Consider the following 71,542-nt stretch of genomic DNA (forward strand, 5'->3'; position numbering starts at 1 on the left):
TCTAGGGAATGCCCCCTCCCTTCCTTCAAAAAGTGTGCACTATATGCTGGGCACAGTGGAGGTATGAAGGGGAGTCTGTAACAGGTGCTGCTGATAGCTCCTGTTTACGAAGTGCTTTCTATGTGCCAGGCGTCATGCTGAGCATGTGACACAAACGGTCTTGTTTAATGTGAGATGGGCGCTATCAATCCCATTTTATAAATGAGGAAGATGAGGCTTAGAGGGGTTAAGTGACATTTTTAAGGTCACACAGCTACTAGTTAGGTTAGGAGCCTAGCACGCTGTCCCCAGAACCCACATTCTACCACATTACACTGCCTTCTGCCCACAGTAACAAAGTACCGGGAAGGTTGTGTGGGGTGGGGGCCGCCTCAGGAGCAGGGAATGAAGAGCTGCCCTTCTACCAGGCCAGAGACCAAAGCTGGCTTGGCTCTACTTTGGGGCCTTGGATCTCATAGGTCAGTGGTTTATGACCAAAGGTAATCTGGCTCCCTCCCCCGACCCCCTCACAAGAAGGCCTCTGGCAATGTCTGGAGGCATGTTTTTCTATTGTCACAACTGGGCAGGGGGAGGATGCTCTAGTGGATAGAGACAAGGGATACTACAAACTTCCTACAATGCACAGGGCAGCTCCCACAACAAAGAATTATGCAGCCCAGGATGTCAAGAGTCCTGAGGTTGAGAAACCCTGCACTGAGGGTCACTGAGGCAGACGAGTGACTGGGAAGAGCACTGGTCAAGGCGAACAAGGTCTGGACTCCGTCTTGGATGCTGACTCTCCTCCTCTCTGGGCCTCAGGGTCCCAACTGTAGCGGTAAGTATCCCCGAGGCACGGCAAACGTGGACAGCTGGGGTGGGGCAGGCCTGGGGGTGGGGGGCACGTCCTGCTGCAAGAGGCTAGCTAATCCTAGGCTGTGACTTTACACTGAGGACTCGGTGAGGGGGAACTTCTTCCCTCCTGGGAAGGTCAGCTTCCTTTCTTCAAAGTCTTCTCCCTTTGAACTCTGGATCATGGGGAGAGCCTGGAATCCCTGGCTTTCTGGGGCCCATCATACCTGGGGGAGAAGTCACACCCTAAGCCCCGTGCTGGAACCAGGAGCAGCTGGGTCTCTCCTGGTCCTGAGGTGGGAGCCTGGCTCACCTGGGGGTGAGGTGCTGGGCTGCTAAGGCTCATGCCCAGAACTTTCTTTAGCAGGAGGATCCTGGGCAGATCGTGACTCAGCTGCCGTCTCTGGTCCCCCAGGGAGATGTGGGGAGCTGTTCCCGAGAGGAATGGGCTGGGGGTTTCCAGACTCTTCTTGCCCATGAAGTGACCTAGAAAGGAGGTGCCAAGGCACAAGGAAGGTGGGGAGAGAGGATCCCATCTCAGTGGGAAAGTTCCCCATCTCTCCCAACTTTCAGTTCTCATGGCAGGAGGATCCACGGGCAACCTTCCTCCTCCCTCTCCTCCTCCTCCTCACCAAGGAGCCACAAACACCCCGGGTTGGTAGCAAAGCCCACCTCCGCTTTTCCTGAACAGGAGAGAATGGCACAGCTGGAAGGAGGGAAACTCTGCCAGCTGTGCTGCCTGCTTTCCAGGGGCCGGGCGAGGACAAGGAGGAAAGCGGAGAAGGAAGAAGTGTCTGCCAGGTGCAGGGGCAGAGAAGACACACCAGAGGACAGAAGAGGATTCAGTAGACTCTTGCCTAAGGCCAGGGGCACCGGCTGGCAGGCAGATCTAGGATCCAGCCCCAGTTCTGCTTTAACTGGCTGAGCGATCTCAGCCAAGTCACTGAACTGTCTGGGTCTCAAGTTTTCCATCTATTAAATTAGACGGGTTCCAGGGTCCTCATCCGCGCAGACACCAGAGTCCGTGGCTGAGGAACGGCCTGAGAAGGGAAATGGGATCAGAGCACGGAAAAGGGCGCTTGCGCGGGTCCCGAAGACTTACCGGTGGCCCAGAGGTTGCCCCGCGGGTGCACTCGGATCTTGCTGGCCCTGCTGCGGGGCTCCGGAGAATCCCAGCTGAGCGGCGCGGCGCCCGCAGCGAGCAGAGCGAAGAGCAGGAGGCCGCCTAGCAGCCGAGCGCCCCCCGCCCGCAGGGTCATGGCTGAGCCCTCGCCGAGCCTCCGCCCCGGCGCGCTTCGCAGCCGCTACGGCCGGGGCGCCAGCCTTCCCACCTTTTAAACCCGCGCTCCTGGGGGGGGGCGGAGCCTGCTCCGAGGAACCCGCCCCTGGCGCGCTCGCGGCCGCCCCGCCCCCGCAAGATGCGAGGCGCCGCGCCCGTCGCTTGGGCCACCGCCTGGGTACCGCGTCTGCAGGGCGGGCGCCCAAGCCCACTATCTTCAGGCAGAGGACCCCCCCACTACGGGGAGGGGGGGCGGGGCGAAGCCCGTTCCCCTGGCCGCCCCCTCGCGGCTCCCACTGGTTTTCGGGCCACGAGTGGTTACTTCTTGGGAGTCTCTCATTTATAAGGGTAGAAGTGGGGGCGAGGACACTGGCGCTGCGGTGCCCAGCAAAGTCCCGGGCACCAGGCGAGCCATAAAATGCCTGCCAGCCCTTCCCTCTTCGGGAATACGACCCGTGTTCACCCTACTCTCGGCCCTCTCACCGCCAGCTCACCAGAGGTGATGTCGAAACCACTGCAGGTGCTGGGGTGGGCAATGCAGAGCAAGGGATGGGGGGATAGCGAACACCCCTCACCCCAGGAACGGACGCTCTACTTGGGGGGTGACCAGCCTTCACTTCGGCCGAAAGCGGATCTCTGGGTCAGGGAAGTAGAAAGAGCACCAGACCAAGAGTTCAGATACAAAACCGTGTGACCTCGTTGAAGCTCACTTTCTTCGGCTGTAAAACAGTAATAACCACGCTGCCCCGTTTTTAATAATTTTACATTTCTTAGCACAGTCACGTTGTGGCAGGAAGCAGCAGTCCTGCAGACGGCCCTCTCACAGCCAGCACTCTCCTCCTCCCAAGTCCACACCTGTTTTGGAAAGAACTTTTGGGTCAGTGGCATCACTTAATGAGTAAGACACTGTGCTCCAGAATAATACTTTTATTTGTGCTTAAAGGTTCACTAAACACCAATGTTCGGGAGCATGAAGGTAGGCACAGTAGGGAGACAGAGGGTAATTCCCAGCTGCCAAGGGAGTTTACCGTTTCATTGGAGAAACAGAGCACCAAAGGAGCGAATGCAGACCAACCCGGGGTTCTGGGCTCTTCCCTGAAACACTGCACAGTGTGGCTGTGACAGAACCTACGCCCCAGTGTGGCTCAGTAATGCTGCTTCGTATTATTATAATCTCACATGTATCCAGCGCAGCACGGGCTGCTAACTCTATGGATCACCATCCTAAACAGGGAAGTGTATATGAGAGGCTGGTTGTCATGCTGAATTCCCAGGAGCATGACATACAGGACAGGAACACTCCATTTCTGGCCCTGGCTTTTCCCCCCAGTCTCCTTGCTTCTCACCCCCCACCCTGGCATTTACACCTCTCTGCATTCTTGTCACTGTTTAGCTGCGGTGTACAGATATAGCTCTTATCACCTTCCCATCACAATTCCCCCTGTGACCCCCTCCCTCTCCTCTGGCCCACGGATGTAGAAATTAGTGGGAACACACACGAGGAACCTTATTTGGAACCTTATTTGGTAGGTTTATCTCTCATTTTATAACTGGAAACAGGCTCAGAGGTTGAGTCACTCGCCCAGACGTCACACCAGAATCAGACTTCGGGTCTGCCTGGATCACTCTGTCAGGCCCCCAAAGTCATGCGGGGCAGATGCTATTTCCCTAAACCACACCCACTCCCATTTTGCCATCAAAGTGTAACCATCTCAAAGCTGGTTTAGATTTCTCAGGGGAGAAAGGGAGCAGGCACTGAATTTAGAGTTCGCCCTCGCTTCTAAAGGTGACCCTGGGACCGTGGGTTCTGCTCTGACAGGTTCGTTTACACTCCAGACAAGCCTCCTCTGTCACAGCATGGGTCCACAGCTACAAGACTGTCCCCAGGTGCCCCCAGGGGGATCATTTTATCTGTCAGGCTAGCACAGCAAGCACGGGGGCCTGAGAACCCTGCAGAAAGAAGCAGGGTAGCAGCCCCACCGCCAGCCATAAAACACTGTCCCAGGCATGAGCAGCACTAGGCAAGCAGAGAGGGTGGCTTGCCCAAGACCACAATTCCAAGCTCGATGCCCCAGTGAGTGTGCTAGGCTCTGAGTTTAGAACAAGGACCTCAAGTGCCCGCTGCCTGTTCCCCGAGTCTCCTGTGACGGCAAGGGAAGTCTAAGGGCTGCCATCCCACTGGGAAGACGGACAGTGAATCATCTGGAGGCTCGTGGAGAAGCTCTTCAGTGCTCACACTTGGCCCTTCCCAGGTTTCTACAACATTCAAGGATATCCGAAGGCGCAGAGAAGATTCATAGGACAATCCAAAAGATGATTAAGGGGTGAACGATACACGGCAAATCCTGTTATAACCAATGCCAACAAAACATTTAAACTGCACCATGGTTTTTAATCAAAGATGGCTTTGAATAAAGGACACATGTATTACTCTTTGCTATATTTTCATTAAATTAGGATCAATTACAAGTTACATCTTTTCACAACTGCATCTTTTCTGTTGTTGTTTTCCAAAAGTACTTACACGCACGTTCCTTTGATCACCAACACTATTTTGACGTAGTAAAGACTGGTATGACGCCCATTTTACAGATGGGTTAATGCAAGGACAAAGCGAGTTAGTCACACAGAAACTAATAAACAAATGGAGAAAACCAGAGTGGACTTCACACACGTGAAACTTGCAGAGGACAACGGAGGAAGGGAAAAGCAGAAACTTAGACACACACGAGTCTGGTGAAAAGGAAGGACAGTAAACCCAGAGCTGCTCAGAAAAGGACGCTGTAGGAGCACTGGTGGCAAACTCTTGAGCACAAATCTGTGCCCGTGTGGGCCGGGAGGCTGAAGAGAAGCACACTGAGCTATATCTCAGGTCCTGCTCAGGAAAGCAGTGTATCATCAGGAAAACAGCAGGATCCTTAAGAGAGGAGAGGAGACTCAGGGATGCAGGATGCAATTTCTCAGCCAGAGGGAGCACATAAAGATTAGCTAGACAATCAGAACACTAACCATTAGTAAGGAAATACTGCAGAAACCGAAACTGCCAAAACACAAAGCGGTTTTTAAAGGCAATATTCAGAAAAAGAGAGAATACCTCCATCTGACAAAGTGAGGGCAATCCCAACGGTGGCTAAGGGGGCAAAGCAGCTGCTGCTCAGGGACGTCCCGAAAACCCGAGAGAGGGGGCGGCCCCAGGCCCAGCACTCATGTTACCTGGCTGGAACCACCGTGTACTTCAGGGGACATTTCAGTAACTGAAATAAATACCCCTTGAGGTCCAGAGCACCTCACTATTTCTAACCGATTCGCTCATCTGAGCAAGCCCACGGGACAGCCTAGAGCCTCTGAAGAATTCCCAAGAGCCCTGTGGGCGTGGGATCTATCCCAAATGAAAGGGTCTCATCAGAAGGACAGGGTGATGACCCCTAACAGCGTGACATGAAAACAGCAGCAGGCAGGTCTCTGAACTTCTGGTTTCTCTTATGTAAAATGCAAGTTTATTCTGAAGACTGAATGAGAGAAAATAAAAATCTGTCACAGATTCAAAACCACTTAGCAGAGCATACGGCAGAGTCTAAGTACCCTGTCCTATTAGCTGGGTCCTGGGAAAAGCAGAGCCTGCCTCACAACTGAAGCCCATTACAGGGGAGGGAGGGGTCCCCGGGTAGCCTCTAAAAGTGTGCGGACACCACAGTCAGCAAAACGCCCGTTACACTGCAAGCTGTCTGGTAGACTAAAAAGGCCAGCATATTGACCTCAGCTTCTGGCCCATTCCAAGAGACAAGCTCTAGAGCGATTTCTCTTTTTTCGCTTAAATAAGTTGTCAGGCTGACCACTTTGATCAAGTCTCATGCCGGGGATCTAGTTGCCCGCCTGACACAGATCCAGAGTACAAACTCTCTTAACTAGACTCCTTGATTTAAAGCTGGACTCCAGCTTATCAATCTAAATCAACTGGCCAATTAAAGGAAAGGGAAACGACTCTTAACCAAGAGTAGGTACCGTTCCAGAAACTCCTAAGATTTGTAGAATAGGGATTTATAGTTTAAAAATCATATTCTCTCCCTCCACATATGATATGTATACATATTCAATATAATGTAACAGCATATGAGAAGGAAGTCAGTCTTGTTTTTACAACAAAAACGAGAAAAAGCAAGAGAAAAGATTCTTTGCTGGAGAGGATGGAGGTTGCATATAACAGACCTGAGGCGGAGTTGGCCAGAATGAAGAAGAGGGAAGAGATTTTATGTTTCTTAAAAGAGGCCATGAGCTTTAAAAGGTTAAGGGACACCGTTCTACAGCCGGTGTTGCCGGAAGGAGTTGCGAACCAAGTCTACGGCTCTCCTCCGGCCGACGGCGGAATGTCTGACGTGTCTTGTGAGCACTAACCCACCTCCCATTTCATCCTTTCCTCTCCCACACTTGGTCCCACCCTGGACTCTTCAGTTATGTTATATCTAATCCCATGGTAGGTACCACACGTATCTTGATAAGCTGTTCCAAGCCCTTCCCGGAACAAATCCTTCTGGAACAATTTATTGATCGATCAATAAATCTAAAACGTGCAAAGCACTGTGACAGGGAGGAGAGGGTACACAAGGATGAGCCAGAGGCTGGCCTTGTCTCCACGCCCCTCAGGAACCCGTCGGGATGTGGGACACACACATGACCCACCACTCGGAGCGCGCTGTCTAGGAGGACGTGGACAACGGGGAGGGGCGGGCTGGGAAAACAAGAAACAAAGAAAAGGAAAAAAGAGGGCTCAAACCAAGTCCTGACGGCACCGAGCAAGAGGCACTAGCGGAGAATGAAACACACTCCTCCCCTGAGCTCCCTCCGCGTCTGTGACCCCACTTACGGGCGCCCTGTGGGAAAAGTGTTCACATGTGGCTCCGGTTAAGGCACGGAGTTCCTAGCAGTTCCCTGCCTTACTCAACTTTGTACCCCCAGGGGCAGGACCAGATCTGGCACAGACTAGATGCTCAGTAAGTGTCTGCCGAGTGCAAGAGCTGTTAGCAGGTGGAGAAGTGAGCCAGGTGCTCCAGGCGGAGCGACCAGCATAAGCAAAGGCTAGATGTCTATCCACTGAGACCAACGTCAAGGGTAGAAGAGCTGAGAAAAAATCCTATATGACACTCGGAAGGCAATGTCTTCACTATTAAAAAAAATTTTTTTTAGTGTTTATTTGAGAGAGAGAGACAGAGAGACAGAGTGAGACAGAGTGCCAGAGGGGAGGGACAGAGAGAGAGGGAGACACAGAATCCAAAGCAGGGAGACACAGAATCCGAAGAAGGCTGTTAGCACAGAGCCGGATGCGGGGCTCGAACCCACGAACTGTGAGATCGTGACCTGAGCCGAAGACGGACGCCTAACCGACCGAGCCATCCAGGCACCCCCTTCACTATTTTTTTTTTTTAATAATTCCTGCATATTCTAGTCTTTAATGAACATTTCTTAGTTACAGAGAATTCCTTCTATGCCCAGACTCAACACTTGTGTGTTAAGGCTCATATTTGTTGTTTATTTCTAAAAGTCTATCTGATATTACTTATAGTTCTAGTAAGGGAGAATGCTAACAAAGATCTACTTTGCCAGAAGATAGTCTGAATAGGCCATCCTGACAGACAGGAGCATCTTGAGGAAGGTGGACAATCCATTTAACTGGCTAGAATCAGCTGGATCATTCCAGAAGCTCAACAGCGATAAATGTCATAAGAAGGGTGCCCTCAGATGCTGAGATAGCCCTACACATTGTCCTTAGAGGTTGTATGGACTTGGTAACACACGAGAGCAAATGACCAAAATATGCACTTAAAGGTCACAGAGCCCTTATTCTCAGCCTAGGCTCTCTGAGAAGCCTTGGACTCCTTAAGAAAGGTGACAAACACCAATGCTTCTCCCACCGAGAAAGAAAATGCAGGAAGAGTCCAAGGACGAACACAAAAGGGAAGAAAACAGGATTAACATAAAAAATTCTAGAAAGAGAACATGTTGTTTAAATGGAACCACGGGGAGAGAAAGTTTTCAGATTCAAATCTGGCAAGAACAAGATAATGTACTTACTAAATAACAGGAAAGTGCAAATCACTTTAATGATTCATATGCTCTGCCCCAGAATAACAGCTCAACAATAATGCTGCCCTAAGTTACCGCCTCTGGCTCCAATGCATGGTTACGCTGAACATTTAGAACAAGCTACTAGATGTTACTGGGACAGCACAGTACAGCGTCTATAAAACAGTGCCCCTGTATTAGAGGAGCCTGAAATGTGATGGGGGAACTTGCAGCCATGTCCACAAACTTACACATCATTTATGGTCCAAAAAGAGACACTTTTTAAACAGGGCACTAAAATTAATTAACAAGTGGAAATGATCTTGAACAGGCACAGACTGGCATGTGGCAGGGAAACTGAGACATACAGTCACCAAGCAAAGGGAACCACTGACTGTGTTTCTGGATTCAGGTGATGGCATTGAGAAGTGGAATGACAGGGGTAAACGTAGGGCTTGTAAGTGACTAATAAATATGGTGGGAAAATGAAAAATCTATGTGACCACTCCTGCGAAGAAAAGGTGAAATCTGGAGGGGGAATTTGCAGGAATGGCTATGAGCTTAAGTTTAAAGAGGGGACAATCAAGTGGAAGCATCCAGAGGGAACAAAGAGACATGGGCCAGAAGTGAGGACAGGTATTTGAGAATAACTTGTAGAGAATTCCTCGCTGGGCTGGTGACAGTTGGGTGAGTCACAGCCGAGAGGCAACCCCAAGATCAAATTCTCACTTGAAGTTTTATTGATCTTGATGGCTCTTGGATCCCCAACACTCACAACGGGCAAGCCCTCCGAACTGCCCGCTAGCCTAGCCAAATCTCAAAGAGCTTACAATTCCATAAAACACCAAAATGAACATCTCTGGTGTGTCAGCCATTCTTGAAGAGCTTTTAGAACACATTATGCTGACTAATAATACAATTGCCCAGCTTTAAGTCAGTCTTAGGTGTTAGCACTAAACTAGACAATATACAAACGGATAACATAAAACCTCTCTCCCAGAATAATCTTTATTTTTGGCTGGTAGAGTAATTCAAATATTCCTGAATGATTTGATTGCTTCTCAGACAAATTCAGCTGTTGCCTCCAACAAGAGCATCTAGCACAGGAGCAAAAACAAAACTGGGTGTGAAAATATGCAAATGAGGGAAATATTACTGTCTTAACTGCGTAAGCGTGTACGGAGAAGATATCTGGACAGCTGAGGATACAAGTACGAGGATGCTTACACTCTGGCAGGCTAGGATCACAAGGCACCCCAGGGGCAGCGAAGCACACTGCTTCTCCAGGGTAGTCCCTCAGAGGACGCTACAGAAACAGAGCCTGGGCAATCAGGCCAAGCAGTTAACCCCCGTCCTCTGCGGGTGATCAGGAGGGAAGAAATGGAGTGAATGGCAATTTTCTACCATTCTGCACACAGGAGACTGCTGCCACGTTCTCGTGGCGCAGGAGAAAACCTAAGTACAATATAAGCCTCACGGGCAGATTCAAAGAAGCACTTGTTAGCAGGGATTTGCCAAGTTTCATACTCGGCTGAGATCATTAAGAGCCCACATCCAAAGTCTGAAGGCTAAAGCCTAGTTAATGGACTTAGGATGGCACTACTCCCTATACGGGAGAGCTTCAGAAGATTAACTGTTCTTATTTTTAAACTGTCTCTGTTTTTTAATGATAATTCCATCAGCATTAAAGTGTGGACTGATTCCTACTTCAGCTGAGCAAATAATGGAACCTGCTCATTTAGCCCCACACAGAAAATTTGCTTACTTTCAGGTTTCACATTAATACAAGGAGAGAACAAAAAGAATCAAGAGTACTTTGTACTTAAAAACACACTGGCTTACCCTACGCTACCATTTCCCAAACTGCCTCCCTATTAGAAGAAGAAAAACACAACCGGGCCTGGCATTCACCGCTTTAAAACCCTGCCTTCCTGAAGTCTGCATCAGAGAAGAGCGAAGCCAGGCACTTAAGAGAACAGGTTCAGGCAAAGTAGTTTTTAAAAAGCAAGGAGCATGCCTGGCCTCCAGCACCTTCCTCTGGCTTCCTCCAGATGCCGAAACACACTGCCACCGTGTAGAAAGGGCTGAGAGTCTCAAGTGAAGAAAAGGGCAGGAGCCTTTACAGCACAGTGAGGGTTTTCTGAACCTTCCAGCAACACAAACCGCGCCTCTACCCATCTGGGTCACACCCCAGTGAAGAATCAATTTCATGGCTAAGAGATTTCCTACGAATGTCAACGGGCATTGCTGCTCCACAAAAACAAAAACAAAACACACGCACAAACAAGAAACAGTTGTTGGTATCAGGACAACCTTCTTAGCTGAAGGACTGTTCACATCAAAGTCTGTATCTCCCCAAGGGTGCTAAGAACCGGCAGAGGAAGGCAAAGCTCTCCCGACAAACACAAGTCAGGGATAAGGGGTTCGATATGCAAAGTCTTTTATTTAAAATTTGAAAAGTTAAGACTTACGACCACCTCAGTCTACGCCATTCCCACCTCATAGGGAGGAATGACGGGTTCAGACTCGTGCAGAGCTGCATGAATTTACAGAACTCTGTAGGCACTTTAGAAGTGAAGCTTGGCTTCAAAATACAAACACTGGGGGCTTTGGCTCAACCTTTTAATATAAAAAATTCACTGATGTACAAAAATGTGAAAGTGTGACAATGACAACATATGAAATCCTGTGATTGAGAGTCCCCTCGAGAGCGCGCCATGGTGCCCGTGCACCCGCCCACACATACCCTGGCGTGGAAACAGAAGCTAATGCAAACCATTGCTACCAAGAAGCGCCGACATGAGCATTCTCCACTCCACCAATCACAGATCAGTATCTACTCTGAACATTCAGTAACGAAAAGTACGGCATCTTCCGGGAACAGCAAGGCAGACTTCTTACTCACGATGGACCAGCACAAATAAACCCAGCAAAAAGAGTACCGCATACTGGAAAATAAACACAGAACATCACAAGTCAGGGAAGCTTTTAAAAGTTTAGAGGTCCTCGGAGTTCATGAATAAGCGGGTCTTTGTGGCCATGATAAATTACTAAATGATCCAACTAGCTGGTAATCCATTTAACAGTTTTCCAAAATTAAGCAAAAGATCATATATATATATATATATATATATATATACATACACATGACAGAGACAGAGAAAATCTCAAGTAGGCTCTATGCTCAGCACAGAGCCCAACGCGGGGCTCGATCCCACTACTCTGGGATCATGAGCTGAGCCGAAATCAGGAGTCAGACGCTCAACCAACTGAGCCACCCAGGAGCCCCAAAAAATCCCATTTTTAATGAAACAAACAGTGTAGGCTCTTACCTTAAATTTAGGGTAGTCATTCATGAGGATCGTCACAATCCCAATATAAGGAACAAATCTAAACAAACAAACAAAAAACTGATCATCACAGAACTCCCCAAGCAGCCATTCTCATTAACCAAATATTCTCAATTATCTTCCATAGAAAACTAATTTTTCAGTTCACAAAGTCCATTCGCACAGACTGTCCTAGAAGATCCTTTCAACAACTCATGTGACAGGGAAGTTAGGAATATCACCATTTTATAGATGAGGAAACAGATGCTCGTGCCTGAGGTCCATGGCTTCTGTGGCCAAGAACCAGAACCAGATCTAAGGTCTCAGGCCTCTACATGGTGGCTCTCAGGCCACATGCGGACTCAGTGCTAGGGGCTGGGTTTGTGGTCATAACCTTCAGGGAGTGGTCAATATCTCTGGGGAGACAAGGCAAACACAGCCAGATTGTTATAAGGTACTTCATATTAAATGTCCAAAAAGAGAGCGAAAGAGCTCCATTACAGTACTGAAGATTTCAGCACCCTCTCACTTGTTCACCACCTGTACTCTGGCTCTCTTAATCCTGAACCTTTTTCCAGAACAGTTCAAATCACCATATGCAGCAGACCAGTCTCACCAACCATCTTCCTTCACATGTCTGCAGAAGCGGACTTTGAGGACCACAAACTTTCCCTGAAACCCCTTCCTCCGTGGTTTCTCTAACACACCACAAATCTATTTCTCTACCTACCTCTTGGCTGCTATCCCTTTGGTGTTTTTTCACTAGTCTTTCTTTCCCCTCGCCCCTAAAGTTTATCCCCTGAAAACTAGGTAAAACCACTGTTAAATAACTTCATAGACCTGATATATTTCCTTTGAAGTCTTTACCACAATATTTTTAAAGTTTATTTATTTATTTGGGGGGCGGGCAGAGTGAGAGAGAATCTCAAGCAGGCTCTGCACTGTCAGCGCTGAGCCCAACATGGGGCTCGAACCCATGAACCACGTGATTGTGATCTGAGCTGACATCAAGAGTCGAACGCTTAACAGACTGAGCCCCCCAGTTTTTTTTTATTATGAAACTAGCTGCACAACTAGCTGTGTAGCGTCTGTCTCTCCTACGAGACTCTAAGCTCTGTAAGCGCAAAAACGATGCCAGTCTTGTTCCCCAGTGTATCCTCAAGGCCAAACGTAACACCTTGCACCGGTCGTAGGCATCTAGCAAATAACTGCCTGACTGAATGTTTGCATGTCCAGGCCTCTTTTTTCCCCTTTCCCTTGGAGACCTCATTTGCTCCAGGACTCCACTTCTCCCCTCGATGCAAAATACTCAACTTCCTAAGAATTCAGGGGGGAAAGAAAAGGTCAGCAGGGGCCGTCAACGTGGAAGGAGATGGCACTTAGCAAATGAACAACTTTCTTCTTTCTCCTCCTGTTTTACCGCCTCCACTTTTACTCCAGGGTGGGCTCCATGATACTGACCCAGAGCCTGTCCTAGAGAAGGGAGGCTGGACTGAGGTGGAGACTGAACTTTGCGTACTTTAAAACAGCCCAGATGCTTCTACTATTCAGGGCTGTGCCCCACGCCAAAGGTGCACAATGGGCAACGACCTCTGACATCACCCCTCCCTATCGAAGCCTTAAGGCAAGCTTGAAAAGCAGAAGTTTTGTCTTTGGTGCACTTCACTTCCTTTGAAGAACTCCTCTTACTTCCTGTCTCCGGTCCTCACCCCGTCCTGGCAGCATTACCAGACCCATCCCTCTCTCTCCCCATTCCCAAACTCTCACTCCATAAGTTGGTGTTTCCTAAAACCTAGGCCTCCTTTGTCAGAATCACGTGGATAGCCTGTTAAAACGTGGCGGATCTTCCCCAGATTTGTGGAGTCAGAGCATCTATGGAGGGTGGGGCCCAGATAGTGCTTCTGCACTCTCGGGTAGCAGAGACTCAGTTCTAGCTAGTGAGGTGCCTGGACCTGGCATGTGGAGGCAAATAATACCCCTCCTAGGGCCCAGGCTTTAGTTTCAACCCCTGGGACCTCTAAGAGCTGAACATTCACAGTCCCTCCAGGGTGGCAGAGCTAAGTTCCAGGAGGGTAGATTCAGGTTTTCTATAGTTTTAATACGTATTTTTTCTTTTTAATGTTTTAACTGTTATTATTTTGTCTCATTTATAGCATCTTCATAGAAGCAATAGCTTTCTGTGGGGTGAATCATCTAATTTAAGAATGTGAAGACAGGGGTGCCTAGTGGCTCAGTCGGTTAAGCATCTGACTTGGTTTCAGCTCAGGCCACGATCTCATGTTTTCCTGAGCTTGGGCCCCATGTTGGGCTCTATGCTGGCAGCACGAAACCTGGTTGGGATTCTCGCTCTCCCTCTCTCTCTGCCCCTCCTCCACGCACACTGTCTCTGTATCTCTCAGAATAAATAAATAAGCTTACAAAAAAAAAGGATGTAAAGACAGATGTCTCACAGTCAAATGCAGACTAAATGCGATAAAAGCACCTGTGATTTCCACTAAACCAGGGCCAGGCTGCTTATGCTGGTCTGATGATTAATCCGCAGCCATTCTCACAGACAAGACTTTTGCTGTTCCCTCCACGCATTATCCATGCTCCAAGAGCCTTCGGCTCCCGGTGATCATACAGCCTGTTTATGGGTTACCCGTGGAAGTGTCTTGCCCCCCTAAGGCTGGTTTTTTCCTTGCCCCGACACAAGTGAAACGGCAGCAACTTGGACTTTAGGAGCAATGGAAGCAAATAATATGTCAGGCAGCCCGAAGTCAAACAAGAGATTTAATTCTCTGTCTCACTGGTTCCCTCCACGGACAGAGGCACCAAAGGTGCAAATCAAGTGCACAAGGCTACCATTATCGGTCGTCTTAAATTCACATCAGGCGCACGTTTCCCTACTCTGCTCGGAGAAACTCTGCCAAAGCGGAGTTGATAATAAGCAGAAGAAGGTTTAAAAGAAGTGAGACAAGTGCCACCCAGAAAGCCACCTCCAAGAGGTGCCGGTGCCAGGTTAACAACCAGGAGGCAGGGGACGGATAACACATGCCCCCCCTGGGGTTCTTGGGAGCAGAGGTGCTGGGGAGGGACGGACCGGCTGCTCACACTCGGGAGAAAATGATTTTGTCAGCTGTCAAAAGGGAGGCCTCTATCTGGGAGCTGACTTTAAAAGGGTCATTGTCTCTACCCCAGAATGACGTTTCGAGTTAAGGAAAAAGTACACTTGAAAAGCCTCGTCCTTAAAACTGACTTTACTGAACAGAGCGCTAAATCACTCTGCTCCTTTCTGTGTATGTCTCTCTTCATTGTCACTACATCCCACTGCTCAGCTTCTGCCTGTCTTTCGTCTTTCTCTACTCTTATGGCTAAGGTCCTCTTGTGTTTTTCAACATCCTGAATTTAGACAGAAATCACTCCTACTAGACACTTGGTTGGTTCAGTATTAGTTTCACTTTCTACGGGTTGTCTTTATTACATGTTATAACATGAATAAGGCTTGAAAACATTCTGCTAGGTGAAAGAAGCCAGACATAAACGAAGACCACATATTGTAAGATTCGGTTTATATAAAACATTCAGAACAGGCGATGCATTGAGACACAAAGTAGATTAGCGGTTGCCAGGGGCTGCGGGGAAAGGGGACAGGGGACTGGCTGCCGAGGAGTATGGAGTTTTCTTTTGGGAGTGTGGCCGTGCTCTGAGATTAGACAGTGGTGACGGCCGTGTAACTTTGTGGATATAATAAAACCCACTGAACTGCGTACTTCTACGGGGTGAACTTTATTTTCTAATATATGTGAATTCTATCTCAATAAAAGTATTTTACCTTTTTATTTAGGGCCTTAGGCCTCAGCGTACAAATTTTTAGTGGACAACTATTTGAAAAAAATTTTTTTTTTTTTTTTTTTTTTTTTTATTGCACAAAGACATTTGTACCAGTCACTGACTGACCTGAAAAAAAGTTATCCTCAAGGTTTGGGTACAGTCTGACTTTGAATGATCAGTTTAGTGTTTTATAAACAAATTTCCACAAAAGGTGGTGCTCTGCCCACTGTGTCAAGGTAAGTGTCAGTATAATCAACGCCAAGTAAATCTGTACAGCTAAGGGTCTGTGCGCCTGCTGTCTCCCAGATGTTTATACTTGATGGAAAGTTATTTAGTTCAGAAATTGCCAGGCTATTCCTTTTCTTAATTAAAAGCTACAAAAAGGTCTGTATTTTCAATGTTGGGATTTTATTTTATTTTTTTAAAGATTGTATTTTTGGGGGGGTGCCTGGGTGGCTCAGTCAGTTGAGCGTCTGGCTCTGGATTTCAGTGTCACGAGTTCAAGCCTTGTGTTGGGCTCATGCTGAGCACAGAGCCTACTTAAAAAATAAATAAGTAAAATTAAAAAAAGATTTTACTTTTTAAGTAATCTCTTTAATCTCTTTTAAGTAATCTCTGAGCTAGCCAGGTGCCCCTCAATGTTGGGATTTTAGAAATAACACTGTATATAGATAAAGATTTTTAAAAAATTCTTCAGAAAGACATACTTTAAGCATGTTTAGGGGTACCTGATTGGTTCAGTCGGTGAAGCAGGCGATTCTTGATCTCAGAGTTGTGAGTTCAAGCCCTATGTTGGTGTAGAGATTAATTCAAGCATTTTTTAAAATGTTTATTTTTTGAGAGAGAGACAGAGAGAGAGAGAGAGAGAGAGAGAGAGAGAGGGAGGGGCAGAGAAAGAGAGAGGGAGACACAGAATCCGAAGCGGGCTCCAGGCTCCGAGCCGTCAGCACAGAGCCCGACGCGGGGCTCGAACCCACGAACCGTGAGATCGTGACCTGAGCCGAAGTCAGCCGCTTCACCGACGGAGCCACCCAGGCGCCCCGGGTGTAGAGATTACTTAAAAGTAAATAAAATCTTTTCTAAAAAAAGGCATACTTAGCTCCAACATAGGAAAAGGAGTTCCCTCGAACTGGAGGCACGCACACAAACAGCTTTACGAGAGACAAAACACACCAGTGCTTGTGCTGCTCCAATCTCTCTGGCCCCAAACCGACGCCTCTCATGCTACAGCTGAGGCGGCTCTCTCACGCTGCACTCTCTGTGGGAAGGGAACTCCTCAGTGTGGTGGCTGATCTCCAGCGGAATCACTGTGAACCCAGTGTCTACATAAGGAGGGCACGTTCTGACAGGGGTCAGAGCCCCACGGGGCATCTAAATAGTGAGAACCGGCAGCTATCCACTTCAGAAGCATTACGCCCGGACTTTTGGTGGGATGGTCCAGAGGGTGGGTTCCAGAGTCGGCCAGACGCCTCCCATCGTCAGCGTGGCCTTGGATAAGCAGCCTAACTTGTCTGTGTTTCCTCATCTGTAGAATGGAAATATTAGGGTTGTTCTGAGGTTAAAATGAGGTAATACTTGTAAAGATTTTAGAATGAGTCTCTGGCACACAGTAAGCCCTGGTAAATGTGAGTTCTCGTTAATACTATTAATAACATGAGGGTAGTAACAATTCCGTATGTCCTCACATCAACAACTTACAATTCCTGTCCTCCACTGATCTGTTCTCCTGATAAAATCTGAAATAAACAGGCTTCATATAACTTTTTAATTTCAGTTGACCTCAATGGTTTTAAGACTGGAAATAAAACAGCACGAAATAAACATGACAAAATTAATCTAGATGGATACTTTAAGTTGCTGACTTAAGAAACTACTCAAGAAATACGTTTCATGAAGCAGGATGAACACTGCTCTGGACCCCCAGAGACTAGACAGTGTAGACATCAGAGTACATGGAAGCTGTCCAGTAATGTTTCTTGAACAAATTAAATAAAAGATGAATTTTTAAAACTGTCACCCCAATCATCATCTCATCACTAATATTCTTTCACTGGACCCCATTTCCTCCCCTCTGGAGCAACGTACCTCAAGTTTTAGATGTATTCTAAGAATACGCTTTCAAAGGACACAGGGTGATTTGGTAGAACCAGCATCAAAACATTACACTCAATTGTGTGCGATCAGACGACTGGAAAGAGGGCCGCGTCTCATGTGACACGGATATCTCAATAAACGCTTTCCTCTGTACTCACCCCCTTGCTCTCCCCACGACATCCTTCTTCTCCAGCCAGTGTTGTCCTTGTTTATAGAGGCCTCGGTCATCAACCGCATTATTATCTCCTTTGGTCAAAAACTTGATATGTCCATTTTGCCTTAAAAGAGTACGGGAGACCCAAATTATCAAATACCTTCATGCCATTTGCAAGCACCAAATCTGCTTTTGTTAACTAAAACTCCAATGGAGCTGTGGTATTTGACCATCATGCCTAATATCAAAATAATCACCCATGTAGCTAAAAGGATGTTCACAACTGTGTTTATGAGAGGGAAAAACTGGAAACAGGCTAAAGTCTAACATTCAGGAGTTGAAATAAGCAAGCATTGAGAACGACGTTATAGAAGGACGGTTAATGACACTGGAAGATCATACAAATTTTATTACATGAAGAAAAGATTACATAATAGCATCGACAGTATAGTCTCATAAAAATATTAAAATAAACACAAGCCACCAATTTTCTGTAAACACAAAGAGCAAAGGAACACATTAAACTACCTCACGGGACATAATCGGCAGTAACCAGTAGGGGAAACTACAGAATAACCGACTTTCTTCAACAAGCTGTGAGGGACAAAGGAAGCAGGAGAAAGAATTTACAGGTTAAATGTAAGAGACTATCAAGCCATATCGTATAAGCCAACTGCAACCAAGGACCTTATTTGAATCAAAAAGTCAAACAAACTGCTAAAAAAAAAAAAAGTTATGACACAATTGGGAATCTGAACAAAGACTGGACACATAATGATGCAAACATACAGTTGTTCCTTCTTGGGGTATAACCATGCTGACTGTAGTTACGTTTTTAAAAGCTCATTGCTTATGCTTTATAGACACTTGCTAAAATATGTACATATGACACGACATGACATTAGGATCTGATTTAAGTCACACAGGCAGGACACAGGAAGAGGTAGTGTAGGTGGGGCCGAACTGACCACAGATTAGTAATTACTGGGACTGGCTGACAGGTACATGGGAGTTCATTATACAGTGTTGTATACTTCGGTGCACATTAGACAGTCTCCATAATTAATTAATTAATTTTAATTTTAGTTTTAAAGTAGGCTCCACACTCAACGTGGGGCTTGGATTCACGACCCTTGGATTCACTGACTGAGCCAGCCAGGCGCCCCAGAAATGCTCCACATTTAAAAAATAAAATGAAAGAAAAAAAAAAAAAACGATATAAAAGAGATCTGAAGTGATATACCCAAGGTAAAAGCAGTGGCCATCTATGGCTTTCTTTAGCTTACCTTTTTCTTTTATTTCTTTCTCCAACAAACATACATTGCTTTTACATGTCAGGGTTTATAGGAAAAGCATTTTACTTGATCAGGGAATTATTAGTTTAATTCTGCTAAAGAACAGAAGGTTGCCAATAATTTTAAAATTTAATTGAAAGCGAAGTACATTTCACAGTTTGATAAAGACTATCTTAAAATTAATTCAAGTGAGTTTGGGTTAACCACTGTATTAGAAAGAAGAAAATTAGCCTCAGCCTCCTATTGACTGATAGCCACTTAGATGCTAAGCCAAAAACTAGCTTACTAGACACTAAATGTGCAGATGAAACTAAATTGGAAGGTGCTACAAAACACCAAAACTAGTTAAGTGCAAACAGACATGCTAAAAATGAGATTCTGGTTAGAAAAAATGCAAATATATACAGAGAAAAAAAATAATGTGTAGCTGACAAGTCGGTGAGCGAAAGAATGTCTGAAACAGTCTGGAGAGTGAAAGAAGGCAGGTGCCGAGAGGGGCCGTCACAAGAGTCAAAGTCGGGAGCGCACAAAGGAAGAGTCCACTCAACCACGAAAACAGCAGCAAGCCCACAGAGGCAGAGGAGTAAAGTCAAGTTCGAGGAAAGGAGAACGGCGGAACGGGAAAGCTCCCCAGGAAAGGAAAGGGATGCTACAGCAGATCCGGGCTCTTCTGAAAGACCCAACTTACCAACAAAACACACAAACAGACCCGAGCTCCCGGGTCCAAGGTGTCGTCCGCAGGGACTGCTGGAGGGGTCCTGAAAAGCAGGGATCCCCTTCGACCTGATGGGAGTGGTGGCGGCCGGCTCCTGACCCACTGGCCGTCAAGACTCACTCCAGCACCTCACGGCTCACGGGCCCAAACACTGACCAGAGACACAGTCGCGTAGGCTTGTCCCTCACTAGCACAGGGACCGAATAGTTAGCATGCTGTCTCTCCGAGGAGCTCGGTGTGTGTGCGGCTGAATTCAACCAGCATAATACCGTGATGCTGGGGCGGGGGACTGAATCACTTTCTAGATAAGAAAAAGACCCCAGAAGCCAAAGGGGTGCAAAACAATCTCTCTGCACAGAAAAAGCAAAGCCCGTCGTCCCAACAGCAAAAATTTCTCCTTCCGAACACCTGACCACACGGTATTCAACATCATCAAATTATACCTTCTGTAATAGGCTGCACTCGCTAAATGCGCATGAGAGTACGCTAAGAAATAAGACAGGGTGGGAATTTATATGTGAGAAAAACATAAGCATTCAGAGTGACTAACAGGCTAACATGAGGAACTGTTCAAGAGAATTAAATCGACTGATGATAATTAAAAGCAATGTCACCTCTTTACATGGAAACACAACCATCATTACGAGCTAGCTCTTTTGTGACTCATTTAACCTGGAAGAAAATGGGAAACAAGAGAAGAGTAGGGGGAGAGAGGAGTAGTCAAAGAAGAGCTGTGGCACCGTTTGCCTCAGCAAGCGTATCTCCTAGCTCTCGTGCAGGAGTGAGGCGTGAGAACTCCCCTCGTTTTACTTAATTAAAACACAGTAATCACAGTCAACGCGGGAGGTGGCGGAGTCTTTAAAGACCACCACTGACCACCTTTTCGCAATACACTATTTTCCAAACGACCTTCTATTATAAATACTGGAAGTTTCTTAACGTTTTTTACAAGAGCTTCTGCCTGAGCTCAGCGGTGCACTGGATTATGTGTGCTTTCCCACTGCCCGGTCAGACAGCTCAGCGCACGCGGTTAGTGTCATCCCAAGAACAGGAAGGGCTAGGGAATGACTACGCAGGGTACAAAGAACAGATTCAAATTCATGGACCCAATACCAACATATTAAGCGGTACTTGGCCAGCTGGTCTTTTAGTTTAGGGATTCTTTGCATACGGGGTAACACCAGTATATTCCACCATATGTTCATGAAATCATCACGTTACAAAAGATAGTAGAGTAGATCCCAGTGCTGTACGGGGGAGAAAATGTGTGTTTATAACACAAAGAGAAGATGACTCCAAATTTAACATTTTCTCCGGGTGCTAGGGTTACAGGTGATTTTGTTTGCTGTCTTTCCTAAATGTATACAGGATTGTGTGTATACATGTAATAAGAGTGTTCACAAGACGGAGAGTCAATATATGAAAAAAAAGAGCTTTATATGATATTTACAAATTTACAAAGGCACAGCACACAAGGAGCAGGTGGAGAAGGAGGAATGAGATAAAAGAAAGAGGTCGGCTGAACAATTCCCACCTCTATCGTTCTCAAAGCTCAGGATTTTATTTCTTTTTTTTTTTTTTACGTTTTTATTTATTTTTGAGACAGAGAGAGACAGGGCATGAATGGGGAGGGGCAGAGAGAGAGGGAGACACAGAATCGGAAGCAGGCTCCAGGCTCTGAGCCGTCAGCCCAGAGCCCGACGCGGGGCTCGAACTCACGGACTGCGAGATCGTGACCTGAGCTGAAGTCGGACGCTTAACCGACTGAACCACACCCAGGCGCCCCAGGATTTTATTTCTTAAAATAATGTTGGGATGAAAGAAATGAGTAACAGTACAAAAATCAGGCTGAAAAGGTTCAGGGCACATTTACCACAAACAATCCATTCTGGTTGTCATTTGGTCCCACATTTAATAACAGTATTAACGCTATTAAATCAAATGATTATCAGGGTGCCCAGGTGGCTCAATCGGCTGAGCATCCAACTTTGGCTCAGGTCATGATCTGCCAGTTCGGGAGTTTGAGCCCCACGTTGGGCTCTGTGCCATCAGCTCAGAGCCTACAGCCTGCCTTGGATTCTGTGTCTCCCTCTCTCTCTCTGCCCCTCTGTCACTCCTGCTCTGTCTCTCTCTCAAAAAAAAAAAAAAAAAAATTTTAAGAAAAAAATTTATATGATTATCACAATCAGTATTTTAGTCTCCCCAAAAGAAAAAAGGAAATTGGAAGCTTCAGAATATTAGCTGGATCTGTTATCTAAACAGGACTTCAACTTGGAGGCATCTCCAGAATCCAAAATGAATCACCAACCTTAAAATATTCAGCATTCTGTTAAAATTATTTTTAAATTTTAAGGACTGTAATTGATGTAATATCTGTCAATGAACCTGTCCTAAAACAAGATGAACTGTTTAAAATAAAACACTCAATCAATTTTGAGGGACTGCATATGAAAATGGACAACTTTTGCTCTACCCAAAGCAGGGCCTGAGTTTAATTTGATTTTCTCTGCTAAGTTCAGTTGGTTCTGCTTTGCTTACAAAAGGCAAAGCTAAGAACAAACGCTGCAAATTAACTCTGAGACTCTGGAAAACACTACCTGTACGGAATAAACCTTCATAATTCCACACTAAAGTTATTTTTTTAATTTTTAAAATTTATTTTGAGAGAGAGAAAACGCAAGAGGGGGAGGAGTAGAGAGAGAGAGAGACAGAATCCCAAGCAGGTTCTGCACTATCAGCGTGAACCTGACACGGGCTTGAACCCATGAGCAGTGAGATCACGACCTGAGCCGAAGTCGGACGCTTAAGTGACTGAGCCACCCAGGTGCCCCCAAACTAAATTTCTAAAAAAATTCAGTCATTCCTTTCTAGTCAATAGCAGAATGCTGTTTTAAAATTATAATCTTTCAAAATATAGACTGAAGTTTGAAAAAAAAGAGCAGTCAGATCTTCATTTCATCAGTGAAGAAGGAATTCTCTTAAACTAGAATGTTTAGGGGATTGTCGAAAAGCAACAGTTGACAGGTCCTTCTTTAAGGGGAGAAAAAAATTATCCTAGAGGGTGGGGTAAGAATAACATAATATTTATTTAGGGCTCCCCCTCATTCCCAAGAGCCTAAATCACCTGCTCACCGTTCTACTTGTCCTCTGTCCTCCAGGACACCTACTTTTTCCTTCATTTTTTTCTTTCCTTCCCTCCTGAATGATTCCTAAGCTAGAAGTACCATAGATTTAGAAGGGAGGGGGTGAGGAATACAGAGCTGGACAGGGAAGCACAGGCTCAGAACTCACAGATCTTGTAATTCATCTTCCAAAACCTCTTAATATTACAGATAAAGAAGCCCACCAAGAGAGGTAAAGTTTTTTGCTCATTGTTATGCCCCACCTCTACCTCCAGGTGATTCTAAAGGTTTTACATACGTCCTTTCTAATTCTAAATCTTTAAAAAAATTTTTTTAAAAATTTAATGTTTGTTTATTTTTGAGAGAGAGAGAGAGAGAGAGAGAGACAGAGTGAGGGTGGGGGAGGGTCAGACAGAGAGGAAGACACAAAATCTGAAGCGGGCTCCAGGCTCGGAGCTGTCAGCACAGATGCGGGGCTTGAACTCACGAACTGTGAGATCATGACCTGAGCTCAAGTCAATGCTTAACCGAATGAGCCACCCAGGTGCCCCCCGCCCCGCCCCATTCTAATTCTGAAATGCAAGAAGGGTCTATGTTTAAAAGAGTAATTATATTTCAGAAAGTTTCTTTGGAATTTGAAAAAGTTGATAAATTTATTCTTGTTTGACATATCTATTAGATTGCCTTAAAGATTTTTTTTCAAAAGATTAAGGAGGGCTACTTCATCAATTACATTAGAAAATTCTATTTTGGGGGGGGTGCCTGGGTGGCTCAGTGGGTTAAGCATCCGACTTTGGCTCAGGTCATGATCTCGCGGTTTGTGAGTCCAAGTCCCGCGTCGGGCTCTGTGTTGACAGCTGAGTCTGGAGCCTGCTTCGGATTCTGTGTCGTCCTCTCTCTCTGCTCCTCCTGTGCTTGCGTGCTCTCTCTCTCTCGAAAATAAACATTAAAAAAAAAAAAAAGAAAATTCTATTTGGGACCATCTGTTATGTCATGTGCTCTGGGGGATGATATACAGGGCTATGGATCTGATTGTGAAGTAAAAGGCAACCAAGAAAAACTTCCAGAAAAAACTTCAGAGAGATAAATGAATTAATAAATAACTACTTAGTTTTCTAAATGTCTACCAAACCTTCAGGTGTTCATAAAAGTGGACTGGAAGAAGTACCTAGGTGCTCCCCACACTTCTTAATCTTCAGGCCATCAAAATTAAATACTCAAAACACTAAAACATGAAAACATTTTAAAACAGAGAGAATATAGTTTGCACATACTTTTCATGAATCTTCAAGACTCGATGAACTATAGGAATCTCTCTTCCTTCTATCCTAAAAACAACAATTTCTCCCACTCGGATGGGATCTTCAACTCGGTTTGTTAAAAAGAGAAGATCTCCTCTATGAAATGCAGGTTCCATGCTGCCACTATGAGGGAAAGAAGTTAGTAAAAAGAAAATGTGAGATTAAAATTACTTTCAAAATTAGATACTCAACAAAACAATCAAAAGTACCACCCTTGGAATATACTCGATACCTTAACAAATATATCAACATCAATGTATACTCTCAAAATATGGTTTCCACGGACTAATGAGTTATACAAAGCTTTCTTTAGTTTTCAGCCTTTACTAACTAGATCCATTTCAAGCATTGCTATTCAAAGGAGCTTAAATCTTGAAAAGGGCAATGTTACTAATTCCTTAACCTTTTAAAATTTCAAGTGACAAATGGAATATAAAAGAATGAACTTTATAAACACTGCCCTTATTCCCACCTCATCTGAAAACGCTAAACATTATTCAAAATATATTCAAATGAGAACTGGGTCATCTTCTGCCATTTATAAAGATATAGACCAAGATGACCTTACGGTTTCGACCCATTTAGAAGGAAAAACACCCCATCAAGTCAAAGAACAGTCAGCTACAAAGATAATGCTTCTGTTTTCCACTTACTTATTTTAAAAAGAGACACAAGAAAGAAAACCAAGAACAAGAGCAGGGATTTTTGTCTAAGAATTTCAGAAACGAGTAAAGGATTCAATGCCATGGTGATTAGTGAAGACAAACTTCTAGAGTGTCTTCTCACCTCTCCTCTGGTCCACCCTGTACCAAGTTCTTCAAAGGTCCTATGATATTTGTACTAATTAATGAACCTTTTCTTGCTATGAAGAAATAGCCCATCAGTATTATTTTCTGAAACTCGAACTCCAGTGCCCCATAACAATAGATTTAGTAAGAGAAAAATAGATAAGGATTAAAATCTAATATAAGAATAATGACAAAGTCCAAACATGTCTTTATGGAGATTCTGGGACCTCATAAGAGAATATAGCAGTGGTTCCCAAACTTTGCTGCATATTAGAATCACCTGGGGAACTTTTAAAAAAATTCCACATGCTAGGTCATATCTCTGGCCAATATAAAGCAGAATCCTTGGGAATGGGAGGCAGGCAGCAGTATTCTGTAAAGACCCCAGGTGATTCCAACGTATAGTAAAATCTGGGAACCGCTACGTACATGGATTTTCCAGGACATGTTTATTCTCAACACTTTTGTTAAGGTTCCTCAGGGGACAATGAGTGTTCCCTTTTTCAGATGTTCAGGCAGAAGACAGGACAGGTGTTTGGTGAAAACGTTAGAGAAAGTATTCTAGACATGTAGTTTTCAAGGTTTTACTGATTGCTTTTTAAAATCAGTGACATCCTTTGTTCAAATAAAACCTTGCTTGAAAATTATATAAATAAAACAGAATAAAGCTGAGTTGCTATGGTTTAATAGTTCATTTTTATTGAGCATTTACTGTATACAAAGTGCTATTCTGTTTCTTTTAAATAATCTTCAGAACAACTCTATGATGTAGATATTATTTTTTATTAATTTTTTTAACACATTTTTTTTTGAGAGAGAGAGAGAGAGAGAATGAGTGGGGGAGGGGCAAAGAGAGAGGGAGACACAGAATCTGAAGCAGGCTCCAGGCTCTGAGCTGTCAGCACAGAGCCCAATGTGGTCTTGAACCCACGAACTGTGAGATCACGACCTGAGCCAAAGCTGGATGCTCAACCGATGGAGCCACCCAGGCGCCCCTGATTTAGATATTATTATTACCCCAACTTTATAGATAAGGAGATTGAGGCTAAGAAAGGTACAAAGTTATCAACCAAAAAAATTATACAGAGGAGATCTGAACAGGGAGTCCAACCGAATCTACTCTCACTGTGCTAAACTGCCTCTGAACCACTCTAGAATTTTAGGGAGTATTATAATCATACTGCATTTAAGAAACGTCACTTCTGGGGCACCTGGGTGGCTCAGTCGGTTAAGCATCTGACTTCAGCTCAGGTCATGATCTCACAGTTCGTGAGTTCGAGCCCCGCGTCGGGCTCTGTGCTGACAGCTCGGCGCCTGGAGCCTGCTTCACATTCTGTGTCTCCCTCTCTCTCTGCCCCTTCCCTGCTCATGCTCTGTCTCTCTCTGTCTCAAAAATAAATAAACATTAAAAAAGAAAAAGAAACATCACTTCAGAAGCTACAGAGTAAAGGATATTTAAATATTAATTTTTTAATGTTTATTTTTGAGAGAGAGACAAAGAGAATGTGAGTGGGGGAGGGTTAGAGAAAGGGAGACACAGAATCGGAAGCAGGCTGCAGGCTCTGAGCTGTCAGCACAGAGCCTGATGCAGGGCTTGAACCCACGAATGGTGAGATCATAACCTGAGCCGAAGTCGGACGCCTAACCAACTGAGAGATCCAGGCGCCCCAGGACATTCAAATATTTACTGAAATAATGAGTAAACTAGAAGAGACCAGAAGGTAGACTGGGAGACCAGTTGTCCAAACTATTACTTGGCAACCATTAAAAGTGTTATTAAAAATATGGACACGGGAGAATCACAAGGGGACAAATAAAGAAAAGGATGCACATACAGAATTACTTCAATTATGTAGGAAGTAATATACATGAAAAAAGAGACTAAAATGGTAATATTCATTATATCCCAAACTACGGGTGACTTCACTTCATCTAGATTCTTTGTGTTTTCAATGTTTCATACAATGAAAATATATTAACTTTCTCTGATTATAAAAGCATATTTTTAAAGGTCACTACAACAGCCCAGGCAGGAAATGCTGAGGGCCTGAAATAGAACAACAGCAGGGGAGACAATTAAAAGAGAGAGGGAAAACAACAAATTTGATGGCCAATCGGATATGACAGAAAGGGGTGAGCAAGGATGACTCCGGGGTTTTCAACAATGGCAATGGAGCAGATGGCAGTGACGGTCACAGAAACAGGGGGAAGAAGAACAGGTGGGTGGGAAAGGAGATGAATTTTACTTTTATTACGTGGAGTTTCAAGTGCCCGGTCAACATTCAGATGGAGATGTCCAGGGTAGGGTGAAAACAAGAGTCTAGATTTCAGAGAGAAAAATCTAGAAATCTAGACTTCGGCTCAGGTCATGATCTCACAGCTCGTGGGTTCAAGCCCCGCGTCGGGCTCTGTGCTGACAACTCAGAGCCTGGAGCCTGCTTCGGATTCTGTGTCACCCCCTCTCTCTGCCCCTGCCCCACTTCTGCTCTGTCTCTCTCTGTCTCAGAAATAAACATTAAAAAAAATTTAATACATCAATCATAAACTTTATAAAAAGTTATATATAAACCACTGAAATATTTTTAAACTGACTTCAGCTCTATAAAAGGGGAAAAAAAGTTTTGAAAGTTCCCTGAAACTCAGTTAATGAAAGTATGAAAGTATTTGTCTTCACCTGAAACTAACATAACACTGCGTGTTAATTATATTGGAATTTAAAAAATAAATAAAAAATTATTAACAAAGAAAAGTTATTTGTCTTTATCCCCAATGACTTCACAAAAGTCTTAAAGGCGGGTTCTCGGTTAGCCTGAGTCCTTTGAGGCATATTTGGTTCCACGTAAAAATTATATTCCTCGAAGTTACATGAAACCTGGGCCACCTGCTTTTACTTGGCCACCCAATCACATACATGACCTTTCTCTAATGACTGCTCCTTCCAGCCTTGATCAAATTCTCTTCCAATAGGACCTGGTCTCTTTTAATTTCCTTTCCTTATTTCACACCGCTGATCGGAAAAGCTTAGTATATAAATAAACCTCTTGCTGCAAAATAACTTATCCCAATGCCACTTTTAAGCCCCAAATGATATTACAAATTTTCTAGCTGCAGGACCACCACTGTGTCGAGCAGGGCCTTAGTTGAATCCCCTGTTCACTCCAACATCTCCATTTTAAGGGTCGTGAGATTGTCCTTAAGCAGCTCCACTGAAGGGAACTCAATATGAAAGAATCCCAGAAGACTCTCGAAAAGAAGCCTCCCCGGGCTCTCTCTCTACACCTTTTCCCCACAGCGCCAATTAGTGTGGTTTCTCCTGTCAGTGTTTGAAACTGAAGCTCTCCACTGAGTCTAAAACCGTCTGGGAACTTGGGGCGAAGTCTCTATACTCCCAGACTAGGACATTAAATGCTTTCCCAGCTAATAAAATCCATGCCTTTGGATCTCTAAAATTACAGTTCCGTGTGACTGTTAAGAAACACAGAACAAAGGTATGCGTAAGAGCAAGTAAGGTGAGAGTGAGACACTGGAGACCCAGTGCCCTGGTGCTGGAACCACTTGTTGCTGAAATGTGTACATCCTTTTCTTTCTTTTAAATTTTTCTTTAGTGTTTATTTATTTTTGGGAGAGAGAGAGAGAGAGAGAGAGCAAGTGGGGGAAGTGCAGGGAGAGAGGGAGGCACAGAATCCGAAACAGGCTCCAGGCTCTGAGCTGTCAGCACAGAGCCCGACGCGGGGCTCGAACTCACGGACCGCGAGACCATGACCTGAGCCAAAGTCGGACCCTTAACTGACTGAGCCACCCAGGCGCCCCTGAAATTCATAAATCCTAATACGACAATGAAGGAATCAAATTGATCTTATTAACAGTAATGTACTAGTATCTAGAATTTACACAACATTCGTGATTTATTTTATATTAACACACCATTATCTCCAGAAAAGACTTGAAAACAGCTTACATAATTAAACCCCAAATAAGACAGAACTATAATGATTCAATTCAACAACCAAGTGGTAATTCTCCCAGAAGGAGTTAGTTACTAAATTAGTTTTTTTTTTGTTTTTTTTTTTAAGCACTAGAGTATGAACACGAGGGTAGAGAAGGAGGAACGGTGGGAAAAAAATCAGTACTATCTGTCACTTTAAGAGACAGCACTGGTATCTTCAAAATTCCTGAAGTCTATTTAGAAGTGATATTTAAAGGTCAGCAGGAAACACGGAAATAATCAGTGATGCTTCTGTACTGACACTGAGTGCCGCAGAAAAACTCTTAGTTCGTGGAGAGGATACATAATCTAGTAAACTAACAACTAAGTATCAGTCTTGACTTATCCAAATGAGGAGCGTACCAAGACAGAAGAATTTCAGGAAAACACAGTACATTGAAACACTTTCTTAAGAGATGTGCCCAAAAGAAAACTCACAACAGAGTAATTGTTTCATAGAAAAGTCATGAGCCCTCTGGGGTCTGAATGGTAAGTGCCTAACAAGGCTGTGCATTTCTCACAGTTGAAAAATAGGAACTAACTTTCTTTCAGGCCCTCTTCTGGGAAAATGTAGTTTCTAGAACAATAATACAACGGTTATTCAGTTAGTCCATTTTTCTCTCAAGTAATGCCGTGCAACCCTATGCCGTGAAAAGAAGTTGTTACCTGAGCACCACTACGATCGGACTTTCACTTCCAGTTATGACCATTAACCCCTTCCAGATCATTAGTGCCGAGGAAACTATCATTCCAAAATTTAGGACTTGATAATACAGCTGTAAAAACAAAAGAGAGGAAAATCAGATCCATAATTATCCCCGCTCAAGAAAGCGACCGAGAGTAGTGTCAATTTAAAACATTTCAAGCAGTACCATCAGGGCAGCCGAAGTTCTGAAACATTCTTTAAAATACGGTCACAATTATACATCGGCATCCCGGAACAGCCCTCCTACCACCCAACAACCTGTCTCCTTTTCGTTTGCTAAACACGCTACCCTTACAGGAAACTTATGTTCAGAAATTTCAACAGACGTTATTTCATTTAGGCTACAGGACAGTTCCCCTCAAGTCCAATTTCATCCATGATACACACCAGCCGATAGATAGTAACATACCAGTGCTCCTGAACTCCTTCAGGACGTACTTCCCCACAACACTTATCTCTTGATAACCGTGGGCTATTTGATGGCCTGTGACCGCACTCCTCATTTTATGGTTGAGGAAACCTAGTCTCAGAGGGAGGAAATGACTTCGCCAAAGTCATACAGCTCGTCAGTCACACAGTTAGGACTCGAAGGCCAGCCTTTTCCGTCTTGCTGAATTTCCACTACTCGACAAATCGTCAAATTCTAGGACTTGAAGAAGCAGATACAACACCAAAAAGGCATTTCGTGTGAGGGAAATAATGTGAGCTAACTGTCACACTGAGACCGGATAATGGGTAAAAGCAGAGGATGATCGACTCATTTTCGTTACTTAAAAAAATATATGTGCGTGTGGACATGCTGCAAGACAACGGGTCTAGTCTTCAAAACTCAACATCATGAAAATAAAGGTGGGAGACTGTTCTAGATTAAAAAGGACTAAGGAGACACAACCAAATGCATTCAATGCATTCTGACTGGATCTTTGTTCAAAACAAAAAAATGCTCGTAAGAAAAAATCCCAACTATTCAAGACATTTTGGGGGGTGCCTGGCTAGCTTAGTCGGTATAGCATGTGACTCTTGATCTTGGGGTCGTGACTTTGAGCCCCACATTAGACGTAGAGATGACTCTGAAAAGGCATTTTGGGATCAATTGGGGAAACTCAAATATGACTTAAATTCTGGCACCCCTATGAAATATGATGTGCTCTGTGGATACAATTAACATCATCCTCAAAGAAGAAAATATGAACATTTTCTAACAGACACAAATATTTGCTATCCTTTGAGTACTGGCGTAATACAAGCATACAGTTTGACACTCCCATTTACAGGTAGGGAAACTGAGGCACGGAGAGGTTATGTGATGTGCTCATGGCTGCACAGCTGTTGGCAGGCAGAGTAGTAACTACAACTCAGGTCTCCTAAACTCTACCTCTTTGAGAGGGTAGCTTCTGAGAAGACCAAAAAAAATGGTCCTTTGATTCAGAAAACAGAATTGAGGAAATGGAGGAGAGGCTAGAAGTAGGAAAACTAGTTTCTAAGAAGTGATTATCGTCGACCAGTGGGTAAACAGTCAGGAATCCAGCTAAAGGCTGTATTTTCCAAATTTTTGATACTAAAAAAATCACCTACAGTACTGCTTAGAACAATAGATTCTACGCCCCAATCCCGAATTTCTGTGAGATTCCACACAAACTACCAAATGTAAAATATGGTTCCATTATCCCTTATTCAGGAGTCAGAAAGGTGTCATATTTCAAAATCGGCCAAATTTTGAAAAGGTAATCCTTGCGAGAACCATACATTTATATAACACCCCTAGCAGGGTCTATGGCAATATCCCCAAATCAAGCATGTTAATATTTCTGTGGCAAAACTTAAACAATTCACACTGAAACAAATAAAATCTAAAAATAGCCACATCTATCAGTTCAAGTATCTTTTTTAATGAGGTTTTTTTTAATGTTTACTTATTTTGAGAGCGCGTGAGTGCACACACATAAGGGCAGAAAAAGAGAGGGAGAGACAGCAAATCCCAAGCAGGAGCTAGGGAGGCTCTTTTATTTTACTCTTTTGAGTAAGGCTGTTGGTAGGAAAAAGAGGCGAGAAAAGAAAGGGAGAAGAACATGACAGTTTTCAAATTTTTGCTCAGATAGTGTGCTTCTGCCTAGGTTTCAGCCACTTACTTAGCTGTATAGGAGCCTTTTAAGGGACATACCAGTTATACACAGCGGGGGACTTTTAACCTTTTCCTCCTTAATAAGAACGATGGGGGTGACTTTGGTGATTAGATAAATTTCCCAACAATGACTCTATGGTGAAAGGCAGTATTACAAGTCTGAGGAAAAAGGGAAGGGTGGTTATGGGTGGAACAGTGACCTTGCAGGGACAAAGGAAATTGTAATTTTTGTCTTTCATGTTTCTTTTAAAGAATACTTTATTAGATCCCCCACACCTGTTCTGACAATGCTACACTGGTGCCCTTCTGAAAATGGAAAGATGACAATGGAAAGATTTTCATTAACAAAAAGACACTTGGAGGCGCCTGGGTGGCTCAGTCGGTAAACGGTGTCACTTGCGGGCACGCACATGAGCACTCTCTCAAAAAGAAATAAACTTAAATAAACAACAAAATAAAATACACTGTAAGTAATACATAACAAGAGCTCAAGAAAATTCAGCAAAATAAAAGCTGGTAAATTTTTTAACAGCCATAATCTATCTAGAAGATAGTGCGTTTAGATAGTGTGTGCATTTATCTGTTATAGTTATCAAAGACACAGTGTATTTCTTATTCTTCCAAAAGAGATTTGAAAGTTCAACACATAGGGTATTTTCGTAGAAGTCACACTTCTAGCAATCTCCAGCAAAGACAGAAGCGACCATGGAAGCAAAATGTGTCTCAGGGCTACAAAATGACAGTTGGCCTAAGTCTTCAATTCCTCTTAAGACCTCAAACTAAGAGACTCATCAGTCCATAACCACAATTCTCCTGCTGTCTAACTCACGAAAGAGGAAGTGCTTAGAAGCTGGGGTATTAGAGGCAAATATCCTGACAGCAGCTAGAAGTCATACAGATGGTGCTGGAAAAATTGAACGTGTTCAGAATAGATGCTGTTATTATGGTCCAGTAAAGTCACTGACAGTCCCAGTGATGACCTTAAATGATGATAACAAAAGATCTGGAATAGTCTAAACAGGCATAGTATTAATAACAGTAAGGTAAGTTTCATTTAAGACAAACCCATTATATCTTTTAAAAATCTGACACATGGGACACTTGGCTGGCTCAGTCAGAAGAGCAAGCGACTCTTGATCTTGGGGTCATGAGTTTGAGCCCCATGTTGGATGTAGAGATTACTTAAATAAATACAACTTAAAAAAAAAGATAAAAAATCTGACACAGAAAACATATCTTTACAAACATACCTTTATACCGATATACAATATCTTCTCATCACTGAAAGACATAAGCTACCAAAACTCACTGAACATGAAACAGATAATGTGAACAGAGCGATGTCTGTTAAAGAAATTGAATTTATAGTTTAAAGCCTTCCAACAAGGAAAAACTCCAGTTTCAAACGGCATTCACTGGTGAATTTTACCAAGCATTTAATGAAAAATCATAACGATTCAATGACAACTCTTCTAGAAAAATTGCAGAAGAGGAATAACATCAAGCAATCTAGCATACAAGTAATGGGATTTGTCAGGAGGAAGGGGAAGACAGGAAAAAACCTGAATAATGGCCAAAATTTTCCCAAATTTGATTAAATCTATAAACTTGTATATCCAAGAACCAGAACAAACTCCAAGCAAAAGAAACTTGAAGAAAACTACAACAAAATTAAAATAATCATCAAACTGCTTAAAACCAATGAGAAAGAGAAAACTGTAAAAGCAGCCAGATTTAAAAAAGACATTATGTAAAGAGGAACAAAGATCACAGCAGACTTCTCTTTGAAAATAACACATGCCGGGGCACCTGGGTGGCTTGGTCGGTTAAGCGTCCGACTTCGGCTCAGGTCATGATCTCACGGTCCGTGAGTTCGAGCCCCGAGTCGGGCTCTGTGTTGACAGCTCAGAGCCTGGAGCCTGTTTCGGATTCTGTGTCTCCCTCTCTCTCTGCCCCTTCCCTGTTCATGCTCTGTCTCTCTCTGTCTCAAAAATAAATAAACGTTAAAAAAAAAAAAAAAAAACACATGCCAGAAGTCACTGAAGCAACATCTTAAAAGTACTAAAAGGAAAATTATCAACCTAAAATTCTATCTGAGAAATTTCTTTCAAAAAGGAAGGCAAAATAAAGCCTTTCAAACATACAAAAATTAAAAAATACTTCTTCTTTAAAATTTTTTCAAGTTTATTTATTTGAGAGAGAGACAGCACGAGTGGGGGAAGGGCAGAGAGAGAGAGAGAGAGAGAGAGAGAGAGAGAGAGAAAATCCCAAGCAACCTCCACACTGCCAGCACAGAGCCCAATGAGGGGCTCGAACCCACGAAGCCATGAGATCATGAACTAAGCCAAAACCAAGAGTTGGGCACTTAACCGACTGAACCACCCAAGCACCCCTAAAAAATACTTCTTCATCGTGAGCAGACCTACACCACAAAAAATCTTTTAAAAAAGTCCTCCACGCAAAAATACCAGTCCCCCAAAAAATTAAAAACAGAACTACCCTATGACACAGCAAATGCACTGCTAGGTATTTATCCAAAGGATACAGATGCACTGTTTCGAAGGGGCACATGCACCCCAATGTTTATATCAGCACTATCAACAATAGCCAAGGTATGGAAAGAGAGCCCAAATGTCCACCGACAAATGAATGGATAAAGAAGATGTGTATATATATACAAGGGAGTATTACTGGGCGATCAAAAAGAATGAAATCTTGCCATTTGCAACAACATGGATGGAACTAGAGTGTATTATGCTGAGCTACATTAGTCAGAAAAAGACAAATATCATATGACTTCACTCATTCGTGGAAGTTAAGATACGAAACAGATGAACATAAGGGAAGGGAAACAAAAACAATATAAAAATAGGGAGGGGGACAAATCACAAGAGACTCTTAAATATAGAGAACAAACTGAGGGTTGCTGGAGGGGTCCTGGGAGGGGGGATGGGCTAAATGGGCAGGGGGCATTAAGGAGGACACTTGTTGGGATGAGCACTGGGTGTTACATGTAGGGAATGAATCACTGGATTCTACTCCTGAAATCACTATTGCACTATATGCTAACTAACTTGGATGTAAATTAAAAAGTAAAAGAAAAAAAAAAGTCCTCCAGGAAAAGTACCAAATAAAATCTAGATCAACACAAAGGAATAAGAGCAGATGTCAGTAAATACATAAACGCCTTTTCTTTTTAAAACAATTTTTATTTCAATATTTTTAAACTTCATTTATTTTGAGAGAGTGTGTGCACAAGTGGGGGAAGGGTCAGAGAGAGAGAGAGAGAGAGAGAGAGAGAGAGAGACAGAATCCCAAGCATGCTCTGAGCTGTCAGTGCAGAGCTGGACACAGGGCTCAAACTCACGAACTGTGAGATCATGACCTGAGCTGAAATCAAGAGTTGGATGCTTAACCGACTGAGCCACCCAGGTGCCCCTTCAAATAAAATTTTTAAAGACAATAGACTATTTAAAGCAAAAGTAACAATAAAGTATTTTGGCAAAATATACAGAAGTAAAATATATAACAAGAACCCAAAGGCAGAGGAGGGGAAATGGAAATGTATTATTGGAATGCTCTCATACTATACATGAAGTCATAAAATATAAGTTGAAGATAGACTGAGATGAGTTTAAAAAAAAAAAAACACATGATAAACCTTAAAGCAAACAAACAAATAAGGTATGCCTCACAAGCTAACAAAGGAATAAAATGGAAACTTAAAAAAAATCCAAAAAAACCTAAAAAACACAACTAATCCAAAATAAGATGAAAAAAGAGGAATGACAAATAATAAACAAATGGGAGAAATAAAAAAATTAAGATGGAGATTCCTGAACACAACCATAATAATCACATAAAATGTAAACTACCTATATACTATACCAATTGAATTAGGAAAAAAAAAACGCCCAATTATATGTTGCCTACAAAAAATGTACTCTAAATATAGATACAAATGTTGTTAAAAGTAAAAAGACAGGAAAACATATCATGCTAATCGTACTCAAAAGAAAACTGAAGATAAGACAGATGGAGGGATGGATGGATGGAGTGGCTATGTTAGTATCACACAAAGCAGATTTTATAGCAAATAATATTATAAGGGATATGAGGGTCATTTCATAATTATAAACAAGTGAGTTCACTATGAGGACATAATCCTAAACATTTATGCAACTAATAACTTAGCTTCAAAATACAGGAAGCAAATACTGATAGAACTACAAGAGACACAGACAAATCCAAAGCTGTTAAGTTACTAATTTTTAAATCCTTCTATCAATAGTTGATACAGGAAGAAAGTAGAAAATCAGTAAGATTAGAGAAAATTTGAACAGCACTTCCAACCACTTTGACTTAATATTTACAGAACATTCTGCCCAACAACAACAGATACACATTCCTTTTAAGTATACATAGAAAGTTTACCCAGATAGACCATATTCAGGACCAAAGAACAAGTCTTAGTGAATAGATAAGGATTTGAATTATGCCAATTGCATTCTCCAATCACAATGTTATGAAAATAGAAATCAGTAACAGAAAGGTATCTGAAAACTCCCTCCAATATTTCAAAATCAAAGAACAGGCTTCTAAATAACCCATGGTAAAAGAAGAACTCAAAAAAGAAATTGAAAGTATTTTGAACTGGATAAAAATGGAAATCCATCAAAATCTGTGGGATGCATTTAAAATACTACACAGAAGAATTTTATAGCAGTAAAAATAAAACAGAAAAGTCTCAAATTATATGTTGTATTTTTGCTTACACGTTCAAAATATTTCGTAACTTCTCTCCTGATTCTCCTTTGACCCATGGGTTATTTAGAAATTGTTTAATTTCCAAATATTTGTGAATTTCCTAAATTAAGCTTCTACCTTAAAACACTAGGAAAAGCAAATGAAACCCAAAGTAACTCACAGAAAGTAAATACTAAAAATAAGAGGAGAAAGAAATGAAACAGAAGACAGGAAAACAATAAGGAAAATCAATCAAATCAAAAGTTGGTTCCTCAAGAAGATCGATTAGCCAGACTAATCAGGAAAAAGAGAGAGAGAAAGAGAGAGAGGGAGAGAGAGAGGGAGGGAGGATATGGATTACTAGTATCAGGAAGGATGACATCACTAGAGTAATATCTATTCATTTGTATTATATACAAACATTATAGGGATAATAAGTATTATGAAAACCTTTATGCTAATATATTTCCAATTCCTTGAAAGACAGTTACCAATGCTCACTGAAGAAAGATAACTTGAATGGATCAATATCTATTAAAGAAATTGGATTTATGGTTTAAAAACATTCCAAAAAGAAAAACTCCAGGCTTAAATGGCATGCACTGGTGAATTCTACCAAGCACTTAATGAAAAAATCATTAACAATTCTACGCCAACTCTTCCAGAAAATCGCAGAAAAGGGAATACTCTCCAATTCATTCTATGAGACCAGCATTACCAAACCAGACCAAACACGGTTTGAGAAAACTATTAACAAGGGTGCCTGTGTGGCTCAGTTGCTTAAGAGACCAACTCTTGATCTTGGCTGTCATGATTTCTCAGTTCGTGAACTCAAGCCCTGCATTGGGCTCCACACTGACAGCACAGAGTCTGTTTAGGATTCTCTCTCTCCCTCTCTCAGCCCCTCCCCAATGCAAGCGTACTCTCTCTCTCTCTCAAAATAAATAAACTTAAAAAAAACTAGCTTTAAAATTTTTTTTAATGTTTATTTATTTATTTTGAAAGAGAGACAGAGTGCATGGGGAGGGCCAGAGAGAGGGCCACAGAGGATCCGAAGCAGGCTCGTGTAGAGAGCAGCCATCAAGCCCCATGTGAGGCTCACCAACCACGAAATCATGACCTGAGAAGAAATAAGGATATTCAACCGAATGAGCCATGCAGCCACCCCTCTCCAAAAAAAATAATTGTTGTTGTTGTTGTTTTTAAGTAAACCACTGAACAGATCATTGATATTGATATAAAAATTATGTGCAACATTTTAGCGAATCAGATCCAACAATACTTACACTGCATACCCCCGTAGGATTTATTCCAAGATAAAAAGTTTGAGACTTCAATATCCCTTTCTCAATAGTTGGTAGAATGACACAGACAATCATCAATGGTATAAAAAAACTGAACACCATCAACCAACTAAACATCTATAGGGCACTCCACCCAATACAGCAGAATACATATTCTTTTCAAACACACATGAAACATTCTCCAGAGATCCAGCCCTTGGCAAATAAAAAAGAGCCTCAAGTTTTAAAAGATTATAATCACACAAACTATGCTCTCCAACCACAATGGAATTCAATTAGAAATCAGCACTGAAAGAAATTTAGAAAATCCACAGATATCTGGAAATTAAACATTTTTATAAATAACCCACGGGTCAGAAGGAAATCATAAAATATTGTGAGAACTGAGTGTAAACAAAACCACAATATATCAAAATTTATGGAGTGTAGCTAAAGCACTGCTTGGAAGGAAATTTATAGCTTTAAATACATATATTAGAAAAGATTTAAAAAAATTTTTTTTAAATATTTTCAGAGAAAGGGAGAGAGAGAGAGTGCGTGTGTGCAAACAGGGGAGAGGCAGAGAGAGGGGGGCAGTGAGAGAATCCCAAGCAGGTTCCACGCTGTCAGTGCAGAGCCGAACACGGGGCTCGAACTCACTAACTGTGGGATCATGACCTGAGCCGAAATCGACAGTCGAGTGCTTAACTGACTGAGCCGCCCAGGCGCCGCAGAAAAGATCTTAAATCAATAACCCGAGATTCCACTTCAAGAAACCAGACAAAAATAGCAAACTAAACACAAAGCAACTGAGGAAGGAAATACAGTTTAGAGCACAAATCAATAAGACAGAAAATACATAAACAAACAAACAAAAAATCAATAAAAGTCAAATAGAGATAGAAAGTAGAAGGGTGGTTGCCAGAGGATGGGCTGAGGGGAGAATGGGGAGTTTTTAATGAGCACAGAATTTTAATTTTACAAGGTGAAAAGAGTCCTGGAGATTGGTTGTACATTCGTGTTAATGTACTTAACACTACTGAACTCTACACTTTTTTTTTTTTTTTTAAGTAGGCTCCACACCTACAATGCAGTGCTTGAACTCACAACCCTAAGATCAAGACCTGAAGTGAGATTAAGAGTCAGCTGCTTAACCAACTGAGCCACCCAGGCACCCTGACTGAACTCTACACTTAAAAAATGGTTGGTCTCACAGTTCTCACAGATCTCATGGTTCCTGAGTTCGAGCCCCGCGTCAGGTTCTGTGCTGACAGCGTGGAGTCTGCTCGGGATTCTCTCTCTCCCCCTCTCTCTGCCCCTCTCTTGCTCATGTGCGCGCGCTCTCTCTCTCTCAAAAATAAATAAACATAAAAAAAATGGATGAGTCAATAAATTTTATGGGTATTTTACAATTAAAAAATTATACGCTAAATGAAAGTAGCCAGCTGCAAAAGACTACATTTTGGATGATTACATTTATATAAACTATCCAGCAAAGGATAAATTTACTGAAAAACATGAATTGTACACTTCAAATGGGTGAATTTTATAAATTATATGTCAATAAAGTTTTTTTTTTTTTTTTTAAGGACAAGGATACAAAATAGAAGCAAACAGAGTAGGAAAGGCCTCAGAGTAAAGACAGTCTTATTTAATTGACCTGAAATCCAGAAGCTATGAAGCAAATCTAGGTAAAGGTAACTACCAAAACAAAACAAAAAAGCAAACAATAACTAAAAAAATCCCACAACTATGCATGGCAAATTATAAGTCAAAAGACAAATGATAAACTATGAGAAAGTATTTACCATATATACATTCAAAAGACTCATCTTCCTAGAAACAGCTCCTGGCAATCAGTAAGAAAATAACCCAAAAAAGAAAACAGGCAAAGGATTATGAACTGCCAGTTCTTGGAAAATGAAGTAAAAACAACTCCAAAATCACATGAAAATATGCTCGACCAAACTCATAATAACGGACATATAAAGTAAAACTATTCTGGGATACCAGTCTTCACTTACTAGAATGACAAAAATCTAAAAGTCTGGAAACATACAATGCTGGCAAAACTATAGGAAAGTCACTTTCCCTTTTTAAATTTTTGAGCAATGTAAATATAACACCTATTTAAACTATTCATTGTTTCATTATGGGGGGGGGAGGGTGAGCCCATAAACTTATTTCAACCACCTTGTCTTTCTGAGGCATTTAGCACTCGATTAACTTTCTTATAACCCACTCATCCCTTGGTTTGTTACGCCAGACCCTGAAAGACAGGTGTTCTAGGATCGTCTTTGCCCCTGTCCTTCCCCATTCTGCACGCAATCTTGTCTCTTCACGGCTTCAATTATCACTTCTACATTGATGACACTGAGATCTCTTTGTGTCACACCATTTATATCCTCTAGGTAAATATATTCAGTTACCTTCTGAAAATCACCCATGTCCAAAGCTGAACTCAACCCTTTTCCTCAAATTGCTTCCTCTTTCCACACTCTCCAGTGTGGTCCCAACATCCGCCATGGGGCCTCTAGAGTTCACCCCCCCAACATCTCTAACATCCAGCCTGTTGGCTTTACTCCTGCGGCTACTGCCTGAATTCAGGTCTCGTTTCCTCTCACCAAGACTATGAAAATAATCTGACAGTTCTACCTCTAGATTTGCATCCATGTAACTCATCTGCCTGTATATTACTTTTATAAAGTGAAAGTGAAATTACTGTACTGTCTGCTCCAAATTTTTTCTCACGACTTACCACGTCTGAACTCCTCCGTATACAAGGCCTTCCATGATTTGGGCCCTGCTGACCTCTCCAGTCTTATTTCTTGCTACAAGTGATATTCCAGGCCCATAACCATAAACATAATGCTGTATGTCACAGTCCCTTAACAATGTTACACGTAGCCATAATCAGAACTAAAAGGTACACATCCTTAATGAGTCTGAATGATGAAAATCCGGGGTTGAGTACCCTGTCTTAGCAAGACAATCATCAGTTTCTAGCCAACATTAACTTAAAAGAGGCTCGCATGTTTTCCTGACAATTTCCTGTCTCTGAGGATCCCTGCAGCAAGAGAAATAAGACCACTAGGTATGCTTTTGGTGACAGGGTCTACTTGAGGGCTACATCAATTCTAGAGCTTTCGATTGTAATCTAGCCACAGGGACCTTGATTGGCCTTCCATTCCAGAGTAAACTTGTTTACTATGTTGATGACATCAATATAGTGCTGACTGCACTTGGTAGTTGAACCTTGTGACCTAGACCCCTTGGTAAAATACCAAGGGTGGCTCAGTTGGTTAAGCGTCTGACTTCGGCTCAGATCATGATCTCACGGGTCGTGAATTCAAGTCCTGTGTCAGGCTCTGGGCTGACAGCTCGGAGCCTAGAGCCTGCTTTGGATTCTGTGTCTTCCTCTCTCTCTCGCTCCAAGAATAAACATAAAAAGAAAAATACACAAGTGGCCAGAGTGTGGGAAATAAATCCCACAAAAATCCTCCTCCTGATGAAAACTCTTGGGTGTCCAGCGGTCCCTGCTAAAACATCCCCTCCAAGACGAAGAGGAAGTTGCTGCATCTGGTTCCCGATACCACTAAGAAACTTGAAGCCTAGCGGGCCTCCTGGGATTTTGGAGGCAACATATACCTCATGTGGGTGAGCTAGTCCAATCTCCGTATCTAGTAAACCCATTTTGAGCCGGTCTTGAGCAAGGCTCCACAACAGGTCCAAGCTGCCATGAAAGCTGTTCTAGCAACTGGGCCATCAGACCCAGACGATGACTGAAGTGTTTGTGACAGATGGGGAGCCTCTGGCCATTCTCTAGGGGTCAACGACAGCACACACCTGTGGATCTGGGGGCAAAGCTATGCTATACTTTGGAGAACTGTTCTCTGAAGTAACAGCTTCTGGCGTCTATTGGGTTCTGGCAGAGACCAAACACTTGACCGGGGGGGGGGGGGGGTGTCACCAAATTACCACGTGACCTGAACTCCCCAGCTTGAACCGCCAGATACACCAAGCCACGAAGCTGTGCGTCAGCTCGCGGAAGTACTCCACCATCAAGCAGAAGCGGGCTACTTAAGACCGGGCTCGGGCAGGTCTGAAGACACAGCTGTACGAGCAAGTGACTCAGATACTCATGGCTTCTACTCAGGTTAAACTGCTTCACTTCTCTCATACCTACTGCCTCACGGGAGCTCCCTTTGACCGGCTGACTAAGGACGACGTCGGGCCTGGTTTTTAGACGGTTCTACACGAACCACCTAGCACCAGCTGAAAACAGACGGCTGTGGCACTGCATGCCCATTCACGGTTGACCACGAGGGACCGTGATTAAGGGAAATCTCCCCATTGGGCAGAACTTTGAGTGACAGAAGTGGTTCCTTTTGCCTGGAGGGAGAGGTGGCCACAGGTGTGGATTTACACTGATTCAAAAGTGAACGGCGGTTTGGCTGGCTGGCTGGCTGGGGACTGGAAGGGACGTTATCGAAAAGCCGGAGACAAGGCATTTGGGTCAGTGGTATGTTGAGGGAACTCTCCAAGCAGGTATTTAGAATGTGAAGATATGTCTGTGTCCCATATAAATGTTCACCAAAGAATTATATCATCAGAGAAGTCTTTTTTTTTTTTTTTTTGAGGGAGAGAGAGAGAGAGAGAGAGAGAGGTAGGCAGAGAGGGGGAGAGAGAATCCCAAGCATGATCCGCAAGTTGGCACAGAGCCCAACACAGCGCTCCCTCTCACCAACTGTGAGATCATGACCTGAGCTGAGATCAAGAGTTGGATGCTTAACCAACGGAGCCATCCAGGTGTCCCAGCAGAGGAGTTATCTTAATAATCAGCTAAGCAGTGCTCGTTTCGGCAGCACATACTAAAATAATCAGTTAAATAAAATTACCTACTCTCTGGATGTCAGTCAGACATCCAGCTACCCTCGTCTTGCCCAACGGGCTCGTGGTCAAAGTGGCTGTCTGTAAGCAGCCAAGCTGATGGTTAGCAATGTGGATTTTCAGTCACCAAAACCAATCTGCTTCTGGCCAATGATGAGTGTCTACTCTGCCAACAGCAAAAAAATCAACAATGATACAATTCCTGATTCTGGTTTACTTCTGTCATGGGATGGACGGCAACTTCTCCTTACTAGACTATATTCTAGATAGGGATGTCTTCCCTCTCCTTGGTATCTCTGGCAAAACCACCATCCGTGAACTTACAGAATGCCTTAGTTCCTCATCATGGTATTCCATACAACATTGTGATGAGGGAACTTATTTCATGGATAATTAAAGTACAGCGGTGGCCATACAGGTCATGGAATTCACCGGTCTTACTAGGTCTCCCATCGTCTGGAAGTGGCTGGCCGGAAATAACAGCGGAACGGTAGGCCAGTTATCAATGTATTGCCTTCGAGCTCCAAATCCATTCTTGGGTTACCTACACAAAGTCTCCTTTTCCAACCGGCTCAGTCATGTTTGGATTTATTAATAAACGGCACGCGAGGGCCACTGCAAAGTGAGGGAGGAAGGGGCTTCTCTCCTCCGTTCCATGTTTTTATTTCACACGGCAGTGAGCGGATCCGTGTGCAGGTCTGGTAGTGTTCGTCACTGGCCATCACAGGCTGGCTCCTGCCCACGTGATCCCTGGCAAATTTCTCAGCCGCCCAGCAGCCCCGGCTCACTGCTCTGGCAGATGTCACTGCCATGGCAGACTGCATGCGGCAGACCATGTGGTTCCTGTGGAGCCACACCCTCTCAAAAGAGGTCTCGAATCTCAGGCTTGGGAGGGCGGTTCTTTCCTCGTTCACTCCCTCATCCTAGAGGGTGTAGCTCTTTTCTGCACGTGACATTTCTGAACTTTGAGTGCTCTTTTACCCGTTTTTAGTAGTTGAACATCTTTTACTAGTTAACAGTTCTTCATGTTAAACGTTTCCCTGTTCAGTCACTGGTATGGTTTCCATCTTCCGAGTGACACAGATGGCCTTTGGAGGCTACTTAGTGCACCAGTTAGTCACCAGCAACACTCTGTGGGGCTGGGACAGTGTCTACTGCCTTCCAGTATGTGGTACATGCTCTGAATCAGCAACCAATATATGAGATTACTTCTTCTACAGGTACTACCCATTCGTCCAGAAGAAAAGGATGAGAATGGGAGTGAGCTCTCACTATTACCCCTAACAATCTGCTAGTGAAATTTCCGCTTTCCATTCTCACAACTTTGGATTCTGCTGGCTTAGACATGTTCATTTTCACAGGAGATATCCTTCCATCAGGGGACACGATGACTCCATGAAACCGGAAGTTGAGAGCACTACCTGGCCACTTTGGGCTCCTCATGCCAGTGAACCAAAATGCAAATAGAGGGTTACTTATCGGCAAGGGTGACTGATCCTGACGTTCAGAAGATAGGGTTGTTTCTACATAATGAGGGAAGTGAGTATAACTGGACTATATATAGAATCCTGGACTATACAAAGAAGTTCTCTAAGTTCTCTTATGCTCTGGGATAAAAGTTAGTGAAAACCACGACAGTCCAATTCAGGCAGGACTACTCTTGACATTAACCCTTTAGTAATGAAGTTTGGGTCACTCCACCAGGCAAGAAACTATGACCAACTTGGGTTCTGGCTGAGAGCAGAAGGACTATGGAATGGCTAATGGAAGAAAGAATACAGCTACAACCACATGAACAATTACAAAAACAAAGGATAGCTACATAGTAGTCAGAAGCATAATTTTGTTTTATTTGAAAAATTAAATACAAGGGTGCCTGGATGGCTCAGTGGGTTAAGTGTCCAACTTCGGCTCAGGTCATGATCTCACAGCTCATGAGTCAGAGCCCCACAGCAGACTCTCTGCTGTCAGTGCAGAGACCCCTTTGGATCCTCTGTCTCGCTTTCTCTTTCTACCCCTCCCACCTCCCCCCCGCCCTAAAATCAATAAACATTAAAAAAAATTAAATACAATTAGAAGATGTGTGTATAGTTGCCGAGTTGACTACAGTAATTTTGCACTTTGCCAACCTGGATAAGCTACAACTAACTAGGCATCCCCAAATCCCCTCTCTCTAGGGTTCTGGGTTAAAGTTGGCCAAAAAGAGAAATGTGCCCAAGATCTAGAAGGTCAAAAGGAAGGACCTGCTATTATGCTGGAGGTCGCTGTGGTTAGAGGCGGCGAGAAATCAAGCGCCTGGCTCAATGCAGTCTGTCCTTGCTCTCTTCTGTTCCATGTCTAGCTCTTCTGGGTGACCAACAGAGCCTAGTTGGAGAAGCAACAGCTTTCCACACACTGCATCTACTCTCCTTTGGTGTGGTCCCAATCCATCAACCAGATGTGGACTCCAGCCGCGGATGCCATGGAAAGCTTGGATTTGTCCACCCATAACAGTGCTGGCTAGTGACATCTCGCTGATTCACCATGTCTCAGTTTTAATTTTTTTTTTAGTATTTATTTTTGAGAGAGAGAGAGAGAGAGAGAGACAGAGACAGAGACAGAGCACAAGCAGGGGAGGGGCAGAGAGGGAGACACAGAATCTGAAGCAGGCTCCAGGCTCTGAGCTGTCGGCCCAGAGCCCGACATGGGGCTCAAACCCATGAACAAGATTACAACCTGAGCCAAAGTCGGATGCTTAACCGACTAAATCACCCAGGTGCCCCTGACGTTAGTATTTCTACACTGAAACTTGGCAACTAACTACTGAATGCGGACACCTTGTCAGTAACATTTTCCTCATCCTAAACAAGACTGTATGAGTTTTCAAAAATCTGGATAGACCTGTCCTCTGCTATATGTACCTCCTATTTGCTGCACACTTACTGATATTAGGTCGAAGACTAAGAAAAATCTCCTTGGCTTCTGTGTGCCTCACTGGGGGACCAATTCATTTAAACAAAAATCATCACAGGTATCTAGGGTTCAATCAGATATCATTACCACAGCCATTAGGAGCTGAGTGATCCTAAGAGAGAAGAAGAAAGAAAAAGACTGAAGGATTCTGCCAAGTCCTAAGATCTTTAGATTTAGGCAAGAAGACATACAGATAATTAAAACCCAAAGAAATGCAAAACTCAAACCGAGTAATGTAAGAGGCCTAAGGAGGAGCTAATAAGCAAAGTCTGTGGAAGTTGGACCAATCCCATCAGGGCTCAAATATGGATCTAGTCACATCCTGGCCGATACCCTCTGGTCATTAAGAATTCTTGGCAAACAGGGACAATCTCAAATTTTACATGTGAAAGTAGCATGAAAACTACTTGGCATGACATACTTCTTTTCTTAGTGGGTAAACGACTTTTTTTTTTTTTAATTTTTTTAAAAAATGTTTATTTATTTTTGAGAGAGAGACAGAATGTGAGTGGGTTAGGGGCAGAGAGAGAGGGAGACACAGAAGCAGAAGCAGGCTCCAGGCTCTGGGCTGTCAGCACAGAGCCTGACACGGGGCTCGAACTCACGAGCTGTGAGATCATGACCTGAGCCGAAGTCGGACGCTCAACCGACTGAGCCACCCAGGCGCCCCGTGGGTAAACAACTTCTGACCCCAGTAAAATTTATAATTAAGAACAAAAATTCTTAAAGGAAATTATGTATAGTGTTAATATTTTTATGTTAAAAACTCTGTGCATATTTGGTATTTTAAGTATTTATAAAATTTAAAAGAACTTGGCCCATTAAAGTAATAGGTCAGGTTTGTAGTTTCAATTTGTAATATATAATCAATTGTTGTAGATTTATGATTTTAAGCAGAAAGTTTACTATTTACACAGTGTTGAAACAGTTCAGAGAACTTAAGTAGTCCCAGACATATACAAATGATATAAGTATGCAGTGATGTTTGCTGAATGATGTTCTTAAAAAGGAAAATTTTAAAGTTTACTTACTTATTTTGGGAGAGAGCATGTGCGCAGAAGCATAAGAGAGTAAGGGGCAGAGAGAGAGGGAAAGAGAGAGTCCCAAGAAGGCTCCACACTGACAGCGCAGAGCCCGATGTGGGGCTTGAACCCACAACCCATGAGATAAGGGCCTGAGCTGAAACCAAGAGTCGAATGCTCAACCAACTGAGCCATTCAGGCACCCTTTACAAAAGAAATTTTTAAATTTATAATATTTTTCAGGTGTTTGTTTGTAAATTAGCCCAAATATTCAAAGGGCCTTAAAAATGTCTGTTAAAATTTCCTAGACTTTTTTTTTTAATTTCCTAGCCTTTAAATAAGATTTATACACTCATTCTAGAAGCTTAAGAACTCAGTTTTAAAGTTTTAGCTTTTACAAGCTGAAAATTATTTTTTAAACTAAAAGATAATTTTAAAGAGGCCTTTCTGGACATAAAGGCCATCCCAATGGGCATCAAAAAACAAACCTATATCCAGGGTCACCTGGCTGGCTCAGTTGATACAGCATTCGAACTTATCTGAGCCCCACAATGGGTGTGATTAAAGATAAAATCATTTAAGAAACAAACAAAAAAAAAACCTGGGGGCACCTGGGTGGCTCAGTCAGTTAAGTGTCAGACTTCAGCTCAGGTCATGATCCCACGGTCTGTGGGTTCAAACCTCACATCGGGCTCTCTGCTGTCATCCTGGAGCTCCCTTCAGATCCTCTGTCTCCCTTTCTCTCTGCCCCTCCCCCACTCACCCACACTCTCAAAACTAAATAAAAATTTAAAAACTAAAAACTAAAATAAAAAACCTAACCTATACCAGCAGTGTGCTGGAGCCAATTTGCTAACTTTTCAGGAGTTTTGCAAGCTGGGTGTCAAGCACAGTGTTATTGAAAATCAGTACAATTAAATTACATTTTAAAAAAACAACCACAAAGAAATAATCTAAATTCATCAGTTCCAGACTATTTTACTACATTTTATCATTATCTATGTCCTTTTTTAAAATGTTTGTTTGTTTATTTATTTATTTATTTATTTAGAGAAAGAGCTAGAGAGCAAGCAGGGGTGGGCGGAGAGAGAGGGAAAGAGAGATTCCCCAGCAGACTTCATGTTATCAGCACAGAGCCCGACGAACCCATGAACTGTGAGATCATGACCTGAGCTGAAACCGAGAGCATGAAGCTCAACCTACTTACTGAACCACCCAGGCATCCCTTCGCTATCTATGTTTGTTCTTCCCCTCGTTATCTGTGTTCTTGAGATTATGTTTTTCTATTTTATCTGTAAAGTGGAAATAACAGGTGCCTGCTACCACAGCTCTTCTTAATTCCACATTGAGAGATGTCATGTTGGTAGCATGAAATCAGCCATGTTGGGTGTATTTACACCGCAGAAACAGTCAAACTCTATTGATCAGGTCTTCATGGATTAAGAAAAGCTGCAGGAAAACAGCGATCCGATACTTCAGTAAAGGAGCCATACTCCAAAGGGAAGAAGACAAATAAAATAGTATATAACTGCTAACACTGAATGTTCTGGGCCAGTCCACAAAGACTCGGAAAGAATACAAGACGAGTTTTAAGGCAGCAGAGTACATAAGGTTTGAATGGAACAATGTTCAGAGACAATGACGAGACAGGTAGAAAAAGTAAACTGAAGCGGGGAGAAACGGCGACTGTAACACGACTGTGGCTTACTGCAAATGCCATTCTAAGGGTCTAGGCCACTACCTACAAGGCAATGAGGAGCTGAAGGTCTGAGGGCAGGAGAGAGGCCTTTAATCTGGCAACAATGTATAGGAGTCAGGGAAGGTAAACACTTTACTTCTGGCAACTGTGAGGCTGACCAAAAAAACTGCATTACATATAACAAACAAAAGTCTTGAGTAAGGTGTTAAAAAATCAAAACTCAAAAGAATATAAACTACAAGTCCAAAATTAAAAATAAAAATAAAAAAAATACAATGCAAGTCCATCTATACTAACAAAAAGCAAATCAGTAGTTGCCAGCTGCTAACAGACGAAACAGAAAGGGGCACAAGGGATCTTGCGGGTGATAGAAATGTTCAGTTATCTTGACTGTGATGGGCGTAGTTAACCGGAAGTTTATCAAACGGTACACTTTAAATGGATGAAATTTGCGGTGCCTGGGTGGCTCAGTTGGCTAAGCGTCCGACTTTGGCTCAGGTCATGATCTCACGGTTCGTGGGTTCAATCCCTGCATCAGGCTCTGTGTGGACAGCTCGGAGCCTGGAGCCTGCTTCTCATTCTGTGTCTCCCTCTCTCTCTGCCCCTCCCGTGCTCATGCTATCTCTCTCTGTCTCTCAAAAATAAATAAATGTGGGGTGCCTGGGTGGCTCAGTCGGTTGGGCGTCCGACTTCAGCTCAGGTCACGATCTCACGGTCCGTGAGTTCGAGCCCCGCGTCGGGCTCTGGGCTGATGGCTCGGAGCCTGGAGCATGCTTCTGATTCTGTGTCTCCCTCTCTCTCTGCCCCTCCCCCGTTCGTGCTCTGTCTCTCTCTGTCTCAAAAATAAATAAACGTTAAAAAAAAAAAATTTAAAAATAAATGTAAAAAAAAAAATTAAATGGATGAAATTTATTGCACTAAGTATTCCTCTATGAACCTGATAAGAAAAAAGAACAATGACAACTCAAACAAATTAACCAGACATTTGATGATATTTAAGGATAAGTGGAAAAGTTATGCAAATGACAGCAATTTTAGAAGAGAAGAACCAAACTTCGAGTTACCCTTTTCGTCCGATTAGCTCTCAGTGTCTAGAGTCACTGTCAATTTTTTTCCCCAGATATCATGTACGGATAAAGCCTCATTTCATTACTTGCCCTCACCCCACTGCCATGCTATTCAGTCCTTGCCACGTCCCCCCAACAACCTCTGGGAGTTTGCTCATTTTCTTCATCTGCAGTATGGGAGTGACGTTACCTACCTCTCAGGTAAATAAACACATCACACACAGCAAGGGTGCAAAATAGTTATTATTTGCCTTAGTCATTTTCTACACACTTATGTTCCTCAAAGCCATTGTCTGTCTCACTGACCTTTGCGTCTGATTCCTGGCATAAGTCAAAACAAAAACAAAAACAAAAACAAAACAAAACAAAAACCAGTAGGCCCAAACTAAGTATTTCTCCGGAGAAACGTCTATGGCACCTAGAAATCCAGATATGAAGAAGACAGCACTGTACAAGTGAGACACTGAAGTGTCACCATAAAGACCAGCACTTCGTGCAACTTGAAAAGAATGATTATGACTGAGGGAATTAGGAAACGTGTTTAAGAGGTGACACTGAGCTAGGAAAAGTCTGAAGCGGACTAAGCGAAGGGTACATATCCACTTCCTTAGACGGTAACTATGAATACTGTAGAATACAAGTCCAAAAGAACATCTTTAACAGTGACACGTTAGGGGCGCCTGGGTGGTTCAGTCCGTTAAGGGACCAACTCTTGATTTCGGCTGGGGTCAGGATCTCCCCCCGTCTGTGGGTTCGAGCCCCACATTCCGCTCTGCGCTGACGGCCCGGAGCCTGCTTGGGATTCGCTCTCTCCCTCTCTCTCTGCCCCACCCCCACTCCGCTCTCTTTCAAAATAAATAAATAAATAAACATTTTTTAAAAGTTAAAAAAAAAAATAGTGACACGTTAAATTCTTAAAAGCGAAACACCGTTAAAAAAAAAAGGTCCAAGGCAAGCAAAACTAGGCTCTACAAACACACTTCGTGCAGAAGACAAAAAGGAGCGACCTTTCCTAATGACTAAATAATTACAACAGTGTTGCCAGGACCATCTGGCAAAAGGTCTAGAAGTTCAAGACGGAGTAAGGTTTAAGGGACAAAACATCACCAGATCTCAATTTCAAGATCCCTGTGCCACTACTACTGGGCAGCAAATCCGAGGATTCTGAGAGCTGCCACCTTACTGCTAAGAGGACTCCAGGGCAAGTAGTACTGCTGCTCCAACTCTGAGCTCAGAGGCGCTCCAGGGACAGGCCCTGCAGCCCGCTGGGGTCCGGCTGCAGCAGGAGGGTTGCCTCGGCCTGAGAGCAGCCAAACGGCTCTTGGGGGGCCTACAGCCGCCCTCCCGAGCATTCCAGAAGCCAGGAGCAGCACTGAACTGCTAAACCCAGTCGCCGGAATTGACCGGGAGTCGCTGCGATCGCAGAAAACACGAGTCTGCCGCCTTCCCGAGTCTAAAATAGCAGGCAACCCCAACTCCCACTTAGCGCCCTGCGGTTTCCACCCGCTCTCCTGCCTCGATAGCAGGAATGGAACGTGAAGCCCCCGGCTTCCCGCTTCGCCCCGAGCAGGCCCAGACGCAGCCAGGAGCTAAAAATAGGGGGCGGACAAAGCGACCTCTGGCCACACGCTCCACCAAGAGGAGGAATGATCCAGGCGTCAGCCCTCCTCAGGCCCTCTCATTGGGGGCCAGAGGTCCGCCCGGCCCCGCAGTGGCAGCGTCAGAGAGAAGAGGGGAGCCCCAGGAAAGAGTGGGAGGCCATCCTCACCTGCCGCTTGTTCATTCGCCGCACATCGTCCAAAAAATCTAGAGACAGCATGGCGAGGCCGTCGAGCGGGGGAAACGGGCAGCGGAGAGGGCGCGATGTGACCGGCGGGCGGAATGGCTGGCGCACCGGCCGGGCTCGCACTGGACAGGACCCCGCGGCGTCCGCACTTCCGCTTCCGGGGCGGGAACCGGCGCTCCCTCCCCGCGCCCGGCGCGTCGCTGCGGAGAGCAGACAAAGGGACTCTCGTCTCGCCTAATGTAGCCTCCCGGCCTGGTGTGGCGGTAACAGGGCGCTCCCACGCCCGACCTCGCCTACACAGAACCTACCGGAGCCCCGTGCCCGCACTTAGCTACCGGCCCCTAGCGGAGGCGGCGACCCGGGGGAGCCGAGAGGCCTCCCGGCAACCTCCGGAGGGCGGGCTCTCGTGCGCGCCTGGCCAATCGGGAGCCGGGCTCCGGCGTCCGGGGGCAGCGGCGGCCCTTGAGTGGCCGGCGGCTGCAGCCGGGCCCCGAGTCTGGGTGTGGCACTGGACTTGTGGCCAGGCTTTGCCTTCTCGGAGGGGCGGGGGGGGGGGGGGGGGGTGCGAGGTGGGTCTCCCGCGTTACGGGAGGTGGCGGCCGAGGTGGTTTCGTTAAGTGTTTTACGGGTAAGGGCGGAGGATATGAGAGCCCTTCAAAGCACGGCCTCAAGCTCTCCGGAGTTCAAAAGACTCTTGGTGCAGGAGACAACAACCAAAGCGTGCTACAGTGTGATGAGACCACCAGGGGTGCGGGGTGTCAGGAAGCCCCTTGCTCCCCGTCTCCCTGCCCCGAACGTGACCCCGTTAACAGGATCTGCTGGCTCCTTGAACTCTGCCTCCTGCTTTTGTTACCGTGGGCACCTGAATGTGACCCTCTTCTCGCTGACCCTGACTCTGTACAAAGTTTGTCTTGACTTGTCCAAGCTGCTAATATGCACCTAGGACGAGAAGGAGCAGAGCTGGCCTCTTAACTATTATTTCTATCTTTTCCAAAAGATTGGTGATCTCACATTAGGGGAACCTGAGTGCAGGATCTACTTTGCACTATCTTTGCAATTGTATGCATCGAAGATGATCTCACGATAAAAAGTTAAATATTTTGGAGGATGGCTATAATGAAAAAGATAATAGCAAGTTTAGGGGAGAATGGAAGCCTCGTAGGCTGCTAGTGGGAAGGTGAAATGGGACAGCCATTTTGGAAGATAGACTGGTAGTTCCTCAAAAGGAAGAACTATAGAATTATTACATTAACCATACTCACCAGCAGGTCCACGCCTGGGTATATATCCAAGAGAATTGAAAACACATGTCCACACAAAAACTTGTACACGAATGCTCGTGACAGCATTATTCATAAAAACCAAAAAGTGCAAATAACCCAAATATGCGTTAACCAATGAAAGGATAAGCAAAATGTGGTCTAGCCGTAAAATGGAGTATTATTTGTCAGTAAAGAGAAATACAGCAACACAGATGAACCTTGATAATGTCAGGCTTAGTGAAAAAAGTCACAAAAGACCGTGAACTGTATGATTCCATTTATACAAAATGTCCGAATAGGCAAAAATAGAGAGAGAGAATGAAATGGTTGCTGAGGGTTGGGAGAAACGGGGAGTGATTGCTACTGGTTAGGGGGTTTCTTTTGAAGGGTGTTGAAAATACTGGTGATAATTGTACTACTTTGTGAATACACTAAAAACCACTGAATTGTACACTTTAATTGGGGTACTGTATGGTGTCTGAGTTATACTACAATAAAGCTGTTATGAGAAAGAAAAAGAAAGAAAAAGCATTGATGATTTGTTCATTGTTAAATTCCCAGTGGCGAACGTACAACCTGGCACGTATTAGATACCCAGTAAATATTTGTTGAATTTCAAATGTATGGATGTGTACATGTGTCATCTCCAACTGCTGCCCTTAGGTACCCATACTTACTGAGTTGAAAATGAATTCCCGATTTTTCCAAAATAGGAAGGCCTGTGGAAGAAAATACACATAAACCCCATGAGGGCAGGGACTGCATAATAGTGCCAAACTCCTAGCAAATACTTATTAAGTATTTGTCAATAAATGTTGACTATGGGTTCTAACCTAAATCCTGGCTAATACAGTGTTCGGCCTACGCTTGTGAATGTTGAATTCAAGTCGAAAGATGAGGCTCTATAACCATTTTAATGGGTATGAGCCTCACTTAATCTTTGTGTTGTGAAGAAAAGAGCCCTAAGAGAGGCACAAAGCCCTGTGGGGCTTCAGATGTAGCAAGAGTCAATTTCGTTGGGGAGGTTAAAAGGGGCCTCAGAAGGGAGAGGATGTTTGGGTCAAGTTGGCAGGTGAAGGATATACCCAGTGGAGGGAATTGAGGCAATAAAGGTGCAGGGGCAGGAAACTGAAAAATACATTTGAATAATCCAGTTTGGTTTTTCCAACTTTGCCCATACCTTAAGGAACTGGGTTAGCTGGCTCTGTAGGTGCTCTCTTACCACAGAGGAAATTTGAGCAAGCCTAAGATGTCATTTGTTGGATATACACAATTCGTACTTGGGCCACGTTCAGGTACTACTCTACCTCTGAAACCTTGTATGCCCATAACTCACACTCTGATGGTGACTTCTTTTTCATTTCTCTGTATGTTTGAACTATATGAATAATACACGAGTACATTCTCATCATAAAAGATCAGAACAAGACAGGCAATCCAGCCATCCCACTTCTGGGTACAATACCGAAAAGAACTAAAAGGGTCTTGAAGAGGTATTTGCACACCTGTGTTCAGAGGAGCACTATTCACAACACCCAAAAGGTGGAAGCAACCTATGTGTCCATGAATGAATGACTGAATGAACAAAATGTGGAATAAACATGCAATGGAATATCATTCAGGCTTAAAAAGAAATGAATTTCTGATAAAGGCTACAACATGAATGAACCTTGAAGACATTATGTTAAGTGAAATAAACCAGATACAAATGGACAAATATTGAAATGATACCACTTATATGAGGGAGCAAGAATAGTCAGATTCATAGAGACAGAAAGTGGAAAAATGGTCACCAGGGGTTGGGGGAAGAAGGAAATTGGAAGTTGCTATTTAATTGGTAAAGAGTTTCAACTTTTTCAGATGATAGAGTTCTAGAGATTGGTTGTACAACAATGTGAATATACTTAACACTGTTGAACTCTATACTTAAAGGTAGTTTAGTAAATTTTGTGTTATGTGTATTTGACCACAATTTGAAATTAACAAGAGGCATACATGGGGCACCTGGGTGGCTCAGCTGGTTATAAGTCCGACTCCTGATTTTGGCTCAGGTCATGATTTCATGGATGGTGGGTTCAAGCCCCGTGGCAGGCTCTGTGCTGACAGTGCAGGGCTTGCTGAGCATTCTTCCTCTCTCTCTCTCTCTCAAAAATAAATAATAAACATTAAAAAAAAGATACGCATATAGAGTAGAACATGAAGGTTCCCTTTGCTCTCCTAGCCCCTCCCCTCCCTAGGCTGATCACTGATAACAATTTTTCCTTCCAGTGCTTTCTTCCTATGTGCTTAAAATTTACACTCACTTTTTTTACATAAATGGGATCACACTGTACATTTCCTTTCAATTTTTCGCCTTTTCATCCATTTACATTTTTTGTATTTCAGTGAGTCCTCTGGTCACGTGACTCTGCAATATATATATTTTTTCTTCCCCATCTATCAGCCTTCTTCCAATATGTGGTCTCTGGACCCAGGGACCCATTAAGTTGTCTACAGGCTATTTTATTGGGATGAGAAGCTTTATTCACACCTATTTCACAAAATTTAGATGTCATGTTAAGTACGATTTTCTCAGAAATCCTGTTATACTCTCAATAATCATTTTGCTCTTAAGGTTTAGGTTGCATTAGCTCTACAGTTTGTCTCAGCTAATGTGCAATTAGTAGGGTGTGGACATGTTGTTTCACAATATGTGTTATTGTTTATGTGTTAAATTTGAAATGTATTGTGTTATGTTGTCTTTTAAATTCGCAAAAGTAGATCAGTAATGCAATTCAGGAATTCAATTAGTTAGCTGAAAGTTAATTAAATCAGTATGCTGAATACTTTTAAACTCAGGGGGGTGGAAAAGAACGTTGTAAGTGAAACATTAACCAGGAATCCAGTGCAAATAAATACACAGGGTGACTCTGTCTATGCTGGGATTGGGTAATCCACAAGCATGATGAATTATGATGAGCAGCTGAATGGGAAAATTGCTAATAAGAAATATGATAAACCTCTAAGACATATGTTTTATTAAACTGGCAATCTATTTTGCCCTGGTTCCCAGTATATTATGCTATAAACCTTGGTCAAATAGTGGCACAAAGCCAATGAAGTCATAGTGCCATTAAAAATTTTTTTTAAAAATATTTACTTATTTTTAAAAAAATTTTTCTTAATGTTTATTTATTTTTGAGATACAGAGAGACAGAGACAGAGCATGAGCAGGACAGGGGCAGAGAGAGAGGGAGACAAAGAATCCGAAGCAGGCTCCAGGTTCTGAGCTGTCAGCACAGAGCCCGAGGCGGGACTCGAACCCACAAGCTATGAGATCATGACCTGAGCTGAAGTCGGCCGCTCAACCAACTGAGCCACCCAGGTGCCCTGTAGTGCCATTGTTAAGAAAACCTCAGTGGCCAATCTGATAAAACAAATTTTTCTGGAAGAAGAGCTCACAGAATAGTGCTTCCTAATGACATTGATAACATTTACCCCTAAACATAAGGAGAAGTGGTCAAAACTATAAAGGCATCCTTTAAGGTTGCATTTTTTAAAGCCAAAACAGTCACATTCTGGCTAAGAAGCTTTTACAGTCAGTCATAATGTTAATAATGATAAATTTGCTTGGTAAGAAAGCTAAATAAGCTTTTGGCAAAATTCCTTTATCAAAAGATATCATTGGGGGAAAAAGATACTGTTGGACATTGCATAATATCGATGGTATAGAAAGTGGATGAGCACATTGTGTGGAGTTGTCGAGGGCTGCTGGAGAAAGTCATCCAACCATGCTAGGACCTGGAAACCTTTCTCATTATTTCCCCCTCATTTTCAGTGATCTGATGAATTAGTTGTCTATTTCTGCATAACAAATTACCACCCAAACTTAGAAAATTAACACAACAGGGGCGCCTGGGTGGCTCAGTCGGTGAAGCGGCCGACTTCGGCCCAGGTCATGATCTCGCGGTCCGTGAGTTCGAGCCCCGCGTCGGGCTCTGTGCTGACAGCTCAGAGCCTGGAGCCTGTTTCAGATTCTGTGTCTCCCTCTCTCTGACCCTCCCCTGTTCATGCTCTGTCTCTCTCTGTCTCAAAAATAAATAAACATTAAAAAAATTAAAAAAAAAAGAAAATTACAACAAATATCTCACAATTTCTATGGGTCAGAAATTTGGGGCCATCATGGTTGGGTGGTTTGGACTCAAAGTCTCACATGAAGTTATAGTCAAACCGTCCAGAGGGACTGCAGTCTCATCTGAAGGCTTGACTGAAGAACGTTCTGCTTCCAAGCTCCACTCCTGTGGCTGTTGGTAGGTCTCAATTGTTCTTGGGTTATCGGATTGAAGCCCCAGTTCCTAGCTGGCTGTTGACTCGAGACCTCCCTCAGCTTCTTGCCATGGGGACCTCTCTTTAGGGCAGCTTGCAACATGGCAGCTGGCTTCCATCAGAGCGAATGATCTAAGAGAGAAAGAACCAGCTCAAGACCAGGGTCACCAACGCATCCTGATTTTGCATTGAAATTCCTGCATCTTTGGTCCCAGGTAAAGCAGGATGGTTGGTTGCTCTATCAAGACAAAAGTCATAGTGTTTTTTGTAGCCTAATCTCTGAAGTGACATAGCATCATTTCTTCCATCTTCAGTGAGTCCAGTACAGACCCAAAGGAAGGGGAATTAAGTTCTACTTTTGAAGGGAAGAGTATCAAAGAATTTGTGGGCGTATTTTTTAAACCATCACGTCTGGAGTCCAGTTTCATGCGGAAAAGAAAGTATTACAGAGAAACTCGACTTCCTAACATACTCCCTATCCAACTTCTCTGCTTCCGTAAACACCCCTTCCTCCTCTTTTCTCCGTCAGTGAAAGAGGCATCCCTCCTCCTGTCTAAAGCTAATCTTTCCACCGGCCAGAGTTTATCTCTTCCACCTCCTCAGAACTTTTCCCCCTTAATCACTCCTTCTCTCCCTCAATTTCTTCCCCTTAACTTTCTATTTTCCTAGTATATGATCATGTTCACATACATCTTAAAAGACTTTTAGGCCAAATGCTTTATGGAGGTATAACTTACCTATAGTAAAACGTGACACAGTATGCATACAGCTTGATGAATTTCAAAGGATACACATACCCTTTCATCATCTATATTCTTCAATTCACTGAAACCTGGTTTCTGCCCCCATCCTATGACTGAACGCCATAAAATAACCTTTTAAAATGCCTTTCGGCCTGTTGGGTCCCCCTTTCAGTTTGCCTCCTGCCACTCTGGCTTGTTGTTCTCAGTCTCCTTCATGGACTCTTTAGCTTACTCCTTCGACGGTGAAATCCTGCACCACTTCTCAGCCTACGACGCCTCTGGGTGATTTTATCTGTTCTCATGACTCCAATTACCTTCTCTATGCATTCACTTCTCCAATATCCATAGCTCTGATCTCCTGGATGTCAACTTTTTATGTCAACTGCTTCTGGACATCCGCACTTGGGTGTCCAACATACACTTCAAACTCACTGTGTACCAAATGTCACATCTTCCCATCCTCACTACTCTCCCACAAAAGACCTGTTCTTGGGACATCGGGGTGGCTCAGGCGGTTAAGCATCCGGCTTCGGCTCAGGTCATGATCTCGCAGTTTATAAGTTCGAGCCCCACCTTGGGCTCTGTGCTGACAGCTCAGAGCCTGAAGCGTGCTGCAGATTTTGTCTCTCTCTCTCTCTCTCTGCCCCTCCCTAGCTCGTGCTGTCTCTCTCTCTCTCTCAAAAATAAATAAACATTAAAAAAAAAAAAGACCTGTTCTTGGGCACCACCCAATCACAAAAGTAAGAAATCTAATTGTCATCCTTGATTCTTCCTTCTCACTCACTTGCCAAATCGAGTTAGTCACCAATCTTGTTATTCTACTTTCTGAATATCTCTCTTATTCATCCACTTTCTTCAACTCCACTGTCACTACCTTGGTTCATTCTACTCGTCCTGACGGTTGCCATGAACCCCTAACCAGTCTTTCAGCCTGAAGTCTTGCCCCCCTGTCTTGCCTCCCTCCAATCTCTTCTCCACACTGCAGCCAGGGTCCTTTGTTCAAACCGTAAGTTCGATGATGTTACTTCCTCACATAAAACCTTTCAGTAGATCTTCCTGACTCTCAGGATATGGTCAAATTCCTTAGCATGCTACAAAGGGCACTTTGTGTTCTGGCCCCTGCCTACCTTTCCCTCTGGTCTCACTCTCCTCACAATTGAGAGTACGTACTTCCCCGAATGCTGCATACTCTTGCTTTTGTGTCCTCGGCTTCCTCCGCCTGAAAAGTCTTCTATCTCACCCAACACGTTTTATTCCTCCTTGCCTTTCAAGATGAGCTCGTGCATCATGTCCTCCCGGAAGGCTTCATGGCACTTCTACCTACATACTCATCATCTAATTATGTACCTGTCGCTCTCACCAGACTATGAGTTTCCTGGGGGCAAGGGCCTTCTAACCTATCTTTTTACCCCCGGAATATTATGCGAAATAAACACACAAAAGACTTGTCAAATGATGAATGGAGATGTTAAGGCCCGGGAGGCTCAGCTCACCCAGAGGCAGATGGATCAAGCCAGACTCTAAGGATAAGATCACCTTCCCTCAGATAGATGGGGATGTTGGCTCACAACGTGTGCTCAAGGCTGAAAGAGGGTTTACCAAAGTGAAAAGCAGAAGACATAGTCCTAGTCCTTGAGGAACTTTCAGTATCATTTGCAGCAGGAAAAAAAAGGTAAAAATAAAAGGTACCTTTAAGAAAGGAAACAAGGGGTCCCTGGGTGGCTCAGTCCATTAAGCGTTTGACTTTGGCTCAGGTCGTGATCTCACGGGTCATGGGTCCGAGCCCCATGTCGGGCTCTGTGCTGACAGCTCAGAGCCTGGAGCCTGCTTAGGATTCTGTGTCTTTCTGCCTGTCTTTTTGCCCCTTCCCTGTTTGTGTGCATGCTGTCTGTCTCTCTCTCAAAAATAAATAAAGATTTAAAAAAGAAGAAAGGAAACAAAAAGTTAAGGCATAACGGTCAGCCTATACATTCTATAGAAAGTCAGAGAGGAGAAGGGATCTTTCAGACACTGCTTTGGTCAAAGGAGACTTTCAACTGGGCCACAGTTGGGCCAGCATCACACATGGAAGGGGAAACATAATGTCCAGCACAAACCAGAAATGGGGTTAGGTGTGGGGTGCTTTCTTCCTGGGAGCTTACAGTCTTGAGTCTGTTGCTCAGACAGACTGAGCAACAAGTAATTGGGATGAAAAGAATCTGGTAAGGAGGAACAGGACCTAGACAGAATAATATAAACTGAGTGGGTATGGAAACGCTTCATGAAGTTTCCCTGCAGTGTTACAGTGGAAACAGTGTGTCTTATGAAAATGATTCAGATATTTAGGACAGATGATTCCAGAGGAGATGAAGACATAAAGCCTAAGGCATTAAATTTTCCAAATGAGGGACTCTGACATGCTATGTTTGCTCCTCACTGGGCTGCACATCTTCCCAACATAAAAGTCTTTTAGACCCCATCAATCACAAGGGCATGGCCGGTATTTTCTTTCATATATAGCCTGCCGGCCTGCCTGAAGGAAACATCTTCTTATAGAAGTTGAGTTAGACCCACTTGGCTTTAAATCACAGATCAACCACTCACTAGCTGTGTGATTTGGGGCCAATGAGTTAAGTCTTTTTTTTTTGTTTGTTTGTTTGTTTAAGTTTATTTGTATTTATTTAAGTAATCTCTGTACCAAAAGTGGGGCTCGAACTCACAACCCTGAGATCAAGAGTCTCATGGTCTTCCATCTGAGCCAGCTATGGGCCCCAAGTTAACTCTCTCTCTTTTTTTAATGTGTATCTATTTTTGAGAGAGAGAGAGAGACAGCATGAATGGGGGAGGGGCAGAGAGAGCAGGAGACACAGAATCCGAAGCAGGCTCCAGGCTCCGAGCTGTCAGCACAGAGCCCGACGTGGGGCTCCGACCCACAAACTGAGATCGTGACCTGAGCCGAGGTCGGACGCTCAACTGATTGAGCACCCCCCCCGAGGCCACCACCCAAAATAACCATGATCTTACCAGTTTCTCCTCGACCTTCCCAAAGAAGGAAATGGTGGGTGGAAGGAGAAGGTTCCTGTATAGCCCTGTCAGGAAAGGAAGTGGTCCAGGAGTATCTAGACAAACGAGTGCACAGGCCACACTTTTTGGTGTGGCCTGGCTCTTCCCTGGTGCCACCTCCTGAAAGGATCTCTCTGGGTTTGCTGGAAGGACACGCCCAGCCAGCCTCTTCTAGGTCAAGTCAGGGGCTAACGAGAGGAGACTTTCTGCTTGGTGGCTCTGGACATCAGAAAGCCTGGTTTTAAAAGATGCAGTGGTTCTGTGCAACATGGGCTGTTGGGAAGAAATCTCATTCCCCCCAATTAAAGGTGCCTTCTATGCAGAGAGATTACTAGAGTCAGTCACATCTCCCCGGGAGGCTTTTGGAGAGCTCTCTTTAAAAAGTCCTGGACAGCTGCTGGGGCAGCTGGGAGAAGGAAATGCCAGCCTTCTGAGTTGGTAGGCGTGTATATGCTGTGGGGGCGGGGGTGGGGGGGACACCAGTTTCCTGTTTGGCCATTGTGCCCTGGCTAAATGAGCAAAGGGAGCTTGCTGTTTGTTCTATTGGTTCTCAGATAGGAGAGCGTGTGTTGTGACTGTGGAGGTCCTGCGGGTGAAGATCTGAGAGTGTGGGGACGACCTGAGCCCCTCTCCCCTAAGGAGGGCTCACACCTCCTCCGTCGCTGATGAGCTGCCTTTTGAGCTTCTGCAGTTTTACAGTTAATCATGGGGAAACCAGAGGGACTCCATGTTTAGAAAGGCTCTCCCTCTGCTGTTTTTCTGCTAGCCCCTATTTATTCATGTTCCATATCTCACCTTGCGTCCGAATCAACCAAAGAAGCTGCGTTCCCACTCGGAGAGGGAAGCAAGAAAGTTAATCATTTTCTGAGTTTTGTCCTAGGCCCCCAAACGCCTGATAACATCTAAAAACCTGGATCCCCTGGGGCGCCTGGGTGGCGCAGTCGGTTAGGCGTCCGACTTCAGCCAGGTCACGATCTCGCGGTCTGTGAGTTCGAGCCCCGCATCAGGCTCTGGGCCGATGGCTCGGAGCCTGGAGCCTGTTTCCGATTCTGTGTCTCCCTCTCTCTCTGCCCCTCCCCCGTTCATGCTCTGTCTCTCTCTGTCCCAAAAATAAATAAAAAAAAAACGTTGAAAAAAAAAATTAAAAAAAAAAAAAAAACCTGGATCCCAAACACGTTCCAGGACATTAGCTTCGAACAAACCTCAGCCGATGGTGGCATCCACACCCCCTACCTCCAGTTATTTATGAAATAACACCTATTGTCCACCTGCACTTGGCTTTGAGCGGTCCCTTCCCTGGATTCCTGAAGGAACATGTGCCCCGGACCCCTTTCCAATCTAAACCCCTAAACCCAAGCGAGGAAGAGACTCCCTCTCCTTTCCTTCCTGCCTCTCCCAGACCCTCGTCTGCTATACTCTGTCATTTACGCTATTCGGTAAACTCTGTTTTTACTTCCTCGTGGCCTGTGTTTGTTTTCTATCCTGCACAAAGCCAGAGACCCTCTTGGCTGGTCCTGCGGGACCCACTCTGTGTCCTTCGATCCGGCCTGCCTACATCCTCTTGATGTTTTAAAGGATCCTATGGGACTCTGTTGAGGCAGTGAATCACCACTGGAAATGCGGTTTGTGTAAATCTGGATTTGGATATAATGTTCTCTTAATGCAACCACATTCAAAAATATGATCATTAGCAATCATTTATATATGCACTCAAGTCATAAAAAACCCCATTTACCTAAAGGCTGCTATGTAACCTGTCTTCAAGGGGCTGCTGCTGAAACTCTGCCTGATGTGGCCACTGCTTCCCTCACCGGTTTGATCTGACGTTCCTTGCTAATCCCTCACCCTATAATCCAGGCATGTTCAAATACGATGGGAGGGGGGTTGGTTAATGAGGTAAACTCTGGAGCCACACTATACCCCTTCCAAATTGTGTGACTCTAGACAAGTCACGTTAGAGGGTCTTTACGTCTCTGTGCCTCAGTTTCTTCACCTGTAAACAGGGATGGTGGTATCTAGTGTTTTATTATTATTATTATTATTATATTATTATTATTATTTTGGAGGTAGAGTAAGCTTAGAATGTAAACCACAAAAATAGTTCCTGACACTTAGTAAATACTGTTGTCATTATCAGAATGTCCGTCCATTTGGAGGCCTGACTATGCTTCTTCTTCTTCCAGACCCTGTTTAAGTGTCATCTGTTGTGGGAAGCCTAGCCAGACCTCCCCGGGGCAGAGCTAACACCCGTTCACTGTTCCACGCCTGTATTTTATATGTACTTTTATATGACTTCTATTACACGGGACTTCAACCGCGTTCAGTTTTCTGAATCAAGAAGAAGTCTTCATAGCCTGACATAATCTGACAAGAGAGTAATCGCTGTACGAGAAACTCTTGCTTTTATAAAGAACAGCTCAGGGGCGCCTGGGTGGCTTGGTCGGTTGAGCGTCCGACTTCGGCTCAGGTCATGATCTCACGGTCCGTGAGTTCGAGCCCCGCGTCGGGCTCTGTGCTGACAGCTCAGAGCCTGGAGCCTGTTTCGGATTCTGTGTCTCCCTCTCTCTCTGCCCCTCCCCTGTTCATGCTCTGTCTCTGTCTCAAAAATAAATAAACGTTAAAAAAAAAATTAAAAAAAAAAAAGAACAGCTCACCAGAAAACAGAGTCCTCACTGTAGAGAATAAACGGGTGGTCACCAGAGGGGAGGGGGGTGAAAGGGGTGGGGGAAATAGTTAAGGAGATTAAGAGTATGTGTATCGTGTGGCTCAGTTAGGTATCCAACTCTTGATTTTTGTTCAGGTCATGATCTCATGGTTTGTGAGATCGAGTCCTGTGTCGGGCTCTACACTGTCAGCACAGAGCCTGCTTAAGATTCTCTTTCTCTCTCTCTCTCTCTGCTCCTCCCCCCTCCCTCTCTCTCTCTCTCAAAATAAATAAACATTAAAAAAAAGAGGGGTGCTTATATGGCTCAGTTGGTTAAACGTTCAACTCTGGGTTTTGGCTCAGATTGTAATCTCACAGTTCGTGAGTTCAAGCCTCGCATTGGGCTCCACACTGTCCATGTGGAGCCGGCTTGCGGTTCTCTCTCTCCCTCTCTCTGCCCTTACCCTGTTCGCTCTCTCTCTAAGTAAATAAATAAACTTAAAAGAAAAAAAAAAGAGTACACGTATCATGATGAGCACTGAGTGATGGATGAAAGTATTGAATCACTCTATTGCACACCTGAAATTAATATCACACTGTATGTTAACTATACTGGAATTGAAAACACAAAGAGTAAAAAAAAAAAAAAAGAAGAAGAAAGAAAGAATAGCTCATTAACCCATTTGAGTGTGTAACCAGTGAACTTGAACTGAACTGGTGAAGGAATATTTTCAGGGAGGAGTACTTCCTGTCTTGGGCCGGCCTATTCCCAATTTGTCAACATCCTGCCTCGTAGCTCCCACCATTAACCGCACAGCCCCGAGGAGTAATGCCTGATGCCAGTGTCCCCTCTCACCCCAGAGGCCCCAGCCACAGGGAACCGCTTTCGGTTCCACAAAAGGCCTCTGGGCCTTCCCTACAGCTGCTCTTTCGGTCCCGAGCATTTTTCAGCCCTCCCTTCTCCCTGTTGCTTACCTGTTGTTCCTTCAATCTTCCTTCCTTCCTCCACCCCTGAAGCCTTCCCTTATCTCCGGGGATGGAGTCCATTATTCTCCCAGGCGGCCACTCAGCTCCTCATACTTCCCCTATCACAATGCTCACTACGTCAAAAAAAAAAAATTTTTTTTTAATGTTTCTTTATTTTTGAGACACAGAAAGACAGAGCATGAGTGGGGGAGGGGCAGAGAGAAAGGGAGACACAGAATCCGAAGCAGGCTCCAGGCTCCAAGCCATCAACACAGAGCCCGACGCGGGGCTCGAACTCACAAACTACGAGATCGTGACCTGAGCCGAAGTCGGATGCTTAACCGACTGAGCCACCCGGGAGCCCCAACACTTAGTACATTTTACTGTAATGTTTTCTCTGGGTTTTCTGCTAAACTGTCTCTCTCACAAGCCAGGGACTATGCCTGGAAGACTAACCCCAGGCACAGTCCCTGACCTATAGTTGATGTGTAGTAACTGTTAAGAACCAATATGGACTAGTGAATGAACAGAAGGAATGAATGCTTGGTAGCAGGTATCCACCTGCATGACATTTTCTGTCTTTTTATCTTTCTAAGGAGTTCTCTGCACCATGGGGCTTAAAAAAAAAAGAAGTCATCTCTCAAGGATAGGATGGAAATGGATTAGGAGAACCATAATGGAAACCTTTAAAATTTCAAACTAGAGGGGTGCCTGGGTGGCGGTTAAGCGTCTGACTTCAGCTCAGGTCACCATCTCATGGTTCGTGAGCTTGAGCCCCGTGTCCAGCTTTGTGCTGGCAGCTCAGAGCCTGGAGCCTGCTTCGGATTCTGTGACTCCCTCCTTCTCTGTCTCTCTCCTGCTCACGCATGCTCTCTCTCAAAAATAAACATTAAAAAAAATTTTCAAACTAGAGACTCTCAGGATCTAAGTTTTCTCCCACTTCCTTAAAAATCCAGCCCTGGGGTGCCTGGGTGGCTCAGTCGGTTACGTGGCTAAGCATCTAACTTCAGCTCTGGTCACAGTCTTACGGTTTGTGAGTTTAAGCCCTACATCTAGCTCCTTGCCGATGGTGCAGAGCCTACTTGGGATTCTCGCTCTCTCCCTCTTGCTCTCTGCCCCTCCCCAACTTGTGCATGTTCTCTATCTCTCAAATTATATAGACTTAGAAAAAACCCAGCCCTTCCCCAATTCAACATGTTTTAAAAGAAAGAAAGGTAAAAGAAAAAAAACACGATATAAGGAAAATATGTCAATGCCAGAATGTTAAGTATGGTTTTCTCTAACCCTGTGTTCATTGACACAAAGGCCAGTAGCCACATGGGTCACTGAGCACTCAAAGGGGGGCTAGTTTGGATTGAGATGTATTAGTACAAGGCACATTCTGGATCTTGAGGAGTTAGCATGACAAAAGGAATTTAAACTATTGGTCATATTGATTACAAGTTGAAATAATAGTAATTCTGGTATATTAAGTTAAAGAAAATATATTAAATTTGATTTCACTTGTTTCTTTTCACTGGTTTTAATAGGGCTTCTAGATGATTTAAAATTGCATTTGCGGGGGTGCCTGGGTAGCTCAGTAGGTTAAGCGTACGACTTGGGCTCAGGTCATGATCTCACAGTCTGTGGGTTCGAGCCCCGTGTCGGGCTCTGTGCTGATAGCTCAGAGCCTGGAGCCTGCTTCAGCCTGGAGCTCGTTTCCCTCTTTCTCTACCCTCTCCCACTCATGCTCTCTGTCTCTGTCTCTGTCTCAAAAATAAACATTAAAAAAACCTTTTTCGTTAAATTGCATTTGTGGGCATATAGAGGTTAGTTTGCAAGTGGGGTCGGGCGGCTACCTCCTTTCTGCTCAGAGCTGTTTTTTTCAGTGCTTTCCTGGTTTGCTAGATGCCTTTGAACCCTGGCGTTTTCTCCACTGCCTTTGGTGTGACCTCTGGGGCTAGCACTGTGGTGAGGCAGCAGGGTCTGCTCCCTGTGTCCTGACCTTGGGTCCTGTTTGCCCAGATACTTACCACAGCTCTCAGTTTCTGTCTCTGGCCCTGACTTGCGACCTGAACATAACTCTACACACTTCCCTCTGGGCTCTGGTTTGTTTTTGGTTTTCTCCGTGTTCCCCGCATGTGGAAGTTTGGCAAAAAGAAACGAGGTCTGTCCTTTAGGCAGTTACTTTGAAATCACCTATCAGAAAATATTGATAGATGAAAAAGACACCACAAAATGCCTCAAGTCGGTAACTGTAATAAACAGCTTGTCAACATATGCAAACTGTTTCCCCTCCGTTCTCCCGAGTTAAGGGAGGATCGCTTCTTCCACGAAGCAACCACCTGGGTAGAGGGTTGGGTGAATCAGTTGGTCACACAACTGTCCTGGGTCTTCAACTGTAACTTTCTTGGCCACAGCCAACGAATTCTCTCGCTACAGAAAGGTCGGCTCGGTTCTCTGGCTCAAGTTTTCCTCTATGTATAAAGCGAGGCTTTTTCAATCGTGCCAACTTTAAAAGTCCATATGCTTCTATGCTTGCTTCTCTATGTGAGTGGGAAGGAGAAGAATTCTAAATAAACACAAATCTCAAGCACACACATCTCTTCCAAGTCTTTTCCTTTCCTCGGCGCTGGCAGAAATAACTCCTCCTCTTCAGGAGTCTCAGCTTTTCTTCCTGTCTGTGGTGTAGGGTCAGTAAACGTTGGCACTTTGGAGTCATATGACCTGGGTTTAAATCCTGGCTCTGTCACACGCTAGCAGTGCAATTTGGGGTGAATAACTTCGAGACTCTGTTTCTCCCCGATCCAGGGGGAGCCTTTAACTTCTCTGAGCCTCTGTATGGGGGGGGAACATGGTCTTACGGAAAACACCTGGCCCAGAGGAGCTGTTTATTACCATATTATGCTTGATCATACCTCTGGGGCCTGGGGCCTTGTTCCTCCCTCTCCTGCCAGCACCTACAATAGCTGCCTTAAAAAATTACATATATGTATATGTATATAAAATATGTATGTATATGTATATAATATGTGTACCTTTCCTGACTTTTAGAAAGAAAAATATGCCTCATTTGACTCTTTCTGTGGTTAATGTCTTACTTTCCCCTTCATTTCAGCGTCAGTTCTTGGATCGCGGGTAGTTTACTGCCTTGCTCTTTCTTTCTTTTCTTCTCTGTCATGTGTCATGTGCTCTGACGCTATAGTGACCCTCAAGACACTGCTTGAGCAGCGACCGGTCGGTTGGCAAATCCAGCGGTCGCCTGTCCGTCCCGTTCTTCCCGACTTCACTCAGCACCCGCCGCCCCTTCTTTCTTTCTTTCTAATATATTTTTTTTAATGTTTATTTTTGAGAGACAGAGCATGAACGAGGGAGGGGCAGAAAGAGAAAGGGGGACGCAGAATCCAAAGCAGGCTCCAAGCTCTGAGCTGTCAGCGCTGAGCCAGATGTGGGGCTTGAACTCATGAGCTGTGAGATCATGACCTGAGCCCAAGTCGGACGCTTAACCGACCGAGCCACCCAGGCGCCCCTCGCCGCCCCTTCTTTGGATGCATTTCTCGCCCTGTACCTCTGATGACCTCCCGAAGTTTCCCAACCAGGCAGATCGGAATCCCTATAAAGTCATGAGCCCTGAATGATCTCTGGCAATCTTGTCACCTGCTCTGCTCACTGCCTGTCCCCTCTTTAAAATAAAGCCACGACTTGTCCTCTGTCCTCAGACCTCCTGCCAGCCCCTTCCCCCCCCCCCCCCACCACAGGTGGTATGGTGACACTCCTCCTCCCTGGCCGAGCCTGCACCTGCAGCCACACCACAATAAACTCCTCCCCTCCAGCACATGAGCGGAAGTGGCTTCCCAGCTAAAGCCAGACCCTCCACCTCTGCCCTGGAACCTTCCTCTCTGCCACCTGGGCACCTTTAGGGGAAAGAACAGATTATCAGTGATTTGGCTTCAGCCTCTCCCACTCCACTATTTCCTCCCGGCAGCATTTAGGATCTCGCCCATCTTAAAAAAAAAAAAAATCTTCCTTGCCCTCACTTCCCCCTCTAGTTACTGCTTTCTCTTCCTTCCTCCATTTTGGCCAAAGATCTTGAATTCGAGCCCATGCTCTGTGCTTCCTCCTTTTGCTCTCCGCTCCGGTTTCTGCCTTGAGGCTCTGCCGAGGGCTCCCTCCATGCCTTGAATTCTAAGTGTTTTATTGGGATGTAGGATTCTCTTAATGATGAGGGTGAAGATAGTGCCATCTCTGTGAAACACCTGCAGGGTGCAGGTGGATTTAGCAAATTAGCCAGGGTCACCCGGCAGGGGGTTGAAACCAGCCAGCGGGGCTCAGAGTCTGTGCTGCTGACCCCCATGCCACGCTACTCCATGCCTCAAACTGGATGGTGCGTGTGCCCAGCACACTACGGTGCCTCGCATATAGTAGGAGACGGACCACCATGCTTGAATGAATGGACACGTACTGTCGCCATGGTTCAGGTTCTTAATCTCTCGCTCTGAGAATAACCAACTAATCACCAGGCGCCTGGGTGGCTCCATCAGTGAAGCATCCGACTTCAGCTCAGGTCATGGTATCACAGTTCGTGAGTTTCAGTCCCGCTTCGGGCTCGGTGCTGTCATCGTGGAACCCGCTTCAGATTCTCTCTCCCCACTCCCTGACCCCTCCCCCCTCAAAAATAAATAAACATTAAAAAAAAAATCACCCACTGATCAAAGGTTCTTATAAAGTGCAGGGGCCAGGGGCACCTGGCTGGCTCAGTTGGTGGAGTGTGCGACTCTTGATCTTGGGGTTGTGAGTTCAAGCCCCACATTGGATGTGGAGATTACTTAAAAATAAAATCTTATTTTTCTTTTTTAAAGGGCAGGGGCTGAGGTCTATGTCTATTTTTCTGAAGGAAGGTATAGTTTTCGTGAATTTTTCATAGGAGTCTTTGTCTCCCCCCCCCCAAAAAAAAGTTCATAACTTCTTGATTCATTCATTTCTCTGTCTTTGGTTTTATTTTCCACAAACGCCTCCCTTATGTCTGGTGCACTGCCGTTAGATGACTCGATTGTCAATGTTTTAATTCTGCTGCTGATAAAAACATAAGAACAAATAACTTCCCTGCACCTGAAGAAGGCTTGAGTGCTTCCTCAGCTGGCTGCCTCCAAGATAAGAATCAAACACTTCGGCCCGACGGCTGAGACTTTAAGTAATCAAACCCCAGGACGTTTTACCAGTACCTGTCTTCCATTTTTCTCCGACTTGAATCATCTGTCCAGCCGGGCTGAAGTCTTGTACCTTTAAAACTTCTGTTCGAACACACTTTCGTCAGCTCCTCTGACAAGGATGTGTTACATTCCTGATCTAAGCCAGGACTTTGCCTGGGGCTTAGAATACAGGGATGACTACAACAGAGTCCTTACTTGTGGGAAACTGTCTAGTTTGGGAGACATATGTGAAAACAAAGTCCCCAAAATAAGGGATGACACATTTGTGGGAGTTATTCCCACTTAGAGGTGGGATGGAGCCAATACAAAGCAGACTTTCTCTAAGCTCAACGTGTCTGTATTTTTTTTTTTCAACATTTATTTATTTTTGAGACAGAGAGAGACAGAGCATGAACGGGGGAGGGTCAGAGAGAGAGGGAGACACAGAATCTGAAACGGGCTCCAGGCTCTGAGCAGTCAGCACAGAGCCCGACGCGGGGCTCGAACTCACTGACCGCGAGATCGTGACCTGAGCCGAAGTCGGATGCTTAACCGACTGAGCCCCCCAGGCGCCCCAACGTGTCTGTATTCTTTACGTGTTTCTTTTCCAACAAGCATGCCTTAATTTTGTAACCGGGAAAAAGGTCTTATCAGGTAAAGACTATGATTAATTCAATTAGGAGCACCTGAGTGCCAAGGGGGGGGGGGACTGTAACTGTCCAAGAATTAGTAAAATTAGGGGCACCTGGCTGGCTCAGCCTGTGGTATGTGTGGCTCTTGATCTCAGGATTGTGAGTTCGAGTCCCACGTTGGGGGTAGAGATTACGTCAGCAGATAAAAACAAACAAAACAAAAAAAAAAGAATTAGTAAAATTAAGGAGGAAAGGACAATCAACCAGTAGAAAAGTGGGCAAAATAGACATTTCCCGGAAGATGAAACATTTATGGTCGATAAATATATGAAGACAGGTTCAATCTCATGAATCGTCAAGAAGTAAAAATTGAGACCACAGTGAGATTCCGTTTGATAGCCACTTGGGTGGTGAAGATTAAGAAATCTGACAATCCCAAGTGTTGGCGAGGATGTGGGGGAACAATGGGCTCCCATAGATGATGCTGAAACTGCGAATCAGTAAAAAGCACTTTGGTAAACAGTTTGGAATTGAAACTGCAGAGTTGAAAGTTGACTTTAGCCTTTGACCCAGCATTTCTACTTTACATAAATACACAAGAGAAGTTCCTGCCCTTGTGCACCCGTGGGTTTTACACACATCTTCTTGGCCGCACTTTTGCGAAAGCAAAAACCTGCAGCAACGTGAACGTCCATGATCAGAGCATCGGTCGTATTAGTTTGAGTTCCCCAAAAGCAAAGATGGGGTCGAGGACTCGGGTGCAGGTTGTTTATCTGGGAAGTGATCTCGGGCCTCGGGAGGGAAGGAGAGAAGGGTGAGGCAGAGCAGGAAGGGAGGCTGACACGGGGCATGAGATTCCACGGACGCCTCTGAGAGGTGTACAGAATGCCTCCCAGAATTGTTCATCCGAAGGATGGGAGCCTGGGGCATTTATCTCTTGGCTCACATCCCCCCTTTGGTTGAGGGTTAGCTCTCCTCACTTTCAGGCTGCGCCTGCAGGGCTGCCGAGAAGGCTCTTGTGGCACAGAAGGGCCTGAAGCAGAAACTGGAGACACCCAAGGCCTAACGCTCGCATCGGGAATTGTCCGTGTTGGGAGCTCACGAAACTGGCCACCACATGTTTGCCTAAAACCTGAGACGGGCCAAGGGGAAGAACACAGGGTGCCAAGAGCCTCTGCATCGAGAGGCAAAGTCATACTAGTATATTCACACTCCAGAACAATCTACAGCGGCCACAATGCAAATAAACTCGGTTACATGCAGCAGGCCCAGATAAATCTTAACAAAATAACACGCAAAGTAAAAAAGAAGTCCCAGGATATTATGTAGGGCACAATGCTCTTTAATGAAGAAACCAACTAGGGGCACAGGGTGGCTCAGGTCATGATCTCAGGGTTTGTGGGTTCAAGCACCACATGGGGCTCTGTGCTGACAGCTTGGAGCCTGGGGCCTGCTTCGGATTCTGTGTCTCCCCCTCTCTCTGCCCCTCCCCCGCTTGCGCTCTGTCTCTGTCTCTCTCTCTCAAAATAAATATTTTTAAAAATTAAAAAAAGTAAAGAAAATAACTAAAATGCATGTTTTGGGAATATGCATGCGGGTTTGCATACACAAAAATATATACTTAAGTGTTTATGTAAATATATAGACATAAATTTCTAGAAATTAAACTTGTTCTGTGTACTTGAATTCTAAGGGGGGAAAAACTGCAAAGGATTATTGAAAGAACTAAGGAAATCCGGAAAGTTAA

At 44.2% G+C, this 71,542-nt stretch overlaps 2 protein-coding genes and 1 long non-coding RNA gene across 6 annotated transcripts in view; all 3 read right to left on the reverse strand.

Moving 5' to 3' along the window:
- NMB (neuromedin B) overlaps positions 1-2,279 on the reverse strand; it is a 3,278-nt gene extending 999 nt beyond the window's left edge. Inside the window, exons 1-2 of the mRNA XM_049614250.1 lie at positions 1,931-2,279; positions 1,142-1,314 (exon numbers count right to left, since the gene is read on the reverse strand). Of these exons, the coding sequence (XP_049470207.1) occupies positions 1,142-1,314; positions 1,931-2,087 (330 nt within the window). The 5' untranslated portion in view covers positions 2,088-2,279. The remainder of the gene's footprint in view (positions 1-1,141; positions 1,315-1,930) is intronic.
- An 8,308-nt stretch (positions 2,280-10,587) lies between these two features.
- SEC11A (SEC11 homolog A, signal peptidase complex subunit) lies at positions 10,588-51,169 on the reverse strand. 3 transcript variants are annotated; one of them, XM_049614248.1, is made up of 7 exons: positions 51,016-51,169; positions 29,427-29,536; positions 23,961-24,110; positions 17,559-17,678; positions 17,005-17,042; positions 11,497-11,554; positions 10,588-11,112 (listed from the first exon to the last, which is right to left on the reverse strand). In XM_049614248.1, exons 1-6 carry the CDS (start codon positions 51,064-51,066, stop codon positions 11,529-11,531), a joined length of 495 nt encoding a protein of 164 aa, XP_049470205.1. In that variant the 5' UTR covers positions 51,067-51,169; the 3' UTR covers positions 10,588-11,112; positions 11,497-11,528. The 3 variants fall into 3 exon arrangements, with proteins under 3 accessions (XP_049470205.1, XP_049470204.1, XP_049470206.1); XM_049614247.1 differs by lacking the exon at positions 17,005-17,042; XM_049614249.1 differs by lacking the exons at positions 10,588-11,112; positions 11,497-11,554; positions 17,005-17,042 and adding an exon at positions 15,368-16,831.
- Positions 51,170-55,438: 4,269 nt separating this feature from the next.
- The window catches only part of LOC125910759 (uncharacterized), a 24,028-nt gene continuing 7,924 nt past the window's right edge, over positions 55,439-71,542 (reverse strand). For both annotated transcript variants that reach the window (XR_007454158.1, XR_007454157.1), the window contains 2 exons: positions 64,005-64,129; positions 55,439-56,732 (listed from right to left, as the gene is read on the reverse strand). This is a non-coding gene — a long non-coding RNA (uncharacterized LOC125910759). The remainder of the gene's footprint in view (positions 56,733-64,004; positions 64,130-71,542) is intronic.

Source organism: Panthera uncia (genome assembly GCF_023721935.1).
Source record: "Panthera uncia isolate 11264 chromosome B3 unlocalized genomic scaffold, Puncia_PCG_1.0 HiC_scaffold_2, whole genome shotgun sequence".
Classification (NCBI taxonomy): domain Eukaryota; kingdom Metazoa; phylum Chordata; class Mammalia; order Carnivora; family Felidae; genus Panthera; species Panthera uncia.

Excerpts from the sequence above, each read along its gene's own strand:
- SEC11A (XM_049614247.1), bottom strand. The coding sequence starts at position 51,066 with ATGCTGTCTCTAGATTTTTTGGACGATGTGCGGCGAATGAACAAGCGG. Across the intron at positions 29,537-51,015 it reads GGCGAATGAACAAGCGGCAG|CTGTATTATCAAGTCCTAAA; the intron begins GTGAGGATGGCC and ends TTGTTTTTACAG. Across the intron at positions 11,555-17,558 it reads GTCGTGGGGAGAGCAAGGGG|ATTTGTTCCTTATATTGGGA; the intron begins GTGAGTACAGAG and ends TTGTTTGTTTAG.